This window comes from Cygnus olor, chromosome 1 (assembly GCF_009769625.2).
Source record: "Cygnus olor isolate bCygOlo1 chromosome 1, bCygOlo1.pri.v2, whole genome shotgun sequence".
NCBI classification, from domain to species: domain Eukaryota; kingdom Metazoa; phylum Chordata; class Aves; order Anseriformes; family Anatidae; genus Cygnus; species Cygnus olor.
The window spans coordinates 63055330-63127418 of NC_049169.1; the positions used below are offsets into that span (position 1 = coordinate 63055330).

A 72089-nucleotide genomic window follows, 5' to 3' on the forward strand; every position below is an offset into this window, starting at 1 on the left:
TTTCTTCTGTTTTAAGAAGCGGGTGAAAAAAAAAAAAAAAAAAAACTTAAAAAATCAGAGGAGGGCACTGTCTCCAGATCACTCTTGTCACCTCTGCCAAAGCATAATCAGCCATCACACAACAGGAGTCACTGTTGCTTTGCTCCAGTGTCTGTCACCAGACTGGAGCACCTCACCACAAAACACCACATCTTCAACCACTGTTTCAACTCATTTATGACTGAAGATTAGCCAGATGAGGTTTTCTAAGCACTCCTTACTTCCATCTACTATTAATTACCATCATTAATATATCGACTGACAGGACCCTCAGGGCACTGCCAGGCCGGACTGTCACTGCCCGGCTCCCCCAGGGCTCCTCTACACCACGTCAGCCCAGGGCCGTAAGCCCCTGCCCCAGCAAGACTGCTGCACGGCCTCAGTGTCCCCCAGCCTCCAGCCTTCACAGGCCACCAGCTCCCCACAGCCCTTCCATGCTCAGCCTGAGGGCCAGCCCAGCTGGGCCTGCCCATGGGCCCATGTCCCAGCCCAGACTCTGAGCAGCCCCATTCCCAGAGAGGTGCCCGATGCCTGGGTCTGAGGTGCCCCCAGCTGAACTGCTCCAGGCTGGGGTGGTGGGACAGGCCTTGGCTTGATGGCCCCAACATGGGGAGCCCTCATTTCTATCAACTCCATGGCCCTCAGCAAGCTGCCCGCCCTTCATGCACCCTGGCATCAACTTAGTTGTTCAAATTGTGATAATTAATCAATGAACTTTCACAGCTCCTTTGTACATTATTGGGCAGGTAGGTCTTAATATCTTTACATGGGGCAAATGGCATGCAGACCACACAGCCCTTCCCCAAGATGGCCAGAGTGGTCTCTTGGGATCTGCTAGTTTACAGATCAATTGCTTTGCTATTCCTTCCACTCAAATAGCCACATACAAGACCATACCACATGCTTAAGGCTTTGCAGAAAAAAATAAATAAATAAATAAATAAATAAATAAATAAATAAATAATCCGCAAAACTGCAAACATTATTTGCTGCTGACTCTCAGAAGTTGTATCAGCAACATTCTGTACACATCCTGTATATGTCCTATAGGACTCTCTTTGTCTTGTAGTCTTAAATATCGACTATACCAGATTATGTGGAGAAATAACATAGTCATCGTTCAACATTTCTGAAAATCAAGGGAGCATATGTTTGGGCCAAATGGGGAGGAAGAGGTTTGCATATTATGTTTTTCACTTATAGGAAATTAGAATATGAAAAAAATAACACAGATGAGGGCTCCATTGTGCTAGATACTATGAAAATATAGAAGTGAGAAGAGCAAAATTGAGAAGAACGTTATAATAATGAAAATTTAATATTTTGTTTAGTACTGTTGAAACTATGATAGGGTTCTTGTTCCTAAGTATTCAAACTTATGTAGGATAAAGATATATATCTTACCGTATATTATATATATAATAATAATATATAAAATAAGGGATAATAGAAAGAGTTACTGGTCAGGAGAAACTGCTCAGAGAAATTAACAGTCACTCTCAAATTCACAGGGACATCCTGAAGACTGATCAAAGTGGGAACTCACACCCAAGGCCCTTCACTGCTGTAGCCATGAGGCCTCAGTTCTCTTCCAAGCAGGAAGTTTTGAATATTCAGAAAGCTTGAAGCTGTCTCCCCCCTTGTACAATATTTGCTCTGATGACAAAACAATGCCAAGCACATCACAAGGAAGGAAATGATTATGTTGGAATCATGTGCCAGACTTTCACTTTAGCAGAACACTTTTTTTGAGCAGAGGCCTAGTTGTGACCAAAATGATCTGATCTTCATTCAATTAGGATGAAAAAGAATAAAGAACAGTAGCATTCTTATATCCACCTGACATAATGTTTCAGTCTACTATTACATGCACCTCTACATAGCTTACAGTACCTTCTCTCTAATTTGCAGGCTAGAAAAATTCCTCTTTGACTGTCTCCTGGATTGCTGCATAACTGTAATAATGGCTTTTTTTTTTTTTTTTTTTTAACTTTAGTAGGGAAACGTGCTTCTTACTCAAAATTAGACAGTTAAAACTATTCAGACAAAGTACAGCCATCTTTAATGTTTTACAGTTTATTTTTCTATATATATGGGATTTAAAATTTAAAAAGATGCTATCAGGAAAAATTTGTATGTGTAACTGTTACAAATAAAAATCATATCTGTAACCTGTATCTTCACCTTCTTTTTCTACTGGTAGCCTCTTTAATGCTGAAAGCTGAAATTTTTCTTTTTTTCCCCAAATCTGTTGCTTCTTTGGTATCATCACTGAATGCCAAACCAAGAAACCAAGGCCAAATTCTCAGATGAGGTAAGAAGATACAGAAATACTTGAAGTTTACAGTTAAGATCAGGGTGCCATTTTTTTAAATATACAGAGTGCATCCTTACGAAAAGAAGTTAAGACATGATGAACAAGAAACACCGAGGACAGCTGGTGAAAACTGCACAAGTCAAGACCTAACCATGGTTCTCTCCAGCTGTATCTACAGAGCCTCTAGTTGGCCATGCCCAGCAGTACCCTCATGGCCAGTCTCTACTTACGAGACTATCTACTAGACCATCTTTCCTTTGTGAATTACCAGTTTTTCAGACATTTACACTAGATAAATTGTGGCCTTACACTTAGCAGTGCAGTTTAGTTCTGTAAGACATCTGAACTATATCTGTCTTTAGGCTATCTGTACCGACTGAACTTCAGAAATCCTTATACAGTGTCTGTTGAAGAATACATCTTACAAAACTGGGTATTTCTCCCATGCTTTTTCCAGTCCAAAGTATAATACCTTAACCACTGGTTGGATATTTCATTGACAATATGGGGATGTGAATATATGGAAATAATGTAAAAAAATTGGATTTTTTTTTCCTTTGTCAACGTCAGTCACCAGAAAGCAGTCAAGCCAGTATGAATTTGGTAATGACCAGCAGTCAGCATAGTAAGAGTGGGTATGGTCTGGTGCAATCATGGAAGCCATGAGGCATGAGTCCACCATGTCTTACCAAACCACACGTGGTGAGACAGCCTGGGAGCACTTCCAAATGGGAAATAAGATAACTGGGCTTTGTAGACACAAGGGCACACAATGCAATTGCATATTCACTTGAGAACTGGCAGACTATTAAAAATACAAGTTTTAGAAGCTGAAACTAGAAAGCAAGCATGTATTTCCTTTCAGATGCAGAAAAAAAAAAATAGAATCATAGAATCATAGAATATCCCGAGTTGGAAGGGACCCATAAGGATCGTCAAGTCCAACTCCTGGCACCGCACAGGTCTGCCCAAAAGTTTAGACCATGTGACTAAGTGCACAGTCCAATCTCTTCTTAAATTCAGACAGGCTTGGTGCAGTGACTACTTCACTGGGGAGCCTGTTCCAGTGTGCAGCCACCCTCTCAGTGAAGAACCTCTTCCTGATGTCCAGCCTAAACTTCCCCTGCCTCAGCTTCACACCATTCCCACGGGTCCTGTCACTGGTGATAACAGAGAATAGGTGATCTGCCTCTCCACTCCCTCTCACGAGGCAGTTGTAGACTGTGATGAGGTCCCCCCTCAGCCTCCTCTTCTCCAGGCTGAACAGGCCCTAATATAATTAAATATTAATTAAAATAAAATAAAATAAATAAAATAAATATTAATTAAAATAAAATAGTAGTTTTCCACTGAAATAACATGTTGAAGAAAAATGCCATGATTCCTAACCTGAATTCACATTTTTGACTAAACTTCTCAATACAGATGGGAAGAATTCCCTTCATGAACAACTTGACTCCAACAACAAAAGGTATGTCTGAATAGGACTTAGGATAAGACTGTCACGTCTCATGAGAAAAACCGTTCATCTCCTACTAAAACTCATCTCATAGTACTAAGGCTGAGAAAAAAAAAAAGATACTCTGTTGATGAAACAGAGTTTAAATCAATGCTACTTACTAAAGAATAGGATAAAGATGCAGTGATACTACTGGCTGTGGCTGGTACTTTCTGTGTACATAAAAACATTTTCAAAAGTACTTAGGACAGCTAAGAGAGGTATCTGTCTCCAGATATCTATCTGAAAATCTCATTCTTCATAAATTTTTCATATATACCGATGTTGAGTATACATAGAATAAGCTTTTCCTTATGCATGTACCTATCAATACTATCAATGATAACAGCAATAAGACAGTATGATCTTCACTGAAACAAAGCTTTTGTGTGCAAAGGCAAACAATGTAAGAATGTACCTAACTCTCATTATATAAGTGAATAAGCAGGGTTGCAAACTAATCTATGTGTGAAATGTTGACTTAATCGTATTCAATGGTAACAATGCCAGTAACCTAAGACGAAAGACTTCACTCATGAACTCTGATACATCCATAGGCACATAGAGTCTGTAGAAAAGTTCAGAAGTAGAACAGCTTAGCTCTCTGGCTTTAAATGCAGTCCTCACTCTCTTTAAAACCAATTTCTGGTCAAGACCCTTCCTTCATCAGTCTGTATGTGTATCTCCTGTAAGCTTCTGTTAGAGTTATGAATTTGTCTCAAAGATAAACAGACTGCTTAATTATTAGTTGGTGGTGCATGACAGAATTTTGGGAACAGCACTGTTAATGTCACGTGAACAGTAAATATGCTCATACTTTGAAGTTTGGAAGTAGGTACCAGTTGCCTTCACTATAATGAAAATATGTACTTTTTTATTATTATTATTGCTAGCAAGACTATTTTCATGAGATAATCATACTGATTTAGATCCCTATGAAGGCTAAAGGACTGCTCAAATATGCCTCCTCAATTCTGTGCCCTGAATAGTTATAATAAGAGTCCAATCATTCTAGGAATTGTCAGAACATTTTGCAGCAATAACATAGAGTTTTGACAATGCTAGTCTCAGTAAATGCATGAGCAGTGAAAGATGTATTTAGTAGCATCTGATGTTTTTGAAATGCCTGCTATGTGCATGAAAAAGCTTTGAGGAACATAATTTCTGTAGCTGTTACAGTTTGTGTACTACAGAATCTATTGGTTTCCTAAGATTTTGAAAAATACCTGTGAATGAATTAGTATGCATAAACGCATGAGCCGTCAAAATGCCAAATGGCTCTTTTTTAGAAGCAACTTTTCTTTTTTACAAGCATCTATACTATACAAAGTACAGAATTTCTGAATTAAACCTAGGTAAACATTTCTTTAGTATTTCATAATTTACAGTTATTGATGGTTATAAAGCTTTCAAATGTTAAGCTTTGCATTTTGTTAGAGAGAGTTATTAATATTCAGGTAACAGATAAAAAAAATAAGATCAGGGGAAGAAAGCACATCAGTACACTCATGCTTATGAAACCAAGCCACACTAGCAGTAGACTACAGGCAGTGCTGTTAAGCAATCTGCTAGCGGACTTCCTTTCAACTATGCCTAATTAGAATTAAGTATTGAAAGACACATATGCCATCGAAGCAGAAACATTTTTCTTCACAAACGTAAAAAAAAAAATCAGAATGTCAGGAAGTATACTAACAAATAGCATAAAGTCCTGTTCTGCTATGCAGCCAGTAACTGAAACAACTACTAGCAGTATATGCTGTACTGATTTCTCAACGTGTGTTCGAACACACACAGTACAGGGAACTTTTTATCCATAAACAAACTTAAAAAAGAAGAAGAAGAAAGAAAGAAAAAAAAAAAAAAAACTTTTTGAGGAAATACACCAGACAATTGCAAGCTTACTCTAACTCCTTTGCAAGTTAGAGGAACAGCCGAAGTCAACTGTTTCATAACTCTGTTGCTGAAAAGCATCTTGGAGATCTTTTATTATTTTGTTGTTGCTGTTAATGAAATTATCTGATGTTGCTCAGCAGACAGTATTGAAGATTACACTGCCCGGCTCATCTAAGAAATGATGTCCCGGGAAAAACGACGGGGCCGGGTGCTCAGTAAACTCTTCTTCTTCCTTCTGCGACCGAAGAGCCCCGCAAGACACCCGAGTCCCCGGGTGGAAGCGGGGGGGATTCGTGGGGGCCCCCACCCGCCTAGCGGCACAACCCCACAACCCCCCCCCCTCCCCCCCCGAGCTCCCGGCGCCCCTGAGCGCCGCCGCCGCCGCCCCGCCGCGCTCCCGCCGGGCGCCGCCGCCCCTCACCCGGCGGCGGGGCGGGGAAGGCAAACTTTCCCCGAGGGATGCGAGGGGCCCCCCCGCCACCTGCGCCCCCCCTCGCCGGGCTGCCATTGGCCGAGCCGCCTACCGAAGCCCGCTAGGCACAAAAGGCGTTGCTAAGTGGATGCTCTTTTTTTTTTCCCCTCTTTTGATTTTTTTTCCCTCCCCCCCCCCCCCTTCTTTTTTTGGTGTCTACCCCCCCCCCCCCCCCCCCCAACCTTCACTACTTCTTCTTCGGATGAGAGCGCGGTTTTACTCGCTCCACACCCGCCGCTCCGTCGCTCCCCGCTGCCGCTCCGCTCCGCCCCGCTCCGCTCCCCGCGGGAGGCTGCGCGGGTGCCGGTGCGGTGCGGCTTCGGTGCGGTGCCGGTGCGGAGCCGTCCCGCGCCGGCCATGGCTTAGAGCGGCCGGCCGGGGCAGAAGAGATGAGTTTCCCAGCGGAGGACGGCGTGGGCAGCCTGTGCCACAAGGCGCTGCAGATCATCTCCGAGCTGTGCCTGGGCGGGCAGGTGGAGCGGGAGAAGTGCGCCGGCATCTTCCCCCTGGAGACCGCCCGCCAGGGCATCGGCGGCACAGGTACCGCGCCCGTCCCGCCGCCGCTCCCGTCCTGCCGCCGGCGTGGGCGGCCGGAGAGCGCAACTTTTTCCTTTGCCTTCCCTGCGTGCCGAGGGGGCGGATGGGGGGGGATTAGGGGGGGCAGGCTCGCAGCCCGCTTTAAAATCCTCTCCCTCCCGCAACCGACGGCTGCGTTTGATGCTTGGGCAGCAGAGTCGGGAGAGCTTCAGTGCCACGGGGGCTTTGCGCCCCGTCGTACCCTTTTTCTCATCTCCTCAGCTGCCCTTTGGGGCGCCCCGTTATGCGCTGGCGGTCCCCGGGCTCCAGGCACCGTGCGGTGACCCGCGGCAGCGCGCTGTGGGACAGGGGTGCGCATCCCCTCTGTTAGCCGGGGTAGAGCTCTCTGCCTGCCGGCAGGAGACAGTAAAGTCAGCGCTGCCCTCCTGGTCGCTCTGGCCCAGGACTCGTCCGGGAAAAAAATTTTTTGGGGGGTGGGATGAGGGAGTTCGTGTAAATTTAAATATTCCGAAGCCAGAAGAAAAACATGTCAGGGTCGAAACCAGCCAGACTCCTTATGGGTTTGTCTGCGGTCATTGATTTCTGGACTGTCTGGATCTTGTGGAACCGGCTCTGCTCATTTGCGTTTTTCTGTTCACTACGCTCCGGAGCCACTGTTTTGCCATGGTGCTGGTTTTGAGGACAGGGTTTGAAAATTAGTCCAAGTTCTTAATTTCTGCCAGAAGTGATCGGTAACCTATTCTGTAAGTTCATAAATGCAGCAGGATAGCTTGCATTATGGCCAACAAATAACAAGCGTACAGCGCAAATTAAATAAATTGACACCAAGTCATGAAAAGCAGCAGGTTCTGAGCATGTGCTCCAGCTGCACTGTCGCTACCACGGCAGCTGTTAGTATTTTTTTTTTCCATTAATGCCCACATATTTTACTGCAAATACCAGGATATTTAGTATCACAGCACAAAAAACAACCAAACAAACAAAATAACTGTTGCTGCTACCTTCCTTAGAGAGGAGCGATTCTTCTTTCAGACTTCGGTACCTGCACTGTTCTCCTGGGGCTTTGTGCTTGAGGCAAGTGCTCAGTTTGCAGCCAGTAAAGGCTTCAGGAGGGGCCCGGACGGACCCATCAGGGCTTGGACAGCCGGGGCACCAGGGTGCGGGGGTGTAGCATGCTTCCACCAGCACGGTTTGTGGATTTGCTGTGCTTCGTAAATACCATCTGACGAGTATATGTACACTCTTTGAGCTGTCTTGTCCAAATCGTAAAACGTTGCATGAAAATAACCTGATGAAGCTTTGAAAACTGGGCTCTGAAAAGATTAGTTTTTCTCTCTGATTTTTAGAGAGTACTGCACAGGGAGTCAGTATTAGGTGTAGTGTAAAAAACAAGTGAATATATAAACAGGTGGGTAGTGAAAGATACAGAAATGTCCCACAAGGTAAACCAAGTATTGCTGTCTAGCAACTTTGAATCTCCAACACTTGCCTTCATGTTGCACTGTATATTACAGAAGTTTCTTTTGAAGAATTGTCTACATTTTTGAACAAATATCTTCATTTCCTCAAAGTCAACAATATTCTTGGTGATTTACATACAAAAACCCTAACAAAGTTGCAATTGTGAGATTAGAAAAAAAAAAAAATTGACAATTAACCAAGAAGGGGCTTGAATCACATGGTCCCACATCTCAACTGAGTTCCTAAATCTAACTTTTTCCTCCTAAAAGAAAAACATTAAGGGTGTCGATTTTATTGGCACACACATTAAATTAAACATTGTCTCATCAATTACTAACAGTGCTAGTAATCATATTTTAATACTTTATGACTCCAGAGGAAGAACAGACACACAGTCATTGTTGATAATTGACAATATTTTAATATGTAAACACTTGGATAGACAAGATGTAAATATTACTCTCATGAATTTGCTGAAGTGAAAGATTGTAAATACAGTATCTAGGCTGAGAAAATGTGGTCATTGAAAGGTAAACCATGCCATAGCCAGGTATTTATTCTGCTCTTCAAATGCGTGTGGAGTACCTTTCCATCTCTATGTGTAAAGTTAATGTTGTCCACAGTGTTGAACATCCACGGCTGCTGTTCATTAAAGGTAGAAACCTAAAGTGTTCTCCATCTTCATTCTGAGAATAAAGCCATAAATGTTTGTGTTTTCCTGAAACTTTGGTGTCTGGTACATGGGCTGGTAGTATTTGGTGTGAGAGTCTATATCAGGTAGATATATCCTGCTGTGGCTGAGTAAATTCTCCACAGTTCTGGTGTCATGCAGCTGTAGCTGTAGGGTAAAGAAGAGCAATGGCTAATTTAGCCCTATTGGTTTTGCTGTAATTTGCTGTAGCCTTCCCCAAATGATGATGTGGGAAGCCCTTTCCCAGTGTTTGCCCAAGCTAGATAACATGCATCATCAGTTATTTGCTGTCTGGGTCTTTGTGCAGCATGTCAGGCATTAGCCCCTGCAGCAAGCACTGAAGAGTGTGGTGAAGAATCTACTGTAGTAAGAGTAAGAAGATACTTGAGCTGTGAGAAGGAGTTCTGCAGGAAGTGGAGCTGATAAAGAAAAGACTGAGAGGGTGATTACAGAATGATGGTTTATTATTGTATGTTGTTATATTATAGAATCGGCTAAACTTTCAAATCCAAAAATCAAAGAGTCAAAAATCAAAGAGACAGCATAAAAAGAGGTGCAGAAAGGAAAAATAAATAGATAAATGTCTGTATAGGGTTAGTATATTGTCCTTTTGAACACTGAATTCATTTACTTTTTCTCATCTCAAAAACAAGATACCTAGAAGTGTCACAAATGTAGTATAAGGAAGAATCAATAAAGAGATTTCATGGGAGGAAAGAAGTCTAAAAGATGAGGAGACCTGTATTTGGACAGGAAAGAATAGTACAAGAAACATTTCAGAAAGAAAAAGAGTAGATGTTAAAAAGGAAATAAAACCTTTTCTATTTAATACACGAATACAAGCATGTTCTGGAATTTGAAAATTTTAAAATAGGTAACTGAAGCTGCTGTGATCTGGTTTTGTTGGTGGGTGTGATGATGTCTTTCTGTTCAACTGGACTGTAAAAAGCAGCTGAGCTTCTCAGAGGAATCACCATCAATTCACTGGCTCAAAGCAAAATATGAGACAACATTGACCCTGTGACCCAGGATGCTTCACTGGCAAGTGGAGAGGCTGGGTACTGTTTGTTATTGTTGTTGTTGTTTTGACAGTGTAGGTGTCTACATATGAGAAAGAAGCAAGACAAGGGTAACAGAATCAAACACACAAAAGGGAGCTAGAGACACAGTACAAAAAACAGAGGGTATGGCTTTAGAAGGGCAGAATAAAAAATAAAAAATAAATAAATGAAACAACAAATCAGGAAAGAGAGCTACTGAGGTTTACTGCTAGCTAAGAAAAAAAAATAACCTCCATATGTTTGGTTCCCCTTTTTCTCACAGAAATAAGAGTTTGGACATTCTTTGTGGACAAACGGGATTACATCAAAGAAATGGCTGATTCTTCAATACATTTTTTTTTCTCAGTGACAGCAACAAAACCTTAGGACCCTCAATTACTGCTCACTGCTTGGGTCAAGAAGGGGTAATCATATTTAGTGTAATGGATAATTAATCCATGGAACTCATAGGAAAGAGTCTTATTGAGAGAACTCATTTTGTAAATTTCCAAGAGCTTTAGACAATTAGTGAAACTACAACATCTGCTGTTATATCTTCTGCCCTGGTAATTACAAGGACTATTAATTCTCTTATCTCAGGGGAATGCTCAAGAAAAAAAGATTAGGAAGCTGTTTACATTTATGGTACTTCTATATAGTTAGATGACAGTGAGATTTCTTCTGGAGTATGATGGTTTTGGTAAAATGCTGAATTAGATGTGCAACTGGTTTATTTATTTTTTACACCTCCCTTATGCCCAGTAGATTCGGGCAAAATTACTAAGATGTTTGTCAAAAAATGGGAAGAGTTCAGGTAGAAAATATATGGGAGCTAGATTTGTGCAGGACTGCACCTAATAAAATTCATCTTTAATGCAAATAAATTATCTTCTAGAAATGCCCAAAATTCATAGGTACAGCTTGGTTATACCTGTATTTACATTCAGGCTATATGATCAATAAGGAACTCAATTTTTTTGTTGTTGTTGTTTATTTGTTTTGGTTTTTGTTTTGTTTTGTTTTGTCAGTTAAGCATCCCTCCTCATTTTAAGGAGCCAAGCATATCAAAGTCCCAGCTGGGAGCATTTCTGAAGCCAGTTGCATAATGCGTACTGAGAGGAAGTTAGGCTTCCTGCTCTAGGGACATGTTCAAAATTCACTGCTATCACATATCCTCTGCAAATGGTGGGCACTTACTGCTGTCTTTGCTTTGTTAGGCCTGCTGGTCCTGCAGAGCTTAATAACCTCATTATCCATTCTTATGGGGAACCAATGTTCATAACAGAGCTGGGAACACAGTTTTTTCCCTGCCAGGAGGGCATTTTAGTCATCTAGTGAGTGGCTAGAGAGTTCTTGAGGGTGATGTTTGCTCTTGCTCTTTTGATTGTCAGATAATGATTTTTTAATTTTTATTTTTAAAGTTGACCATGCAACAAGAATCACCTTCTACAGGATTGTTTTCTATTCACCTAAATATTCCACTCACAATTATTTTACTACCATAGAACTTTAACCTGACATGTCTCCAACCCCACCTCTGATTGACAGTTTACTACAGAAGTACAGGAGTAAGAAAACTCAAGAGCATCCTAAGCATGGCCATTCTGTAATATAGCCTCATGCCTCCCTGAAGAGCAATGTCATGGGGGGTCCTTCTGCTGCAGCCAGCATGAGTCTCCTGTTGGCTGTCAGCTCCTTTTCTGCCAGTTCCCATCCTGATTATGGCAGTTGGTGGTTTACATCAGTCCTGGTTCCTTTAAACATACTTGTGTGTACATGCATGTGAGGGTATACACATGAAGAGTATAAGCTGCAGATATACTTGAACCACCTGGTTACATTTAGGGGGATAGAGGAAAAGATTTATCCAGTAGTGTGCTTATAAGTGCTTCTCAACTGTGCCAAAAGCAAGCACAAAGGGGACTACAAATGTGAAGACTACTGTGATCAGTGTGAGATTATCATACAAGAAAGGAACATATTTCTTCATAAGAAAGTAACTGTTGTGTGAAACAATTGAGCATTCTGTTACAAATAAATGTGAGAAAAATAAATAATAAACTTTTGAACAGTTAACAGAGAGATCAAATTGTTTATGGTATAACTCATCACCTGGCCAGAGCAAAATTATTATCAGAGAGAAATATGGTTTGGGGGAAAACAGAAAAAAGTGAAGGGTTACTGAAAACTGCTTTCTGGAATGGATGTTAACAAGCTGTGAAAAACAGAGAAACAGCTAATTCAGCAATGTAGTTGTAGAACAGAGGGGTAAACGTACCACAGAAGCCAGATTTATTTACAGTAATGTGAAGACAGTCACAACAATGCAGAAGTGCTCAACACACAGACAACAGTGATGCACAGTAAAGGCAAGCATTTATAAAGGAATCTTCCTCCGTACATGTTTTGCAAAGAAAAAATGCAGAAATGGTTACAACAGCTGGGGGACAAATCTGTAATAATGCCGATTTTGTGTGTTTTGCTAGGTCTTATCATGTGTGATATGTTCATTATATAATGCTATGTATGAATAAACTTAACCATGACAATTCAAAAATGACACTTAAACTATGTGAACCTAGTTGTAGCTACAACATGCTCATAACTGTTGGCTGTCCAAAGGGCCTATGATGTGTTTGCATGTTCTTTTCTTTTCTGAGGGAGGATAATGAGGTATTCTTGCAGATGTTTAGATATGCTTGCAAGTGTGAGAGCAGAATGGGACCAAGCTCAAAGCTGTTTTGTTTTTTGTTTGTTTGTTTAATAGAAGGCAGAGGGGGGAAAGGGGCTGAGCAGAGATGGAAATTTATCTCCTTTTGAGATTAAGTGAGAACTAACAAGTAGGAAAGTAGCTTAACAGGTAGGCCAGAAAAAGCCTTGGAAGTGGAGGCTTAGAGTTTACATTTGGTATGTTGGAGTGGAGAGGCCAATGTTCAGTCCAATGTCTTTTGCTTCCTACACTGCAGGCAAAACACAATGATCCAGCCAGGCAAAGTAAAAGCCATCCTTTTTAATTATATACAGCATGAAAATCATGTACCAAGACTTATGGATACACTGCTGCTGTGGCAAATTCCTTCTCATTTCTGGAAAGCAGAAGGTGATGTATAGAGATAGGAGAAAGCTAACAAGCTTCTGGGAAATACCCGGGATCTACTGTACATCCTAAGGTCTAAAGGCCTATATAGGGAATTTGAATTAGTAAAAGAGGATGTTCCATTTGTGGTTGGACAGAAGTAGATTATCAGATGCATTAATAAACAATATAACAGATAAAATGATTTTGACAAGAGATTAATAATTTTATGTGCTCTAAAGATGTAGTAAATCACAGTCATACCTGACTTCATTCGATTCCCTTGCTGCTAAGAAACATTCTACCCTAGAGTTCTGTTAGCACTTAAGAAGTGATATATGAGCGAGGAGGTGGTGATGGCTATTTTGAACAAGTTCAGACATCAGACTGAATTAGCAGCATAGGAGGGAACATATTCACAACAGGGCAAGAGTCAAAAGATTTGAGGAAGTTCTTCAAAGTGTGTTTCATTGTGAGAACAGTAGAGGATACTACATACTTTTAAGTGAAAGATTATTTTTGTAGTTTGAAGTGTAAGTCAGGTGTTTTGACAGGTTCAGGTTAAGAGAAAATATGAGAGACTGCACCTGCCACTTTCTGAGGTATGCTATATCCCTATATGTGGTGATTTAGACGATACAGAGGTAACTGTGGAAGATCTGCTAATGCCAAGTAAAAATGAACACCTGCAACTTTTGATGTTCTTCAGAGTTCCCCAAGGAAAACTTAACAGCAGAAATGATGGGCTGGGACAACTAGTTTATACGAGTAAAGGAGATTTATTGGACCCAGACCATTTATAATTGATAAAGCTCCCGCTTCTCTTCAAACTTCTAGAAAATCAGAGACATATTAATTTATCTGAATGTGCCAACTGCTGATATTCCAGTCTACAGAATTCCATTCAGAGTGATCCCTATGGAGATGGTAGAGTTGCTTATGGATGATTAACAAGAGAGAAAAAAATAGTTAAAGAAAATAGGTTTGAGAAAACCTTATGTGATGTTGAACTTTAAATATTTAAGAGATCCAAGATCAGCTATAGACCAAGAAGGGGGTCAAAAGAGGATACAAGCCCTCTTTTTCCAGAAGTTCCTTTCCTGCTGTTGCTTTGTTGGCAAAAGTACATTCTCTTTAGCTTGGTCCGTGTCAGATGTAATGCATCTCCTGCCTGCTAAGAACACTCACAGTACATTTCTAAAGTCAGAGCAAGGCCGTTGGGCTCTGCAACAGTCCTGAAGTATGAGTCCAATATACAGTCTTGTACTGCAGGCTTGTCCATATCTCCTTTACCCCAGCAGGAGCAATGTGACTGACTGCACTTCTGCATATCTTCTGGCATGTGATGTGACGTGAGAGAGACCAAATATTGTGACTTGACACAAATGTAGGTGACTGCTCCCTCCTTGCTCTGCCTGCCACTTATGCACGTGGGCAGCCACATCACCACATAAGCTGGTCTCCTCTTTATATTCAATACCATGTGTTGGTGGAGTATCCTTTTTCCCAAGCTAAGCACTAAGGGCCTTATGTTTTCAGGGCACTGACTGAAATGGAAATGAACTTAATTTGGTCTGCACATGGAAGTCTGCCAGTGTGCATGTTCGAGAATGGATTCATATGCAGAACCTTTCTGAGGCAAATTTCAAACAAAAAATTGTTGCAAATGATAGTACAGAAACCATTGCTCAAAACATTCCTTACACCCAGAAAAAAAAAAAAAAAAGTATGTTTCTGCAGCACTTGCCTAATATCAAACACTGGCTGTCAAGGATCCTCTTATGCTGAATGTGTTTCCAAGGATATTTATAAAAAATGCAGAGAGAAGATTGTGAGGTAAATATAATTCAGGCATTACCCAAGTAGGTGTGTCTTTCTCAAATGAGAAATATAAAATTGTCCAATATTGTGCATCTTCAAATAGTAGTTTTAAATAGAAAACCATGAAGAAACAGGACACTTTATTTCAGTCATGACATTTTATCAAGACTATGAAGATGACATTAAAGAGAGGTCGGTAAAGAAAAATCACCATGAGTGAAATGTTAACTCCAATGAAATCAGTGAAAGATTTCCCACTGATCAGAAGAGGGTGTGAGAGAATGGGAAATTTCCTCACATTGCTAAAATTATCCAGCATGTGAACAAGAATGGCAAAAACATAATTCTGTACACCCAGATGAGTATGCAGAAAGATGTCCTATTCTGTGCAAACTTATAGCATTGAAGACAAGGTGTAATTACCAGTTTGGAAAAAGAGTTGTCAAAAAAACTGCTTGTGCTTGAAAATTATTTTTTCTTTTACTTCATGCCGGAGACAAGTGAGAACAATGTTTACGACAATGACAGTTAACATTGTCTCAGAAGAGTGAGTGTTCTCCTGCCTCTAAAAACCTAGGCAGTCTTTGAAGTTGTCACCATCTTTAAATAACACTTACATAAGTAAAGTACAAACCCAGCCTAAAGACACAGCCATCCTTTGGTACCCATTTTTCTTACCAAGCAGCTTTCCTTAATGGGGGTGTGAAGAAACTCCTTGTCTGCAGAACCATCTTTTAATGTTTTGGGGGCTTTTTTATTTGGTTTTGTTTTGTGTTTTTTTTTTTTTTTCAAACCAAGCTTCCTCTTAAGAGGTAATACATGAGACACATCCAGCGTAACATGTAAAGTGTCTAGGAAGCTCCATTTACTGCTGTTCTACAGATGATTCCAGTCTTCACATAACAGCAAATCTTTCACAATAGTTACTCAACCAAGGGACTGTCAGAAGTGAGGAAATGAAACAACATGATTTTCACATTAATGTATATGGTATACGGATTGCTTTTTAGCAATTATGGCTGTAAATGAAATAAATATATTTTTATCCTAATGAACTATTTTTTGGTCCAATTCCTGACAATTACTGTATTTCATGATTTTAAGTATTTGTTGTACTATCAAGTGCAATATGTGAAACTCTTTAACTTATTATTAAATAACAAATATGGAGACTGTAATTTGTACAATTATCGCTAGAAATAGCTCCTGCATATTTTTGCTGCTCTTAAGACTTCAGGTGTTTCAAGTGATTATTTAAATGTATGAAACTTACAATGCCTGTAAAGATTTTGGTACTGAGTTAGAAAGAATTTAAAATAGTATAATAAAAATATAAAAAATATATATATAAAGAAAGTCGAAGAACTAGAGTAGGTGTTGAAAAGAGACACCAAGTTATTTGAAGGCTTGAAAAGTGTCTTGCAGTTAAAAACTTAAAATAAGATTGGCTAGAAATGCTTTGTTAGAACGTTTTTCAGCTGATAGCATCTGCTCATCAAATTGTAACTGCTGGAAGGCATCAATGATCATATTTCTGGTTTTGAAATGATTTCAGCTATTTCAAAGTAGTTACACATCCTGTTTCAACATTTTCTAAATGAAAAATTATAATTTTCAGTTCTAAAAGCCTTCAGTTCAAAACATAACCTAGTTACGCCAACCACATCTAAACTGAGCTGGAAATACTGCAAATGACCCCAAATTGAATTTCTTTTTGGTTTTCTTTTTTGTTGCTTTCTGAAAAAATCATTAACCCTTTGCTAGAGTTTTACATTTGGTCTAGATTTGAGAATGGAGAATTAACCAAAAAGAGTTATTTCAATGGGGCATACCTCTGTATTCACTTCTTAAATTTACTTATGACCGTTCTCTGGCACTGAGGCCAATTCATATGTCACAGACTCTGTCCATATACTTAAAGTCTGTCTTCTACTAAAATATAAGGACCACATCCAAAGTGCCTATAAAGAGTGATTGTTGGTCTTCTGTAATTCCTGATCCATGCCCAGGAATTGTCTGGGACAGTAAGAAGTGCCCCAGGTTAAAACCATTCAAGGGACTGGTGTAGGTGATTGACTTTCAGGCTTTGTGTTTTGTTTTTTTTTCCCAGCACATTTTGCTTAGGCATGTCTTATGAAGCAAATCATAGCTTTTAATCTCTCATACGAAGACATGAAAGAAGCAATGACTGTAAATTAGAACTACAGAATTACAAGTCAGAAATACAAATTTGCAACAAAGCGATTAATCGTTGAAACAAGATGTAAACTCAGCATCTCCTAATGCCTTCTCTTGCTGTCAAGATCAGACACTGCTGCGGAATGTGCACAAGCCAAATAAAAATTATCAGGCTCAGAAAAGATATCAGTGTAAACAGTAGATCAAACCAAATAGCCTAATAACCCGTATCAGGCAATAATTCTCTAGAAAAAAATCATATGCAAAAGTATTGTTTGCTTCTTGTGTTACATTGCTATTAGGTATAATTATGCATCCATTCATTTTATGGACATCTTAAATCAGAATTTGCCATATGAATTTCTCATTAAGCTGACATGGATATTCCAAGGGCTACATTTTGACATTTAACTACAGGCAGAAAAGGATGACACCTTTCCTAGGACTGTCAGAAAATGTTCATAGAGGCATATTTCTCTTCAAGTCAGGGCAACAGTTAGTGCCAAATGCTTTAAGTGCAGAAGCACATCCCTGCTGATTCCTCCATGAAGCTGGCCAGGATATATATGAAGTAAGGTTAAGTAGAAGCATGTCTTTCAAATACCCAAACTACAAACATCTTCTGTTTATGTTGACTGTTCTCACCTAGTTTCATGCCGAATGGGCCTTAAGCTCAGTATTGTTTAGTGGGTGATATTGGTGGTAGGGGGATGGTTGGACCAGATGATCTTGGAGGTCTTTTCCTTAGAAGATTTCCTTAATGATTCTGTGATTTGTTACTGATAAATGTATTTGGAAATTAAAGAAAAATTTCCTAAATGATCTTGTGGAAACTTAATATCCCAAAAGTATTTGTGAGATACATACTGTTTCATAGATTCAATACACACCTAGAGGACTATTTTTCTTCCTGTGAGCCTTTAGAAAAAAAATATGCTCAAACTCTGGTTGTACTTTTCCATGAGTTCAGTTTAGTAGTCTGCAGCCTGGAGCTATGGATACAAAATATTAGCTGTTACACTGTCAAATCTTGTTGTAAGAAGCAGCAGCAGCTATTACTTGAGGGGCATTTAAAAAGGGCTTATTGAATATTTTTAAAGCATACAAAAGCCTCTTTTCAAAAGGAAAGGGATTTTTAAAGTCAAATTTTATAAGATTACATGATACTGGAAAAATCAAACTGAAACATGTCACACAGAATAAAAATCCTAATTAGGGCCCAATTGGCATTTCTGGTGATCCACCATTTCCTAAAATGCACATCTGTTCCCAGAATTTAGTTGGTATGAAATCTGTTCTCCTTACTTTGACAGTGCTATTGGATATGTTAATCCACTGTGGCAGAAAAAGTCAAATGCAGGGCAGCAGGGGTAGCTAAGTGTACGGTAAGATCTCCATAGAACCCAGGGCATTGTATAGTGTACTCTGAAGCCAGCTTCATTTTCAGAGCATAATTTTAGATACCAACATATATGTGTTGTCATGGTCTATCAGTGCTTAAGATTTAACCCCTGCCACTTATTGTTTGTGACAGACTATATGTTGTTCCTGCTTATCCAGGTAAATGTTAGGTTTTAACATGTTTTTGAAGCAGTTAGCACATGAAGTCACAAGTTTGACAAGTCCTGAAGAAATTTCTGTATCAGCCTCAGTGTTTTGAATTAACCTATCTTCATGTGCACTTATAGAAAATGTTGACTGTTGTTTATTTTTTTTCAGCAAGAAGTGTTCATGAGCAAACACCTTTTGATGACTATGGCTGGGTGTATTTGGGGCCATTTGGGTAGTCCCTTACTTCCTGAGAAGCCTGACTGGCAGTGTGTGGCTAGTGGTATTGTTACTGGCCCCTAGTCTGTGCAACAGTGAATGGAGAATTTAGAAAAGATGTAGTGGAGAATGATAACATTTTAAAGGCATTTTACATATCAATAAGGAAAAACAAACCAACAAACACATAAATAAATAAATAAAACTTTAAAGATTTTCATGGGATAGTGATTAAAATGCTTCTATCTCCTTACCTGTTTCTTTCTTACTTTTTTTTTTTCTCCATGTTTGTCTGTTATGATGATCTCTGTTTCTAATTCCTTGCAGACATCTCAGTCAGTCTGTTAGCAGTAGTCGTCAGCTTCTGCGGGCTCGCTTTGCTGGTAGTCTCACTTTTTGTCTTTTGGAAGTTGTGTTGGCCCTGCTGGAGAAGCAAACCCCTCACTTCCAATGCCAGTAATGTCCCTCAGAGCAACTCGAGTGCTCCAACAGAGGTTTTTGAGACCAGCGAGAAAAAGGAAGTTAAAGAAAATGGGAAACCTACAACAAAGGTACTTGAAGCTGCATTGAAAATTAGCCACACTTCACCTGATATACCAGCAGAGGTCCAGAATGCGCTGAAAGAACATCTGATCAGACATGCACGCATGCAGAGGCAGATCACAGAGCCCACATCATCATCAAGGTAAGGGACACTTACATTTATGGCACGTTTCCTGGAAAAAGGTACAACCAGAACATTCTGCTGAAAACTTCCAATATCATAGGTTATTTGCTGTGTTTTTACCAGTTATGGGTGAAACGGCAGTCATGTGAAGTTAAACAGAATATTCCAAAATATGTGGTGCTACCACCTTCATCTACCTCACTGTTTTAACATGTGAAGATCAAATCTCTGTCTTCTTCTTGTAAATGCATAGGTTACTGCTACTTTAAGCTTTTCCTTTTTAGGTTTTGTGTATAGGAAAATCAATCTGAGTGTGATTTTTCCAAGTACTGCAAGTCTGTCATTTCACAGAGATATTTTTGTAGATATAGGAGTTGCTTTTGCAGTTGAAAGTTTTCTTCTTCATTAAATAAATGGCAGGTTTGTTTTTGATGGCACATTTCTTCAAGACACGGTTTGCCACTTATAAAGGAATTAAAATCCCAGTCTAAGAATGTAGACCCTTACAGACTGACATTAAAGCAGTATAGATTCTATATAGATTTTAAAATAAAAGTCAAGCACATAATATTGCTGCAGTGATTTCTTTTGTATTAAAGTGAAGGACACAAACTGTCATTTTGTCACAGATACTGAGTTATCTTGTAAAGTAGTGAAGAAGAGATGTGCAGTGACCTGTAGTATTGAACAGGGTTTTCTTCAAATACTGTCAGCAATTTAATGCATCGGAAGTGGACAGTGAACTACAAAGATCATTTCTTACATAAAAAATAAATACACAAATATTTTTTTAAAAGAAATGTTTTATAAACACAATATGGGAAACTGAAGGTTAAAAGAGGCACCTGAAGTATTGCATAATGCTATAAGTAAGAGTACAAATGCTATATAAGTGGCTTTCACTCAATGGACTATTTGCTAAATCAACGTAAGCTACAAAAGCAAAACAAAACAACAAGAAAAAGAAATATCCGTCACATTCACAATAATCATTGGAGGCACAAGACTAGAGAAGACACATACTTTACCTTTAGTGGGCACATATTTTGCTGGCTTTCTGGGAGTCCCTAAGACAGTGTTTTGCTTGCTCAGTGCATTCATTGAGCTGGTGAGTAGAGAAAGGCATTTTTTCCAGCTATTCTAACAACGGGGAACAGCCAACAGGCAACCACAGAAGGCTCCCAAAAATTAGAATACTCCATCCAAAGGAGGTCTGACTGTCTCTAGCAGCTGAACTATGCTGAATGGTGAGACTATACAGCTGGCTTGAGGCCACATTGCCCTGGTTGTGCCTGACTCCAACTACTATATCCATCTGCTAAGAGGGGGAGCACGGTATCCAAGTCTCTCTTAGGAACAGTTCCAAAATACTGGAAAAACAGCTCTGACATGGTAACTGCTATAGGAGACACAGAGGGACCAAAATTGACACAGCTTAGCATGATAAAGATATTATGCAACTGGCTGCTATCTAATTGGATATTAATTGGAAGAGTTTTATCCATCATGTACCAACAGGTAAATCTGTAGGTGATTGGACTCTCTGACCTCCTGAACAGACAGAAGAAATAGCTAGCTGGCAAACAGACTTGAAAACTCTCTGTGGTAATATAGGGGAAAAAAGAAGTTCCAGGGACATGATCCAGAGCTACTTCAGGCTATGACAATATTCCCACAGGCCTCCAGAGTGATTTGGACTGGGATCTAAATACATAAAATATCCCTGAGGCCAAGGACAGTTTTACAAAACTAAAACCTGTCATCAATCATACTCTTCCTCTACGATGTAAGGGAGCTTTTTCTTTTTACCCTGTCTAGATTACCAGTTTTAAATCTTTCCTGAGAGGAACAGTTCCTTTCCCTTGTGTAGCCTTGCTTGTCCCACTTTAACCAATTAATAGTAGGGCGTAAAAAGCAAAACAAAAACAAACAACAAACAACAACAAAACACCTTGTTACAAAGTGTTTAGAATGAGATGTATCTTCAAAAGTACCTAGAAATCATCCTTTCTGTATTTGCAAATGCATTTTTTCTATAACCCTGTATGTCTGCTTGGTGAGTCTAAACCTTCCCACAGCCCGTATTAATTATTATTGCCAAGAATGGCATATATAAGATGAAGGCAGGATATTTAGACCAGTTTTCTGGATTACTTCTTCTCTTTAGTGTGACAGAATGTTGGATGACATAATGATTAAAAACTGGCTCTGGTGTCTGATATCTGTGATACATGTTAGTGCAGGGAAATGATAAATTTCTGCTTAAGTAGAATGATACCATTTTCGTAGTTCCTAATAATAAGAAAAGGCCTGCTAGTTTAAAAGAAAAAAAAAAAGAAAAGAAAAAAAAAGAAAAAAAGTCCTTCAGTCCTTGATCCCAATTAGCTAGTAAACTACTACAATAGAAGAATTCCTGCATCAGTGGTGTTCATTAACATGCATTTTTGCTCTGTGTTAGAGAAAGACACTTTTCCCAGAACTTTGTGAAGTTATTCTGTAATATAGTGTATTGCTTCTATGATATTTCGTCCTTCAAATGTTCACCTTAATTTTCAGAGTGCTTTGAGCTCCTTGGTGTTAGGTGGGAGAGAAACTTGCCATTCAGTTCTACAAGAGTAAGTCTGCTCCCAAGAGGTATAAATGCAAAAGTGAGGTGCTTGGAAATGTTAAGTTTAAAGAAAAACAAGCAAGTCTTGAATTTGATGACTGCAAGGAGGAAACAGCAGCCTCAGTTCTGTCTAAATACAATTTAAGTGCTGGTGTCCATTCCTGGATTTGTTCCAAAACATCACTCTAATGTCATGTAGTAAAGCTAGACCAGAGTCACATGTCATAAATCTCAAGTTATATCATAAATCAGCATCCTATCCTACTTTTTAGTCTTACATATGTCAATCTTACTGAGTAAGAAAACAGCTTCACACTATCATTATTCCTGTACAAGCACATTTTATATTAGAGATTTATGTGCAGACTTACTGTCACTCAAAATGTGTTTGTTCTGTCATAGAACACATGTCTATTATAGGAGTGGTATGTAAAAGCCAGTAGTGGTCAAAGTGCCTGGATTTGCACACATTAGTAGCTTCACAGCACCTTCACAACCTGGTTGCCTGACATCCTTGTACTTCATTATAACAGTCATTAAGTCCTTTGTTATTGCAGAACAAAGGAAGACAAATATGTTGCCATGACAACAATGAACCATCTTAATAATTAACAGACCGATTAGCCATCTTGGTGAAATGCTGTGACTCAGAACAGATACTAGGCACTATGTAATTAGGGCATTGGCTTACTAGAGCAAAAGCACTGCTGGTTCCCATGGGGCATAGCCATACAGCTGCACTGTTCTACTTAGCGACACCTCACAACAATGACTGTCTTCACTAGAGGATCTTTTGTACGCAACGTTTGACAATTTGAAAGGAGGTTGGCACCTTAGAAATCATAGATTCATGTTTTTACATGTTACATTTACAAGTATTAACTCAGATCTTCATAAATGCAACAAATTCTAGGGAAAAAAAAAAAAAGAGTTTTCATGTATCCAATTTCATTCACACTGGAAATGGCATGCAGGCATTTTCACTGTTTCCCCTGCATAGGCAGAAAGTCAGAGATACTAGACAGCTAGCACATAAATCACTGCATGCCCAAATTTTTATTGCCACTACATTCTAGGTGGATTTCAGTTCCTCCCTTGTGTTTGGCACACCTATGAGACAGGACTTTCCAGTGGGCAAAGGCTCAAAGGAAGCCCTGAAACTCCCTGAGGACATGGTTATGTTTTCTGTCTAGTTAGGGCCTTCCTAGTCCTCACTCCAGTCCAGCATGGACATCATATGCTATGAATTTGGGGAGCTTAAACATTTAAGAAACAAATGAAAGGTAGAATGTATTATGAGAGGGGTGTATTATTCATCTAAATTTGAGATCAAAACACCTGGGTTTTTTGGAGCTACATCAAACCTGGCCTATGAAGTTCTCCCTCCCCTATTCTTTCGTTACAGTCGGACTGTTCCCTACACCTAGCAGTACTGAAAGAGCCAAAATGGGAAACATTCTTGTCTATTATTTAATGGCTGCAGATTACCCTCTTGTATCTCTGCCCAGCTAAATTGCAGTAGTTTTGTGCTATGTGCCTTCTGCAACCACTTCACTTACAGCAAAAATACAAATAATATCTATAAAATGAGTCCTGGTTGCTTTCAAATGGACAATTTGCATTTCTGATTTAAAGAAAGAAACACACAGCTGTGACACCTCTTGTTTTCAGAACACAACACCACAGGGAAACCAAGCAATAAGGCAAGGCTGCATTTGGCATTAATAAGCAATTGATTGCAAAAAGCAGAGGAAATTCTGACAATTAAATTGTTTTTTAATGGCAACTAAGTACACTCACAGGAGGAGGTAGTGAGTATTTCCAGTACAGATTGTAAGGGTAGTGAAGTACCAAGGAAATATGAAAATGTCCAAAAAATAAACTGGACAGTATGGTCATAATGGAATCTGCTAATGATTAATTCTATGAAACCTTTTGGTCAACATTTTTATACTACTTTAAAACTGCATGGCATACCAGAGGTTTGATTTCAATCTTAGAAAAGGTAAAAATTTCTATTGATGTTCGTGAATCAGGATAAGTCCATAAATATGTACATATATGCTACACAGTATTCAGACTTACAATGATTTAAACATAATGTTTCTTGGTACGAGTACTTGAATCAGTTTTCTAATATAATACGTAGAGGAGTATGAAAACATAAGGAAAATAAAAACTATCACAGAAAAATGTTACCCAAAACTTTGAAATGTATTGCAGCCAGAACAAAATGTTCACACTGTTATTGGAGAAGGCAACCTGTACCTCAGTGTACTGAATACCCAATAGATATACATAAAATGTTGCATGATGGCAAAGCACTATGCTGAAAACTTCCAAACTAAGCTTTGCATGGCCTTTTCAGGCCTTTCACAGCAATCAGTGTTAAGCATGGTAAACATTTAATTGGAAAACAGCCAACGAATGCCTCCAAACAACAAAGGAGGAAGTCTGTTGTCTGTAGGTGATTTTTTTTTTTTTCTTCATGGCTACATTTTGTCCATGCAATAGCACAGTGGGATCAAGTAATGCTGGAACTGTGAACTTGTTCTCTGAAAGAACCTCAATGCAGTTTCAGCTGCATAGCTTGAAAATGAGGTGATAAATATATGTATTGCCGGGACACTGGATGTCTCTCGGGTCAAGAAGTTCATTCTGAATGATCGTTTCCTCTCAAAGACGTTTTAACACTTGTAAAACCTTTGGGGGATTGTTTTAAAATTATTTTAAAGATACAAACCCTTATTAATTTAGTCTTCTCGGTGTATTTTCTATTTAGTAATAGCCAGGTCTTTTTCTGGAGGTAACTATGGCTCATTTTGTGTGTGTGTGTGCAGGCACAATTCTTTCAGGAGGCACTTGCCAAGACAGATGCAAGTGTCCAGTGTTGATTTTAACATGGGGACAGATCCAATTTTACAAAGGGGAGAGACAACAACCAGCATTGGAAGAATAAAACCAGAACTCTACAAACAGAAGTCTGTGGATTCTGACGGGCAACAAGAAGATGTGAAAACATGTGGAAAACTTAATTTCACTCTCCGGTATGATTATGAGAATGAACTTCTGGCTGTCACAATTATCAAAGCCTTAGATCTGCCTGCTAAAGACTTCACAGGAACATCCGACCCCTACGTTAAGATATATCTGCTTCCAGATAGGAAAAAGAAGTTTCAGACACGAGTTCACAGAAAGACATTAAATCCTGTCTTTGATGAAACCTTTCAGTTTCCTGTAGCCTATGATCAACTCAGCAACAGGAAATTGCATTTCAGTGTTTATGATTTTGACAGATTTTCTAGACATGACATGATTGGGGAAGTAATTCTTGATAACCTTTTTGAAGTCTCAGATCTCTCCAGGGAAGCCAATGTATGGAAAGACATCCACTGTGCCACCACAGTAAGTAATGTGTTACCATTACCAAAACCATTAATGTGATATTTTCATTTTTCTTTTGTAGTTCATGATGGCAGAGCATCCTGTTTATCAGCAGATTCTGGAAGGAAAAAAAAAAAAAAGTCAATATTTTCCTTTAAGCACAGAGAATAAGATGCTTAGGAAGCCATAAAATTTAATTACTAAAAAAATCTGAGAACATACCATCATCCTCATGGCTCACTGTACAAATGTAAATTAGGTTTATTAATTAAATAGTACATCACAAAAAGTCACTGCTTAACAAGAGCTATTAACATTTTCCTGGCAGGAAAATACCCTGTCCTTCAAAGTAACCATCTATTAAGGAGCAGAGCCTGTTCTGCACTTGTTAGCAGATTTTTATGGGGTTGGGATCCTGTGAGAGACATGAGAGGCTCAAAATACTTGAAGTTTAAAATGTTATTTGCTGGCTGCCCTTTGCCTATGGTCCCCTAGTAGATGTATCTGTGTTGCTGTTGGTTGCTAGCAAAACTCAAGAGACACAGGGAAGGAAAGTTAGGAAACAGAAGTTGTTATTTTGTTGTTGTTGTAAGCAAGAAAAGGAGGTGTGTGCAATTCACTCATAGAACAGATGACAAGCTACCATCAGGAAAAACACCAGTGTCCAGCCATTATCTTTGTTAACATAGAAATCCAAACTCATCTTCCCTGGCTAGAATTTGAGAAGAAGGGGGAAACAAGTGTTTTTTGATTGCTTGTTTTGTTTGTTTGTTTGTTTTGTTTGTTTTGTTTTTTAAACTATGTTATTTATGTAGAAAAATTTCCCGTCCATTGTTCTGTAGAGATAACCAAAACAGTCTGTCATCCGTGTCCTTAAGCATGAGCTGGACTGCCATCTATAGGGTAGCAGGGATGAACAGAGGACAGAGAAGTACTAGACACTGCTTCATTGACAGAAGCTTCACACCATTCCTTTGATAGAGCCAGAGGCTTCCCATGCTTCTTTTCCCAAATATTTTCATGCTGTGCATACCTGCTGGACAGGGAAATGTAGGTCTGCATGACTAGGAAGACAAAGAGGACTTGGATTTGCTCACCAGTATGAGTATGAGCAATATGTTTCCTGGAGAGAGAAGTACAAGAGAGTTATGGTCTCATAATGAGGGCAGTTTTCAGAATTTTGTGAATTCTTGAAAATATTTATTTTAACTGTGGGGTTTACCAAACTGGCCTGAACAGCCTCTGGCACATGTCCAGAAAACCACAACTATGTACGCTTTATTTGATCAAGCTCAGATATAAGGTAAAATTAAGAGCTATGTCCCCAGCCTTTAAAATTAAATGTGTTTAGGGTCTTGAAATAATGGAATAATATCCTAGTAACATTATATATATATATACAGGCATATGTGTGAGATTTTTAGCTGACAAGTAGAACAATTTCAGTAAGTTAGAATACCTGGATTGTTCACTGGTCTTAGGCAAATTGAAATGCCATACCAGATGATGCTGTGGGGAGGGATGCTGATAAACATCTGGATGAAAAGGCTTTCTAATCTTGGCACTGAATTCTAATCCAAGTTTCTTCATCACAAAGGGTTGGAACATGCAGATATAGTGCTTAGTTCATTCTGGGTTTTTTTTTTTTTTTTTTTTTTTAGTGTGTATGAAATATAGGAGAAAGCATTTAGTTTTTGGATTTCAGCCTTTCAGGCTGAATAAGTTGTCCTCACCTAAACCATTAACAATAAACACACACAAAAATAGGAAAAATATTCTAGTATTCAATGACTGCTTACTTTCACAAGCCTTACCTTATTCTCAGCTAATTATGTAAGAAACTGATTTATTTGATTTTTCCTCTGAAAATGAAACCCTCCTATAGGGTGTTCTGTTATTATATGTGCAATGTGTTGCCTTGTGTTTTACTTCAGTTGTTTCATGTAGATTAAAATTTGCTTACTAATAATTCCAACACTTCAGAAACTGTAAGATGAGGGAGCCAATCCTGCACAGCAATAAACAGTGCATAAGATGTTAATCAGTAAGGAATTATAGAGTTACGTACCAGATCTAAAGTTTACCAGTGTCACTAACTAGCAGTTAAATAGGTAGCACTTGCCAGAGTCAGTAGAACTTGGGTCAAGCTTTGAAAAATATGACTCAAATAGTTTTGCAATTAGTGAAAAATAACTCTTCTCCAGGAACACATGCTTTGGTGTTCATAAAGAACCTATAATAACAAATAAATAAATAAATAAATAAATAAAGTGGCAGTCTTAACAGGAAGGTCCATACTTACACTGTATAGCATAGGAACCAAGATGCCGATATGTAAATATATTTCTCTCACTCTTTTTTCTTCATCGCCTCTGCTCTGTTTTCATGTATGTTGTATGAAGTTTCCAGCCTTACTGTTCAGACATGCTTCCTGTACCCAATGGTTTACTCATACAGTTGCTAAATTGTAAGTGGTAGAAAACAGGAAAAGTAAGAGCTCAAAGAGCTCAAAACTTAAAAGAGCTAAAAACTTAAAATACACCACAGAAGAGGCCTCTCCTCAGCTTTGAGTCTTTTATGTCTTTTCCATAGTCAAGGATTTTCTGTTGAGAAGTTAGAAATTGGTTAAATCCCATTCCTATTACCTAGTTGGAAAGAATCTGATTTTATGACACAAGGCTCTACAGTCTAGGAGTTGAAGAGATTTACAGATTTACCAAGGAAATGAACTGTAAAATTTTGCCAATGAAGGACGTTACCACAGCAGATCAGGAGATTCTCCATAATGCAAAGACTGTCAGTTGTTAAGAGAATTTTAAAGGCTTTGCTTACAAGGTTTTTTTTATTTGATACAGGAAATACAAAACCTAGGGAAGATCAGACTGGATGGTTGCATTGAGTTCTTTTGGCCATAAAACCAATGAATCTGTGGGAGACCACAGTTTGAATCTTTTTTTTTCTTCTTTTTTTTTTTTTTTTTCCCTCAAGATAGTCATTTGAAATGATTTTAGAAGTGCAGGATTGGTCCCTCATGTACTCATTTTTATTCTTATAGTTTTCAATTATTGATATTTATTCATCTTTTGTAGTTTGTATTTTGTTCCTTTAATTTTTCATTCATATCATTGTTTCTCTTTTACATGTTCTGTTGGAAACCTGTAGCTGTTGTATAATATGTAGCATGTGCCTGTTATAAGTGGTAAAGCATTTTCATTTTTAATGTTTATTTACCAAGATAAATTTGGTGTAAAATTGATTGTGAAAAAGAAGTATCCCAAATATCTGATGATATTAACATCCCCAATTTTTGCTTATAACTGGGTGGTTGAACTTTCAATAAATAATCCATCATTCACTTTTGTTTGTTTGATTGATTAATAAAAAGACAAACCAGAGGCAGCTTTGGACCACCTGCAGAGGTTGTTCAGTATATTGGAATACTGCAGTTCTTAAAACACTATAGGGGATTAGTTCAAAGCATCAAAAGCAAACAATATTACATGAACTATTTAGTCAAAATATCTGCCTTCTGTTTTTGCAAAGTGCTTGTGAGCTTTGCATATATTTCTGAGGTTTGTTACTGTCAATATATATAGTGAATACTAAAAAAAAAATGTATTTGAATTGATAACAAGCATTTAAGTGCAAATATTCAGTATTGTAAAATCACTCAGGATAAAAGTCCCCCTCTTGTTATGATCTAACACTTTCTGGATTTAAAAGTGTATTAACTTCTGATTATTCTTTTAATCTTAATAGATTGCTTTGGAAATCTCTGCCTCTAACATCATTGCCCAAAATATTCATGGAAAGTAAAGGTATTCTGTGAACTCCATTAGTGTAACCAATTATACGACACTATGCAATTGGATTAAAAAATTAATAGGACTTAACATTTAAATGAAAGCCACTTCCAGGATAATGGTCATCTCCTGGGGATGTTAGTCATGGAGATGTCACATATTTGTAGCCTCTTGAATTATCTCATGTAGATGGATGGAACTTGATTACTACTTCATTTCCAGCACCAAACATTACAGTGCTTCAGTTTTCCCATTCATGAAGTGGGATGTTAAAGGTTGTAAAAGGTTATGTAAGGATACAGACTTCGTATGATGCACATGATGAATGACTGCAATTTCTAAAGCACTTGGAATATAAGTGAATAACGTTGCTGGAAAAGACAGAAATGCTTAGGTAACTTAAAAACAAAACCAAAAAAACTAGACATTTGCCTCAGTAGATCTATCTCCAACACTCGTCAGTGTAGGACATCACACAGGTAATCCTATTTGACATTGACTTCTGTTATGAAGAGAGATTGAGAGATTCTTTTGATTCAAACAAAATCAAACAAAAATTAAGCCTACCTCTGCAGTCCATCTAGAGCAATTGCAACCATTGTCTTTGATTAGTTTTCCTCATAGTTATGCTATTTCATAAGTGGATAAAAATAATACACTGGACCATACTCTGAGTAATGCAATAGTGGTACAGAGCTGACATACATAGATTTTTTTATGTAGTCAAAATTTAAGGTCACATTATAAGGATTATCAGATTTCTTGGCATTCAAAGAGCAGCACTATTAGGAAATGTTTTATCACTGGGAATGTAAGTGACTGTGTCCTACAATTAACCATCCTCATCAAACTGGGTTTACACCACTGTTGTCTCTGGAAATATCCATAAAAGCTATGAAACAATGTTAAACGTGAAAAAGTAAAGGCTTGTAAGTACATTTATCATCTCTATAATGGGAACAGCCCCCTAATAGCCAAGAATAGATGGCACTTGTCATTTCCAATCAATGATGATGATATAAAGGATCCATGTGATCACCTGCTGCTGAGTAGATGAGACAATATTCTGGGTCAGGCTTTACATGAAAAGTGTTTAGGTTTTTCATTTAGGTTTGGGACTTCCTTAGGTCTGGGTGATAACAAGAAAAGACAATAGAGAAAGGGCAAGTTTCTTTCCAGTTACTGAAAGCAGGGAAGGCTTTGATTATTATTGAATGATTGAATTATTGAACAAATTGAGTTGAATGAATATTGAATTATTATTATTAGTTTGAAACAACAAATTATTTGAATATTCTGTTTTGCTGGAGGCAAACTGCTACTTTCAGTCTACCTTAAAAGTAGGAAATATTAGATGAATGAAAAATACAATTTCCTCAAGGAAAATTAATATTTCTGTGTCTAGGTGGTACATGGTAGCTATGCTAAAGTGTTCAGCTTGATGATCTGCTATACCCTAAGCACTCTCTGAGTTTCTCGCTGCGAATATTCTCTTTGCAATCAATGCATTGCTGCTTCAGAAGTGCATCTCTGTATTTGAAGCCACTTAGTTACTGTTTCATTCACATGCCAATAGATGCCACAGTTAGGTCGCATAAGTATCTCTGTCCCCAGCTGATCTGAAGCAGGAATGGGTTTCCTTGCTGTCTGGCAAAATGAAACTACCCCCATACTACACAAGGCAGATGGCTATGTACAGAGGGGATGACAAAAGAAGCACTCAGGAGGTTTCCTGATCTCCTGTTGAGAGCATTCAGCCTGCTGGACCCAGCCTGCTGTCTCAGGGAGTCCTCTCTCTGCAATCAGGACCACAGTCAGCAGCTGCGCTTACCCAGAGAAATCAGGATATCAGGCTAAAACAAGATTTAGGCCTCCAGAAGCCGTAGACACAGTCATTATGAAGCAACAGGCCCCAGTGTCTCCAGACCATCTTCCACAGAGGCAAGAACAAACACAAATCTGATTGATTTATTTCCCAGGAGAACAGCTCAATCAATAAGTGGTGCTGGGAAGAAGAAGAAGAGTTGAATTTGATATGCAAAGACTAACAGGAGAGGGAGATAAATATTAGCTGTGGGGACAAGATTTTCAAAGTGAAATCCCCTTGAGAGATGGGAGAATTCTCTGTCCTATTGAGCTTCAGGTAACTTTTGACAATGTGATAACATAAATACCATCAAAGTCAAAATGCACAGACAAGAAAACAGATTGTTAGAGCTCTGTACTCCTCTTTTCTGTCATTCTTCTAATTCTTGATCTACACCTCAAAAGCAGAAATGTCTTAATACATTAAGCTTAGCTGACTCTCTGAGGGGACAAGCTTCTCTTTTCTTTTTTTTTCATTCAACCCCCAACATTTAGCTTTATCTTTTATTTCATCCCTGATTCTTGAAGATTGAGATCATGCAAAGATAGCTTTTATTGGAAATAATAAATTTCATTTTGGGAAATTATCTTTCTGCAGTATTCAAAAAATCCAAGGTCTTTTTTTTTTTTTTAATTGCATACTAAACAGAAAGACAGTCCTCAGTGTGACTGAACAGCTAAAAGTCTAGAAATGCAAATGCCTGAATGACTTCTTTCACATCTAGTAAATGATTGTTAGTACAATTGCTCATTCAATATACAGTAAGAAAATTAAAAGAGAAAATGTGCAAATCATTTACTTAGGAAATAAGTGCAAAATAAATTCATGTCACTGTAAGTATTTTCACTATTTTACTTTCTCACGTAATCATTAAAACATCATTTAAATTACAATTATTAGGAAAGTAGTTCTAGATAATAAAATTGAGATTAAGAATTAATTTATTACCATAGATTGTGATAATCAGAATGAAAATGAAACTACCCAGGATGGTTTTTAGGAAATTAGATTTCTAGTGCAGTATTAATTATGCAAATAATTCATATTTTAACAACATAAATTAATGACACTCTAGTACCAATGAAAGTATATAATATTTTGATTTCCAGTAACATTTACATAGATCACTGAGTTGTTGTTTTAAGATTTTGTTTGAATTTCAGAACTTGAAAAAGGGAAAGGCATGAAACAAACATCAGTTAAACAAATGGCTAGAGTACATTTTCCATCAAAATTTGATGCAAAAATGACACTGTATTTCATGTATCAGCTCTCTGTCATCTTTTCTCTCCTGCTAGCACATGAAACCAGCAAAGATCTTGGAGGAACACTGCACAAGTTCTCTCACTGTCAACTTAATCAGTAAATAATTTTTCCCATTCAATTCAGGATTATGGGTGGATATATATGAGAAGGAACTTCCTTGAATGTGAAAGGTTGTCTTACTAACTTCCTCACTGAATTTGCAGATATTCTTAGCTGAAAGTTCTCTCTGATTGAATTCAATGGTAACTGGAAACATTAATCAGAGTGAGAAACAGGAAAACTCTCCAGCAACAACAGTTCTAAAAATTTGATCAAACTAATTGATGTTCCCATTGAAGGGCTTCAAAACTCTTACACCCCTCCACTGTTTATCCATATTGTGAACATGGAGCATTTCCGTAGAAATGCTGCTACTGCCTCTACAGGGTTAAGTGTGAAGGTGCGACCACTGCTCTCCAGTGAGTCTGATAAAATAATAGAATAATTATTTTTTGTTTTATTTTGCCAACCCCTGGACTGATATCCCAAAACCCCATGGAGCAATGAATGCATACAGATCCTTGGCAACTGATTAGTTTTTGGTTTGGTTTCTTGTGTGGGATAAGAATTACACTATTCAAAGAATCTGTGTTGTATAGCTTAAAAAAAAAATCAAATTCATCTCAGTAGCTGATTAACACATTTGAAGTCTGTGTTTTCTCTGTTTTATTTTGTTCTAGTATTGCTGTACCAGAAAATGGATTGGACGGTGAAGTAGATTGGGAACCATAAAAATAACTGAAGCTGGTATAGCATTTACCACTGTTCCAGTTCCTTAGTTCTGTATGACGGCTTGTGTACACAGAAGGGAAATAAATGAAGAAGAGATAGGCATTACAAACAAATGCTTATTTTTGTCTTAGTGCAGCTATGCTAGAGCTATGCTAGTTTTTTGTTTGTTTTTTTTTTGATCATTACAAACATCTGTAAAGTTGGCTGTTAATTGAAATCTAAGATTAATTTAAGAAGAAAAAAAAACTCAAAATAGGCGAAGGAAAGGAAGAAAATTTCATGAGAGTTACCTAAGTAATGCACAACTACTCTAACAAAAGTTATATGTGAATATATAGTACATGCAAGATAATATGAAGGATAGTTTAAAAAGTGTGTGAGAGGCAGCCTCTGGTTTCAGGTTCATGTTTTCTGAATTGTGTTTTGTTTGAAGTGGAATGCAGCGCAGACATAGTTATTGATGTGGTCCATGCTTTGGCTTCTATAGATTTGCTTGTACTGAAGGGTTCCTGTCAGATGGGTTGTGTGAACTTATTTATCAAGTGTATTATAAAGTGAGAGAAATATGAATTTTCTAAAGCGCTGGGATTCTGAAGTAATTTAAATCCTATTTTTAAATCTCAATTAAAATCAATAATACTTAAGCACCCAGGGTGTTTAAAAATGTTACTCATCATAATCGGGGCAGTAGACAGACTTTCATGAAAAGTTTAAATGTAGAGTTTTACTTTGTTCATTATCCAAGTCTGCACCTGTGTTTTCGTCTCCAAATTTATGAACCTCTAACATACAAGTTAAGAAAAACAGAAAACAGAACTGGTGATGACCCAGCCTTTTTATGTGATACCCAGCCTCTGATAGTATTTATTTATATGTGAATAATTTTGTCCTCAATTCTTCAAAAGAACTTCAAAAGGAGGTGAGTTACATGGTGTCTACTGCCTTGTGCAGGGTAACTACACATTTTATTTCTAGCCCTTTGATCGTACAATGAGATGCTCATAAATATCTTTGACATAGACTATGTTTATCTGAAGTAATGTGTATTCTATTCTACTGAAGAATTTATCTATTGCATAGAGCAATATGAGTTGTTCCACAATGTGAAAATCAGGCATTTCAGGGCAACATGAGCCACTTTTTCTCTAGGCATAGGTCATAGGTGTCAGAAGATTCCTGCATAAACATTGGAATGGTAAAGACAATTTTTCCAATTCTAAATCCATAACTTTTTACTTCAAACTGAGGAGTACCAGAGCACAGACTACAGAGCCCTGGTAATTTCAGTGGACAGCCTGCTGTGTGGAGTGAAAACATCCCCCTCGTTCATTGTCTAATCATTATTTTTGCATTAAGGCATCTTGCTTATTCATTTCATGGTCAAAAACACTGGGTTTGATTGCAAGGGATTTTCCAAGCTCATTTTCAATATAATTTCAAGCATGGGGATTAGAAAGGAAAGAAAAAGGACCAAGCATAAGCCTCAAATTGTTGCCATTTTGTTAAGCACTGAGGTTCCCACAGGTTTGCAGAAAACTAAGGTGAGGTAACAATCATGAAGAGTTTTGAAAGTATTTTGAGCAATGTTTTTTTAAAAGCATTTAAGTCATGTTAAATAGCGCTGTCTGTGTTCTTGTTTATAATTTCAGCTCACCCAAACTTCTGAGTGCATATAATTTCTCTCCAGAAAGAGATAATAGAAGACTCAAATTCATACACACCTCTTGGAGGGGGAAGACTTTTTCTCTATTCACTTACACAAATCATCTCTCTGAAAGAAGAATTTGTGCCCTCTTAGTCTTTTTCATGTTCTGCCCACTATGCTCTATGATATAATCCATCTTCATCACCTCTCTCAACACAGAATTCACACTTTGAAGTGCTAGATGTGGGGGAACTGTGTTTACTTTTCTAACAAAAGAGTGAAATATATTTCATACACACATATGAGGATCAATGATCAGACTGAATTCAGAAAACAATGTTAGTAACAGAAGCTGTGTTTAAAACAGATTTCAGATGTGACAAAACTGCAAAGTATAATAGAGGACATCTATCACTTCAATAAATGATTGAAAAGAATTACACTTCATTTGTTCAAGCTCTATTTATATTTTCTGAAATAGGAAAGTAAATTTCTTCACTTTCTATGTGTGTATTCTGTGGCACAAATTCTTCATTGTGTGTGGCAAAGTAAGGGGTTGGGCAAACGGGATGTCAAATGGCTGTTTATCCAACGTAGACTGAATGAGCTAAATAATTTTGAAATTCTGAGAAATCTTTACATGTATGAAATTTCCCCTCGTAGCATGTTAATATACATATCAATCTATTAATTCTCAGAACAGAAACCCAGTAAAATGACTGAACATGCGAACCAACCAGCCAAAAGGCAATATTTTATTAACAGTGCAGCAGAGAATTTAAAGATATTCTAAAACTACATTCTTTGAGCTAGAGTCTGCAAGGCAGGAAAATAAAATAAAATAAAAATAAAATAAAATAAAATAAAATAAAATAAAATAAAATAAAATAAAATAAAATAAAATAAAAATAAAAGAAGGAGAGGCACGTGGTTAAGTCCATCAAGAAAGATATGAAGTACCTACTTCAATTTAGATAAAGCATTAACAAAAAATAAGATAATAAAACTATTCCAATAAGGAGCTGAAATATGTGAAGTCCCACTCTGTCTCATAACTATTAGCAACATATTTGTCATATACACAACAATGATTATTTTAGCATGTATCATTTGAAAATATATCACACTTGTGTTCTGATGCTAGAACAGCTGTACCATAAATCCAGTAGTTCTCAAATTCACACTCAGAGTAGCTGCAGGTTTGACAGATAACATATTGAAGCTGGGATATTAAAAATAGGCTTTCTAGTAATGTCAAAAATAGTCTTTTATGATCATATGACCAAGCTTGAGAATTGCTGCCTTACTAAGCTGACTGCCTTACAAGCTCCTTAAAAACTTTCATCTAAAAATTCTAAATTGTTCTTAATATGTTTTTGTTGTTGTTAATTGTTGTTGTTGTTTGTTTGTGTGTTGGACTTTTGGAGTGGGGGAGAAGTATTTAAAATCTTAAAAGAACAGAAACAATTTGGAACATAACTAATATTTCAACAACTAATCTTGTGTGATATTAGAGAAATCACATGTTCTCCTCATGAGAGAAAAAAACAAGAAATGATGGAACCTCTCTTCTTTAGATCACATTCCTCAAATGTTGTAGCATCTGAACTGTATAGCAACATCATTTTGTTTGAATTTGCAGCACACGGTCTCAACAAAGAAATTATCTTTCTGTGAGTATTATTAAGATCCATATGTACCTTATCCATCTTTTCTAGTATACCATCCTCCTAGAAGTTATCCCTGAGACAGGAAAGTTAGAGGTGTTACTCTTTTGCTTTGCTTTTCTTCTGGTACAGAACCCCCAAAACACAATAAAAGCAAGAAGGTTGGCAACGTTTACAAGTGCTTTCATTTTTTCAAAGCTCTGGGGATGAACTTTTCATGTGCATACATATGTGCACAAATAAAACTCCTACATTTCAGTGGCCAAACTGCAAGGAAATGTGTGTCATTTAAATATCCCACTTGATTTCTTTCTACTGGGGATGATGGAATCTGAGTCTTTTCAAGGGCAGAACTTGACATTCTACATTCATCACCTTTTCCAACATGAGTTCAACACAAATGTATCAGACATCAAAAATTTTTTGACCGTGTTTTTGATTTAAATTCTCAGTTTAGCAATTCCAGATCCTGTCACTAAAATGTTATCCTATTCTTACTCTTTCCATATTTTGTAGAAGTAATTTCTGAATATTCTTGTTTATAATCTCTTTGAATGCACCTGAAGCTGCAAAAAGAAGTCTCTGTGAATGTAAAAGTATTTCTAAAATTTTGCATGATCTGAATTTTGCATTAATTTTTGGCCTTATAGTCAGATAATTATTGCTTTTCTTTTTCAGGAAAGCATAGATTTGGGTGAGATCATGTTTTCCCTTTGTTATTTGCCTACTGCTGGGAGAATGACATTAACAGTCATCAAATGTAGAAATCTCAAAGCAATGGATATAACTGGCTCATCAGGTGAATCTACTTCTTTTTTAAATAACGAGGTAGAGTCTATTCAGAAAGTGGACGAATAGCAACTCCTTTTTTGTATGTGTATGTTTAACATGGTTGTGAAAGGAAGCAGTAAGAGAGTGGGTATAGTTTCTGTACAGATCTACTTGCTATCTGTGGTATGACATTTAGTACATTTATTCAGAAGCCTATACCTTTCCATTGCATTGACAGCACATTGAAAACACAGTTTCCCAAGGTCATAAAATTTTTGTCATTTTGTGTCTTATCAATATGACATACCTACAAAAACACTGCTTTTATGATACATATTTGAATGACTTTGAGTCCAAGTGCACACAACTGATTATTTGCTACTCAGATCCGTATGTCAAAGTGTCACTAATGTGTGAGGGTCGAAGACTGAAAAAGCGGAAAACAACCACGAAGAAGAACACACTCAATCCAGTTTATAACGAGGCCATCATCTTTGATATCCCTCCAGAGAATGTGGACCAGGTCAGCCTCTCCATTGCAGTGATGGATTATGATCGGTAAGCACAGTTTGCTCTCTGAACATTAATCTTCAGTGAGACATTATCCGATCATTGCAAGCAACCGATTTCTACCTCCCTGAACATTCAAATAGGTTCAGTATCACAAAAGAGAAAGCCTTCAGACCTTTTCCTGAAGCAGTTTAAAGCTTCCTCAACTTTTAAAGCTCAGTTCATTTTATTTCTGTCATAAATAACTGTGATGAGGAAGAAACATCTCAATCTCCTTACCTGCCACTAACATTGGCATTTCTGTCCCCATCTGGTGGCTGGACTATGCAAAAAGTTTGTCAAGTGTCTTCTAGTTTAAAAGACAATGGAAGAATTAGGGGCTTAATTGTCTCATTGAATTAAGTCATAATAAGTCATATGTAATTCTTTGGTTGATGCAATAAAGAAGCTTTGTAACCTTTGGGTTCAGCCCTCACTGATAATGTTTCCAAGCCTCAACAAATCTGTAACCTCACTGAGAACTGAAGAGACTGCTGCTTAGAGTAGCACTAAGACTGAAGGTTAAATTAGATAATGATTGACAATATCATGTCTGAGCCAAGTCTGCATTGTTCAAGGGCTATTAGTAATGAGTTCTTGAGATTGCAGGGCAAATAACAGTGAAAGTCCAGTTTAGTAACACAAACCTCATTATTTTTTCTCAGCATCAGGTTTCATTTTTTTCTAACTTCAGTCAGGAAGGCATTCCCATTCAAATATGAAAGGGGTGCTGCAGTGCTATTAGGGGGAGGATAGCACAGCAACTTGTACACCTTCAATGCTCATCAGCTGTTCCTTTCAAAGCATTCAGTAAGAGAAAAGTAGGAAACGTTATTCTAAGGCATCTGTAAGCCAGGTGCAGAAAATGACCTTCTGGATTCCCTCAACAGGCATGTAGAAATATTAAGGTATAGCCTGTTATGGTTACACCCCTTGTCTTTCGCATTTTTGGCTGAAGTTCCAATTACCACATCAGTTAGAATTAGGAAATGTAGTGTGAAATTATGTCTGAAGCATTTGGAACAGGAAATTTATTCCCTGGAGCAAGAAATTTATTATTTCACCTTCCTCAGCAACAAAATTTAAACATGCTTTCCTTCTAGATCATTTGGTGTAACATGGTCCTTTTCTGTCTTTGTGTCATTTGGGCTGTAATCTTTTTATGGCAAAGGTTAAGTCTTCACTGCTATTTTTATAGCTTCTACAAGCACTGGTAGTGGCTGGAGGTTTTTGATGCTGCCATTAGAGAACTTCATATTACTATATTACCACTAAAACTAATATCTGTAATAAATAATGGAAGAACCTTGGGCATGGATTCTGTGCTGCATTAAACTAGTAAATTGAATTATACATCAGATTTTATTAAAACTATTTTTATTAAAAAAAAAAAAAATCTCTCTTTACGTTTCCTAGAGTAGGGCACAATGAGGTCATTGGGGTATGTCGGACAGGAATTGATGCTGAAGGGCTTGGAAGAGATCATTGGAATGAAATGTTGGCTTACCCACGTAAACCAATAACTCACTGGCATCCACTGGTAGAGGTAAGAATTAACACAATTCTCTCCTCAGTATTTTGAATATTTTGTGTTATTTTCTCTCTAACATTTATGTGCTTCTGAGAATCATTAAATTCAGTGCAGCATGGGAGTCACTGTCCATCTATCAAGCAGCTATAATATCATTACCTCAGTCTAAATCTAGTTTCATGGGTTTACTCTTTATTTAAATTTTCCATTTCAAAAAAAATGGCATGATACAGCATTGTAATATTAAAACATTTAAAATACCAGAAATTAAGGAGCTTACATCCACTTATAAGAGATCATTTGCAACCATTTCAAAAGCAATCATTTCCTATTCAAAAATATTTAGGATTAACAGTTATGTTGCTAAAACATTAACCTGAAACTGGCCTTCTAATTGTGCTAAGTTGAGGAACATACCAGCAGCTACCTCCAGAGTTACTCAAGCAGACACTTATTGGAAGCTTATTCACATGCAGGGGTGATAATACCTACAAATCCCTGGGCTTAGACTACCTCTTCAGCCTGCTGTGGCCACATCTTATGGATTTTCTGTATACAAAATGCTCATCAGGTTTGGGTTTGAAAAGGTTCATACTGAGGTCTTAAGAAAGAGTGGACCCTACTTTCGGACACAGAGGACACACTTTCTAGCCCTCCCCTAAATCAATCTCTGTAGAAAAATGAGCTGCTGTCCAAAGCAACATGGTCCATTTGGCTTCTCGATCATGTAGCACATGGCTGCACAGCATCTCCAGTAACAGATAGAAGCAAACAAACAAACAAACAAAAACAACCAACAACAAGGCCTCAGTAGAACATCTGAAAAAGATCAGTGCAAAACTGAAGCCTCTTTTGATAGCTTCCTTGCTTTCTCTGAATTACTTAGGTTTGAAGAAGGAGGTATCACCCCTGGGTGGTGAAACCCACTCCTGTGGAAAGAGTCAGAGATTTTTATGAGGTCACTTTAGGAATTTTCTTTCCATTATCAGTTCTGATTAAGAGTTTGATCCAGAAAGGGTCTGGTTGTGACTCAGGTTCTTCTTTGAGGGATTCTCTCATCTTCTGAAATTAGTGTGAGTCATGGCCATACTACTGACATCTGTAAAATTAACATTTTTCTTGCAGTTACCTGGCCGAGCAACCAGTTTTGATAGCCAGGGATCTTGTTCATCACCAAAACCACCGCTTACACCCTAGGGAACAAGAGTGGATTCATCATGTTCAATGTCCAATGCTCCTATGTAGCTCACATCTACATGTACAGAAGGTTTGGCTTCTGCAGACAAACTGCATCCATATTTTTGTATTAAAACACATTTTTCCTATTCTGTCATATTACAGTTTATAATAATTTCTTATCTTATGAATGAAATTGACTTGAGCTGAATATAATCTTTCTTCATAAAAATTCATTCACCTGTTTTCTCTCTGGCATATATCCAGTGTCATATTCAAGTATTGTTTTTATATGACCTGTATCTTTGCATAGACAAAGAAATCAGAAAAAAACAATCCCTTAAGCAATTCAAAACCACTGCATATCATAATGCTTAATTCTTTTGAGGATAAGCAAATAGTCATATATGGCTATTGTATTAAATCTCTAAGTTGCACTAAATCCTGTATGAATTCTAAACACTTCAAGCTGAATATCGCATGAGAAAAAGAAAATAATATCAACAAAAAACTATTGTCACCTTTTTACTGTATGGAAAACTAGTTCATTCCTTGTTCAGGGAGACAGGGCTGATCAAAAACCCACTGAAGCCAAGTTTACTGAGTAGGACCCTACTGGCTTCACTGGGTTTCAGTTCAGCCTTTAAGGAAGAGGTCCCACAAGTGTATCTATGCAGTTATAACTTTCTAGCAATTAGGATACCCACTGCACCTACAGGAAATCATTAACCTGTCTGTCATAACCACTAGGCATGTGCACCCGGACAAGCAGCTGTGCTTGGCAGCTATTTTGTTTCAGCTACCCACTGGTTGATGAAGAGCTAGCTCAGATGTCTGCATGGTACTGAACTACACATCTGAACGTATCACTGTGGACAGTAAATGTGTCTACAAGAAGCTATGTGGAGGTTGATATAGCTCCACAAAGATGTAGTAGGTGTCTCCTTATGAGGTGCATCTAGCCCCTTCAGTAAAGCCTGTTTGCTGTGGGCATCACGCAGTCCTTTTTCAGTCTTTATTCAGGCCAAACCGTAGATAAGAAAATGCTCTGAAATAGAAGAATTTATTTAATGAATTTTAGTATTCAAAAACTTGAACAAAATTTTCAGTTACACAAAACATTTTTCTCATTCTTGACTTAATATGACAGTGTTAGTTTTGTTTGAAGTTATTTTGACTGAGTACATAGCTCATGTGGGATAGTTTCTGGTCCCTGGCTGGATGCCTCAAATTAGATGTCTAATATGAATTTGAAATATGTTTTGTGTCAATATATATGGGAAAAAAAGAAAAAAAGAAATGTAACAATTTTATAAACTAGTAAACTTATTCATTAGAATACAGAGTGAGAGCAAATACAAATATATATGTATATATATATATATATATATATTGCCTGAAGTAAGATAATTTAAAAAATGGAAGAGAAGTGCATATTATTTTCTGGATTTAACTCTTCCTATTATAGATTATCTCAATCAGATATTTTTTCTTCCCTTCTTTTTTTTTTTCTATGAAGAGCACAGAAAAGACTGAATGATTGGGCCTGAGATTTTGAAAGCTGAACTGCAACTAGAAAAAATTGGGTTGGTGGCTCTTTTTGTATCTTTATAACATATAAAGAAACATGTGAAGATAGTATTTTCCAAAATGTTACAGAGGAGTCATACAAGAGAAAAATGGATTATTTTACAATAATGGAAAAAAATGTGGGAATTAATCTAGCTTTGAATGGAAAGGGGGTCTTAGACAGACTTCTAAAGAACCATTTGGGGCTGGTTAGTTTGGCCTGGTTGACACAGAAAACATTAATAAAGATCCAGCTCCTCCCATAACTAATCCCTAAGACAGTCAGTTGTACTCCAAAGTGTCTTGACTGCTCTGGGAAAGCTGGGAAGGCTGGTCTTTACATTCCAGGTGTTTCTAAGGAAAAAAAAAAAAAAAAAGAAAAAAAAAGAAAAAAAAAGAAAAAAGAAAAAAAAGAAAAAAAAAGAGGAGTCATGTAAAACAATTTTGTGCACATACAGAAAGCAAAACAAACTAATAAACAAATAAAGTTTTCAGGCATTCTTTACATATTAATGATAATAACAAAAAAAGGCTCCAACCCAAGTTTTTGAATGTCTGTTCCAGGTTGCTTTTCATGGTTTCTAGACAGGTTTCCCAGAGACGGTTGGTAATGCTGAATACTGGTCCTCCCTGATTAAGATTGTATTTTCAACACCATAACTACAGAGCAACCTTGCAGAATTCATTCCTCCATTTGCTCCAGGTGACTAATATTTTAAATAGGAGAATAAGATCTCCTTTCTGTTTTGTTGTTATTTTTTTCTCCTATCATCATCTTCATGAGATTTTGTGGCCTGGATCATTCTCACAGTGATTTTGCAAGGTTCTTATACGTACATAAATATATATGTTGATATAGAAAAACTATTTTGTGTATACATGTATCTTAATATAAATTACATCAGCAGTGGCCTTTGTGGCCTAGAAAATACTTTTTGTAATGTGGTACTGTAACAGTTGACTAAATATTCTTTGCACTTTTTTGCACCTAATATCCAAAAAGTTAACAATTTCACAATCAAATGTAGCATAAGTGTTCAGCAATGAGCAACATCTTTTTGACTTTTTCATTGTCCTCTATGAGTACGTTTCATCATAAGTAGTATGATATTTCAACTGTCATTTCCTTAAATTTAAATTGTTGACAGACGCCAAAGGAATAATAGCTCACTATGTGCCCTGTTCTTGATTTTGTTGTTGTTATGTTAGTTTTGCTTCTGTTTGGGGGGGGGGCGAGGGGGGGAGGAGGTTGGTGGTTGGTTTTTCTTTCTTTTTTTGTTTGTTTTTGTTTTTGTTTTGTATTGTTAATAATAATAGTGAATGACTTCTGTGTCTAAACTTGATTTATGGGTTCTCTGCATATATGAAAAATCAGGCTGCAAAATTATCAGAACATCTACTTTCAAAAATTATCGCCTGGTTGATTCTTATTAATCCCTTTTCAGAGATTAATAGAATTAATGCAGAAGATTATAATTTTTCATTTTTGCTTCACTATCTCATAAGACAGGGTATATATTTAGTATAACCTGTCCATTGGCTTTGGAGCCTGGTTCACACATTACTCTATGAGTGGACTCATAGAAGTACCTTTAAGTAAAAGCTTAGCACAGTTTGTCAATTAATATGTTGCTTTACGAATCTCTTTATTAAGACATGTAAAATGTTTTAATTTGCAGAATAGTTGTAAATTTCCTGCTTCCATACTGAATATTTATTTGTTGTTTATCCACATTTCTGTCATATCACAAACATTAGCATAATTTGAGAGAAATCAAATTTGGAAAACGGTGTAAAATATATTGTAGCAATTTTACAAGAGTTTGAAAAACTCACATTCCTGAGGCTAACTCACAAGCCTGAGTTATTTTTATTGAAATGTTTTGCTGGATACAGTAACTGTACTTAATAAGAATTGTATTTTGCACTGCAGAGCTTTTTTGTACTTTCACAACAGTAAACCACAGATCTGTACAGCGAAAGTACATGATGGATTAAGTGGTTTCAGGGGAGCTGTTAAATTTTACATTTATTTTCAATAATGCACTGTAAAGTGAAAAAAGCCCACATACAAATGTATCTAATGAGCCATTCTAGTCTTTTGGGTAAATATTGTTTTCAAACTGCTTCCCTTCCTCACATTAAATAAGTTTTCAGGGACCATTAGATTTGCTCTGAGCAACCATAAAATTGTTATTAGGTCTATGCAAAATATTAAGTAGGACCCTAAAACACAGGTAGATTTAGGATTCCAGTGATACTGCAGACAGTAGCATAGGTTAGCAGATATTCAGTAAAGTGTAGGTCATATATTGTACTCTATGAACTCAAATTTGGATGACTGTATTGTATCCATCTGATGATATGGGCCTTCCTCTCACTCTCTCAGCAAGTGACTATCACTTTTCCCACCGTCTTTTTTCTATATTGGGTTTCTGTTCAAGCAGCAGAGACTTGACCTTTATTTTTGTCTGTGCTGCTAAAAGACGACTTCTGCCTTAAAATGCAGTAATATGAAACCTGTGAGGTATAGGATAGCTAAATCTCTCATTTTCATTCTATGAAGAACTGTCAGGGAAGTAACTTCCATGTTCCACAGTCCCTTACGATACCCGGAAGTTTATGGAATCAATGATACTGTCTGGTTTTTGGCTTCCAGCAAGCACTGAGGGCAATATATGTGTCTCAGGGATATGTATATTGTCTAAGGACAAAGAAAGTGTCCAGAATCAATAAGATAAAACTAGAGGATCAGGACAAAATTTCCCCTGCAACATTTCTTTTTCAATATATGGAAATGTTTTAACTTCATATTTTTACAAAATATTTTTTTTCTTAATGAATCACAACAACTTTATTCAATATTTTTGAAGAAAATTTTGAGCAAGCATGAAATGTTTTCATTGTTTTTGTTTTTGTTTTTGTTTTTGTTTTTGTTTCTTTTTTTCCAAAGAGAAAAAGCAATTACTTCCTATCTTCTTTCTATAGATACAGTTTCGGAGCAATATTAAGAAAACTAAGTTTCCAAAAACCATTTATTCAATCTAACCATTTCTCCTAATTTTCCGTTTTTTTTTATTGGCTTCTATTTAATCCTTTTGAAAGTTTTTAACATACACAGCACATGCATGATTCTTTGGTTCCCATATTATTTTTGCTATATTTTTTAATAAATTAAGTGATTATATCCAATGAACTTTTATACATATTAACTTTTTGTCACACTATCAATTAATTTGATTAATGATCTTAAAAGCTTTATACATCAGTTTCTGAAATCATTTGACTATATTTTTTAATGTGTAAAAATTTTAAAGTAATTATTTTAGTGAGTAACTATTTTAGAACTCCGTAATAGAATTCTTCTCCTGCTGAAAATATTTTTTTCAGAGATCCATAAATGTGCCTGCAAAATTTGAAGATGTTTTTAATAGAGAATGCAAAAGCTTAGATTTGCACATACAAGTATTTGCACTTGCAAAATGTATAATCATTATTTTTTAGCACTTCTATCAAAACAAAACACCCACACCTTATCAGAATAGTTTTCAATTCATGAAAAGTACTGGACAAATCTGTGCTGAGATATAGTTCTTTGACCTAAAAAGTTCATATGACTCTATTTCTAGAAATATGAAAAATCTGTATGTGTTAAAATATGATCTAAGTGAGATAACTTTTAGGCAAAGCTTATATAATATCTGTCAGACCATCCAAAATACAGATAACATACAATATATATGACAGGAATATTAATGCAAGTTTTGATGGAAAATGTCCTCTCTCATTCACAGCACTGCTGAGACTCAGTTTAAGCCTTTGCTCAAAATTCACTTTCACTTGTCTTCTGAGGCTTGTCAGTCTAAACCAAGCTCTCTGGTGTCAGAAAACAGATTGTGCCAGAGAGCAGACTGCAGAGCTGAGAAAGACATAGGAAAATGTGGCAGCAGATGCACAGCTAGTCAGTTCAACTACAAATGCTCTCAAATGAAAAACTTCCCTTCAAAACTGATGGTCATCCCAATATTTATATCACTTATCCTTTCGTTATGTACTATAAAGCAGGAAGAAAGAGGGAGGTACCTGAAGAAAAGTTAGCATTAAGTGTAGGAATTAATTGAGGTGCTTAGCAGAGTAATTTTCTGTGTCCAAGGTAAATAATATTTTAACTTCAAAACTGTCTTTTGTTTACTCACCCAAATGAATTAATGCCTCATACACAATTCCCCTTTTCCTTAGTCCTGGCTGGAAATAAGCAGTTTTGTAACAGCACACAACAAACCAGGAGCTGGAGCCCTAAGAAAAGATGAAGCTGCATGTGGGATTTAAATATCACAGGGGAATCTGGCCAGAAAATGAAACTAACACCTTCAATTTTGTGCTAAGTGCTAGGGGATGCTTGATGATAGTAAGTGCTCAGGACTGTGATTTTATATTTCATCTGATAGCACCTCTACAGTGTTGCTGTTGCTGGGAAACCTCTTTGAGTCTTTATTGACTCAAAGAAGAGAATGCCACTGGTATTTCTAAGTAAAATTTTTACACTCCATTATAGACCATGACTCTTACATTACATGGAACTCAGTCTTATGAAAGATCACAAAGCATGTTAAATTTGCAAAACAGAAAAAAATCAATTCAGGCTGTACCATCGTAAGGACTATTCACTTTGTTGATAATAAGGACAAAATTTGGTGCCTTACTGATCCAAGAGAGCATTTTCATGAGTGCTCTATAGTGCTAAGTTTATGGTGGTGAACTGTTTTAGCACTGTTGAAGAGCCTCACTATCAACGCTGGAAAAATAAAATTAATGAATGTAAATACAGGCTAAATAGATTATCACAATACCAAAGCACTATCTAGTGGGGAAGACATAAAGACTCTCTAATATATAATTCATTACTGTGTTCTGAAAGCTGGATCAGTAGGAAGTCAGATGGCTGTTGTGATGAAAGTGGATCTTCTCTGTAATAATTTATGAATACAATATGTTGACTTGTCTATTGGTCTCAAATTAGGGGAGTTCAACAGATAAGATTCAGGGAAAAAAGAATACGGAGAGAATGCTTGTCAGTGGCATGCCTCTTAGAAGAACGTGAGATTTTCAAAACGTTAATATCTGTCCTGGTGGACCAGGAGATTTGATTGATGCCCCAGCCAGTCTGAAAAATGCATCTCACCTAAAATGGTGACAGTCCAAGCAGGCAAAGGAAAAAAATATAGATATGAAAGATCAGGAGATCTGTTTCAGAACAGGCAAGATTTATGTCTAAGCGGGTTAAGATGCAAAGCATTGCTAAATTTTATGAAGAAATTAGGCTGGATTAGACTCCCATTAATGGATGGGAAAGCTTTAACAGAGCGGATATACATATTTAGACTGTTATTTTCAAATCCATTTCTTTGAAATATTAAAGCTTACATATTTAAGCTTAAATATTTAAATCACATTCTATATTTAATTAAGTGGAGTATTCACAGCCTCCCGAAAAGAAAAGTTGGAAATCCATTCAGACTGTCCAGGTTAGCACAGTGTCCCAGAGCCCAGAATAATTGTGAGAATTGTGAAATCCTGCCTCTCCCCTGAAGTGGTGAAGTCAGGAAGCCTGACAGGAAAGGAGATCTGAAAACAGACCAAGGAAAAAATAGGGGTACATCCATTTCATGACATCTTCAGAGCTTATAGAGAACTTTCCCACTCATTTATTACACAGGGCATATCAATACAGTGACACCAACATGTTTTCATGACAGCAACCTAGCGTTTATACAGCATTTTACTCTCCTTCAGAATACAAGCATGTTTTGGAGAGATTACTTTTTAAAAATAGTTTGGGACTTTTGCATACCTAAGACATTCAAACCCTTGAAGTAAAATAAATCTGTCAATGCATCCACATATAAAAAAAATAATAAAAAATAATAAAAAAGATGTAAAATAACTGTATGGATTTAAGACCAGATAGTTTGAGACCTCTCAGAGTTAAAAGGAAAGGCTGTGCTTCCCATTCTTAAACAGTCTTTTTCTGTAGGTGCAGACTTCCTACTTGTGTAATACCTGCATAATCCCTGCATAATCCCTAGTATCAGAGATATTCTAAAAAATGCTTGTCAACATAACAAACAGACATTTTAGGCACATAACATGACCGTCACCAAAAAGGAACCTGCATTTTGGGACAGTTTGCAGATAAATTTCAGGGAAGGAGAGATTGTGGGCTATTAGCAGGTTTTGTGAAGCAGATATGCTTATATAAATACAGTCTCCAGGAAGAGAGAGAGAAGGGGTTTTGTTTAATATGCTGTGAGTTGAGACTGATGATTGCATTAGAAGTGAAGAGTAACGAACAAGAAGATATTTAAATCTTGTGTGACATCTGAGTCATGAACACAAGAGAGGAGAGGAGGGAGAAAAACCTATTAAGCATGTAAAGAGCTTTCTAGAACAAAAAAATAAAAAAAAAAAAATAAAAAAAAGTAGATAATACCAAAAGTCTGTGAATTGAGAACATTTTCCATAGTAAAAAATGTACATGTAGCAAACACTTCCAGAAAAAAAAAAAAAAAAAAAAAAGAGAGAGAGAGGGGGAGATGTAATTCCCTTACCTTGTGTTTTACACAGCTGTTTGCAAGTTTACAATGGGAGCCATGTTGTGGACTCTGGATCTATTCTTAAAATAGATATAGTCCTCCACCCGCAGATCCTGATCCCAGAGGAGCCACACTGCAAAGGTTGCTGGTAGTTGCACAAGGCACATCCTCCCCTTCTGGTCCATCTCTTGCAGCATAATTGAGGCTAAAAAGAAACATCACCAAGGTGCACTCAGACACATTCCTTTCTAGGTGCTGCAATGGCCTCCTTTTTCTTGGCATCTGGAATAAACTGGAAAGTTTCTGATAGGTGAAAAATCTTTTTTATATAATGCCACCTCTTCACATTTTCAAAGCTTCAGACAATCAGTAATTGAATTAAAAACCAACAGGCAACACCTTTAAAAATGCTGCTGAGGCACAAGGCACTGGTTTTGGTTTTGAGTCAGGGCTAGACTAATGTGGACACCAAATCTTCCACAATGGTGGAAGAGTCACTAGGCTGTTGCAGGTGCTAATTCCTCAATGACTCACAAAACTAAGTCATAATTATGGTGTATTTCTCAGTTAATATACCACAGCTCTTTGTGTATGAATAGGGTACTCGAACCAATGTTCTAGATAAATCCTGTCTCCTCCTGTTTTTTCTACTCATGCAGGTTCAGCTGAATAATGAATTCTTATTCCTTTGTCCTAAATTGTTACACAGTACTGGGTGTACTAGATTGCTTCACCCTGGGAGTGGCTGCCTCTTACTGAAAATCATTGTGACCAATACGTGACCATTACCTCCCTCACCACGTTTTTCTGAGGCTTAATTGCATAATAACAGTTATGAGGGAAAGGACTGCATAGCTGAACAAAACATAGAATTGCCAATTGTAATTGTTCTTGGCAAAAGGGTATGTGTGGATGGGTGTGTCTTTCTTCTCTATGTGAAAGGAGATTTGGCTACCCCAGAAAACGAAAAAAGGAAATTTATTAGACTCTCCAAAGGGCACTTTATACTATGTTGCATTTATTCCTTTCAACTTTCCTTCAGTGTGTTTCATGATCTTAATTATCCCTGAAGGACAAGAACTTAATTTGTTTAGTTAAACCTACAACCCTTTCACTTTGCAGTCCACCAAACCATTCTTTACCAATTACCAAGGTAAATTTGGGCCAGAGAATCAAAATCACTGACTATAAAGTATAGCTTTATCTTAGCCAGCAACTGAATCTGCACAGTTAGACCTTTTCTGTATTATTCTGAAAGGTAGCCTGGCACTATTGCACTTTAGCTACTTGCCAGTAGCACACAGAAAATTGTAGGTCACAGTTAAGTTTCAGAGAAGCTCTGAGGATTAACCTCTAAAATCTTGGATCTGATTCTGCATGCCCTCCAGAAACAGGGCAACCCATGAAATGAATGAGCAGTCCTACCTAAATGAATAAGCAGTCCTACCTAAAGACTAAAGAGGACTTGACAATGAGAAATCCATGCTGAGAAAAGAGATTTCATTCAAATTAAGGAATTTCAAGGCATTTTATATATATATATATATATATATATATATCTTTTTTTTTTTTTGCACTGTTGTTAAACCTTTTCTTAAAACAAGACTTCATGATTTAATCTTTAGCAGAGCAAAAAGTGGTACTTAAGTACCAATCTACTCATGCACTGAAAATAATATTGATGCAAAAAAAATAAAGTAAAATAAAATAAAAATTAAAGCCTTTTAGCAAAAAATACTTGTGGCAGTAAAATATAAAGATGCTGATAAAAAGACATTTTGCTTATTCTGAGATTTTTTCCCCCCCTTTTTTTTTAAATAGAATTAGAATACTTCACCCCTTTTTTGGGTCTCTCTCAAGAAAACCACAAATTGTTAAATGTATCTACTGTAGCTTTAATATTTATTGAAATAATATAGCACAAAAAGGTGATTCATTTCAGCCTCTTAATGCATAATTTCAACAACACACATTTGTATATTTTGCATTAATAAAGAAAGCTTACCAAAATCTATTAATTACCATTATATTTCCAAGGTACAAGTGTACTATGCTTTCAAATCAAGCATTCATTTAGGTCTATCACTTGCTATTTTCTATGGCAATTGGTTTTGTGTTAATCAATTTTTTTTTTAATATCATGGCAATAGACCATTAAATCAGCCCAACAAAATTATTCTGTAGGTCTTTTAAATATGTTATTCATTTTGAAACACAGCATTATGTACGTGACCAGTCCACTGTTGAAATCAAGCAGAAACACTGCTATTGATTTCAGCTGGCTTTGCATTAGGTTGTATGTGATGTTGTATGATAGCAACTTATGAAGTGAACTGAGGAGTCTCAAGACAAGCAGAATGAATTCTCTTATATCCACCATGGATGTTTGCAGCTTGGTGACAATTCAGATTATGCTAAAAGTCTTCAGTGTGTCCCTAGAGTATGAACTACTGTTGCAAATGCTGATTTTACTAATACCGGTAAGAAATATGAGCCTCAGCTGCCTGATTTGGTAAATAAAAATGTCTAGTCTCTGTAGTCAGGCATAGAGGTCAGGTGTATTTTTACTGGATTTTTCCTTTTTAATAGTGGCCTACAGTTTTCCACGTAATGCCATCTTGCTATTGAAGCTCAGAGGGTGTCTGTATAGGTAAAAATCTTTAATATATAATATTTAGATAGTCCTGTTGCAGATATAGGAATTCTTTTCAGTCTATATTTCTATGGAAAAAAGATATTAAACAAAATTTACTTTTGTTAAATAAATAGAAAAATATTTCTCAAGAAAAGGAGAAAGTATAGATATATATTTCATGTTGTTTCTTTTTTATTTTTCTTCCAAGTGTGAGTCTAAATCATTACCTATTCTTCTGTATTTCCATGAATAATCTTAATAGGACACATTCGACTTAAATGCACGTGTAAGGACAGGATATGGCTAGTTCTCAACCCTACAAGCAGCCACTGTTGGCATACTGATTCGGTGACACACTTCTGACTTGTGTGCTTTCTCTCCTTTGTGGTAGAGATCACAAAGAGGGCCTTTGTTCAGCAAACTATTTGCAACGTTTTTAAAATGTGAGCTGCTAGTTGAGACCCATTGAAATCACCATGGCTTGAGCATGCACCCTGACCTGAGCACCTGCCCAGGGGTTTTGTATTGTCTCGGAATGGACAAACATAGAGAGTCATGACTAGACAGGGTGCTTGTCTTAGTTTAGACTCTAAAAGCACATCTCGACACCCTCCATGCCAGCATAGCTATACCAGCCAGGATGGGAGAGGGCAAAGTCAAATTGCATTTCCTTATTATCCGGCTCTGCCCAGTCCTCACCACTTTAGACAGCAGGCCTGCAGCAATGGCTCCTGTGCATGCGAGGAGGATGCCCTTTGAACCACTGCAAGGGGAGTCCCCAAAAACCTCTCCTTTCTTCTCATGAGCCTGTAGTCCACTTTGGATTTAAACCAATCAGCTCCAGTGGGCTACTTGTGAGAAATGAAGCAGAGAGAGTAGAATACAGAAATTAGCCACATCTTTCCTTCAGCAGAGATCATTATGTTTTTCTAGTATATGCTTATTTGTGGAAAAGGCATTCTCCAGAGTGTATGCTTCAAAAGGTAGGAAGTTAAATTGGAGTTCCTGGCCATAGGAAATGTTAAAAAATATTCAATATTGAAACACTAAATATTTTGAAATATAAAAAGAAAACACCCAACACAATGACCATCAGAATAAGTATCTTTGCTGTAACAATATGGGGTTTGGATTAGGCCCCATCTGGCCCAAACTCTAACAGAACTCCCTACCTTTAAAATAATCTTTTGATTAGATCAGAAATGTTGCCAGGTCTATGTAGCTTACAAAGAACTGCAGAGTTCTTCTAAGATTTTTTCTGTTCTTGCTGTGTGGTGTTGGCTGACCAAGACCTAATATTAAATACCTGACTGTTTTAGTAGTACCCTTTATTTCGTGTTCATGACGTGACTTTTTAAATGAAGTCTGTGGTTTGATACTTAGCCATTGTTCAAGTCAATATCCTTGGCTTCTGCGTTATAAAGAAAAAGAAAACTTTTTGGACTTGTGTAACTGGCTTTTTGTATGCGCTAAATGGCCATTTGTGAATCTTGAGAGCATATAATTGTACTATTGATAGAAAATGTTTTTTTTGCACTAGCCTTTAAGAGCTGTAATACATTTCAGTATTTTTACAATGTATTCTCTAGAAAGTGTGAACTTATTTGTCAGTTCTGAAAAAAAAAATATAACAATGAAACCTCAAAAGATGCTATGAAGTGTACAGTTTGTGATAATTTTATATTTAAAAATAAATAAAGAAAAAGAACACAATTGAAATAATTTTATTCTAATTGTTTCATATGTATTTTGAAAAAGAAATAAAGTGATTAAAACTATTCTCATTTTTGTCTTTTTTCAAAAACAAACTGTTCAAGAGAAAACAGAAATCAGTAGGTTAGAGTTGCTTTTTGCATTTTAATTTACAAGAAAATACTGAGCCATACTGGAAAAAATAATGCTATCTGGTTTACATTTGGAGCTATAACTAAATAGATGCACAGACCATCTTCCCATTTCTTCCCTCTCTCTTCCATACCAGAATTCATTGTGCTCCTAAGGTATAATCCATATTCTTGATGCCTTAAGATCAATGCTATACCTGAAAAATTATTTCATTTTCATTTCCATAGAGAGGAAGAGCAGCCTTCATAACCTTTTGACCTCACATTGAGAACACTTCCTATACCCAAGTATCATTACAAAACGTTTTCTTCTAATGAAGTTATTACTTTAAAATTCTGAACCATGAAAGGGACATTTTTGCCACCAATTTTCAGGGCTGAAGACAGAACGTATTTGAACGAAGACCAATTAAATCAAATAGCTCCATTACATTAACTAGTACTTTGTGTAATGCTTTTCACATTATCTTCCATTTCCTGCTATGATATTGTTTACTGTAATCTTCAAAGTCATTAGAGCATGTTTTAAATAATAGGTTAATTATTCAATTTAAGATTATTAAAGTATTTAAGGTTATTGAAGTATTTCACTTAAGAGACATAAGTCTAATTTCCAACTGCCTTGTTCCTAATTGCCTAATCACTTAGATCAAACAGACAAGAACTTTACTACCATGCAAGGCAGACAAACAGATATGGATAGGGCCTATTTTATGCTTATATTCAACTGAAGCTAATGACAACATGTTATGAAGCAATGATGATCCAGGGTTGACAGCCTGAAGCACGTCTGATATTCTGTTGGCTTTTAGCATGAGGATACTTTTTAAAATAGGAAACCTAAGTTTCAAGTGTCAAATTTTAGCTGGATATGATGTTTTTTCATTCTACCAGATGCCTAATTCCATCTGATAAAAACAGAGATAAAACACCACTGTTGTATATCTTCCAACCTGGAGAATATTTTCTGAAGAAAAAATAGTACCCAAGTTCAACATATAAGCAATTGTCCTTTGGTATGCTTTTGTAATTCTTTTGAAGTAAAAGTAGATATACAATATTGAGGTTCCAATCCTGTTTCTGATATCTGCTGGCAGAACATTAATCTATCCTTAGTCAGATGTCTGCTTAGGATATACAATGCAATTCAGTTTTCAACTTCATTTCAGGGACTTGGTTTACATCGGTGATTGAAAGATTCAGTTTTCTTTGAAGAACTGCTTATCTTTATCTAGCAGAAGTAATGTCATTCTGGTTTGATATTACCTTTAATCTTAATATTTCCTCTTTAATGTAATAGAGTACTCATTTTCATTAGAGGGATAGGTTCTGATGGTTCTGAGTAGTATAGTTTATTTTGGAAAATTAGCTGCAATTGAAGTAGAAGCAATACCATGCTCTCCAAGATTTCATTGTAGTCTGTGCAACATAATTTGCTATTAAATTCCTAATCCTTGCACTTAAATCATTCCTGAATGTCTCTGCATTCCTTACAATAAACAAATTTACTAACCCACTGAGGAGCTGGAGAACATGCAGTTTAAAATAGTGGAAGAATCAAAGAGGAAATCAGGAGATGGTTTGTCAGGAAATGTGGAGAAGATGGGAAGGCAGACAAACCCTTGAGAGGTTCAACCTTTCTACTAGTCCTGCTTCCCTCAAGGAGAAAGAAGCAGGTGCTCAAGAGCAATGTTGTGGCTTCTCCATGGCTTCTCAGCACAGGTTGCATGAGGAAGGCTGTTCTTCTAGCAGGCATAGATCTCTTCCCCCTTCATAGAGCCACACAAAGCTCAGGTCATGTTGCACTGTGGGAGGCTTCATCTCTCCCTCAACTTTTCAGAGCAGGACTGCACCTGCTACTGCAAGTAGAAGAGCTCATGGTGCACTGCGATTTTTCCAAGTTTCTATATGTTTTCAGACACCATGAGGTTTGGAGAAAACTCTAACAACTTGTGGTGGCTATTGACTGCCTTTCCAGCTTTCCTCAGAAATACACTAAAACAATTACATCTTATTGACTTCAGGAGAGGAGAATGGCTTTTGTGGGTGGTCACACTGTTCTAACCCCATAACCCACTGAAAAATAGACATGATGTAATTTCACAACTTATTAAATATTCTTACATACAGAGAAGAGCACCCTGTCTCAGCCAATGCATGCTATTACCACAACATTTAAGAATGATGCAGCGAAAATCAGGGATCCGAACTGAATATCTCCTGTCTTCTAGGCTACAAAGTATTTCTCTAGATGAACTTATATTTTGCATGGAATACGTGACAGTTTCACAAAAGAAAAAAAAATACAAAGGAGGCAGAAGTATGCATGTATGTATATATATGTGTATATATATATATATAATGTCCTTTTATTCTGCTAAAACACATTAGTTCAGATAAGGAAACAGAAATATTACTTTCTCACAATATTGCCTACTACATCATTCTGAAAGTTGAATAAAAGCCCTCCTGCTGCTGCTGTTGTAGATAACAGAGTCAGTTGTTTAACTCAAATGACAGTCATGTATTTTTAGAACAAAAGGTCCTGCATGAACTTCACTCTCTGTGCTTCTGTGCTGATTGTATGCAGCTCAGCTGACCACAATGCTTGTGACAGTCATACCAGAGAGTTTGTTTTAAAAACTTTAAGTCTCTGGCACTATAAATACAGAAATATTTATCACCTGTCACATTCTGTAGGCAGTATTTTGGGAGAAGCACAAGTACTCTGATTTGCACATGCACTGATTTTGCCTAACATGCCCACCATGCCTAAATTGCCCAATTACTCTCCCTTTTGGAATTGTAAAATGCAGCAATCACATCCTAAGCTCTGCTACTGAATTGGTGAGCATATTCACTCCCACTCAGGTGCTTTTTTGCCTTCTCCAGCAGAAATCTGTTCTCAGGCTTCATACCACACATCTCTTCAAAAACAGCAGTTCTTTTTGTGTCAATGTCATACATCCCATGGAGCAGTCCATTTCCAGTTAGGTTGGCCAGCCACTGTAACCAATTTTAACTTTTTTCATAGCTTTTCAAAGTAAATTCTTTTCACCGTAATGACATTTGTCAAGGAAAATGGTAAAGAAAACCACTTGGCTGCATTATGAAGTTTGGCTGTGTTGTATATATATATATATATATGTGTGTGTATATATATATATATATACACATACATACACACATAGAGTGAGAGAAAGGTATACATATATATATAATATATATATATTATATTTATATATATTTATATGTATCTTCTAATGGCTAATTTCCATGTGTTGCAAATTACTTTTCTTTTGTAAATCAAACAAGAGTGTGTTGCCTGTTCCAACTCTACCAGAATTTCAAAAGAACCTTTGACGATCAACTTTTTTTTGAATGACTGAAGAACACTTTCCATAAGGTTAGCAGTTATGAAGCACTCATTGAGGTTCAAGAAGAGAGTCAAGACCTGAGACTTTACATATTAAATAACACATATGAGGTTATATAAAATAGACTGATTTATAAAGTCTTTGCAACAATGTGATTGGGTAGACAAGCTTTATATAAAGTTGACTGTTAGTAATTAAATATTGTGTCAATAGTACAAAAAAAAAAAAGCACACTTCCTTAAAATATTGGAATATACTAATGATTTTGTACTTAAATATAGATGAAAATAGCAAAACAGAAGCATGGCTAACTTACACTGAGATTTTATCTAAGTTAGAACTTGCATTTGGGATAGCTGAGCTTTTCATTTCTGAGCCCTTTATTTCTGAGCTCTGTGTCCATTAAGTCAAAAAAAAAAAAAACCTAATAAATTTCTTTGCCCTTTATTCTTGTTCTTTAGGAAATGCTTGTTAAAGGCAGTTTGTTAAAACTAAGACACGGTTATGTTCAGACATTCTTTAATTAACAATCATGAAATACTTTTCTTTAAGAAAATATCCTGGTAAAATCCCTCTGCTACCAAGACAGTTTGACTTGAGCTATCTAACCAACTTAGCTAGTCATCCACCACCTCATATAAAGCTCTTATAAAGCCCATATAAATCTCATATAAACTGATTGTCTTCTGAGTGCAGTGAATTACGCATAATTTTGACTGACATTGTTGTCTGTTGTAATATTTATCAACAACAAATTACAGACAAACAGAAAATTATCTGTGCCCAGAGGTCCTTAATGCCAGAGCCCTGACCAGCATAGATGCCAATCTTCTGAACCCAGAAAGTATCCAGAACGACAGCATCAAACAATTCCTCACTGATTTTCCTTAGTGGATTCTGCTTCTGACTTAAATGTACCAAGATTTTTGCCAAAATTTTAGTCTTCTAACTTTCTAACTAGAGCATCACCTCCACATAGCTCACTAGCAGCAGGGAATTGGCAACCTAGGTAGTTTTGCCTATGCCTACAAGCAGAAGTAAAGGTGTTTCACAGGAGGAAGCTGTAGTAAGGTTTTGATTTGAGGTTGTGGCTGCTAGCTAAAAGATCAATGTAGATGGTTTGGGAAATGTTTGTCTGCTGAGAGAGATCAGTTCTTTATTCCTAAAGCCTGATAAAATCAACCCACTACGGCTGGAGTTTGGGAGCTGGAACCATCACACAGGCATACAAGTGACATGCGTCAGAAAAATTATTCCTTCCTCTTCTTCCCCAGCTCCATAGAATCACTTGTGTATTCAAAATGACCACCCACTGGAATAACATGGGAGATGGTTCTCACTGTCTCACAAACATTATGGCTGGCAGCAGGAATATGTTCACATGCTCTGTCTGTGGCACAAATGCTCTTTAACGAGATCAGCATAGCCATATATTCAACCACCATTTCAGAGAGTCAAGCAGTCATTGGAGTGAAACAGAAAGAAGAAATCCAGGATAAATAAGAAAAAGAAAACAAAATGTATTGTCAAACTACACAGTGTTTGGTTGCTTTCAGCTGATTCCCTTTAGTTCCCTTGGCCTGATTTTAAAGTGATTTCACATAAATATCTACAGCAGAAAAACAAATGTGAGTCAGGCAGATAGAGCTATTTATCTGAATAGCTGTTGAGCCTGTTTTGTAATTCTTTCAAATGTGAGAAGTAAAGCTATCTGACGTTACCCTTCCATGGTACCACATGGGGTCTTAGCCAGCTGATTATGATAACCTGCCTACAGTGTGGTAATACAAGCTAATTTTGGTATCTATTTTATTGCATAAAGAACTCACAAGCTCATATTAACTGTGATTGTCTTCCAAGTGCAGTGAATTACATGTAATTTTGACTGACATTGTTGTCTGGTAATATTTATCTGTGTGCTTCCCTGGTAGTAATATTTGGATTTAAATATTTACATTGAGTTCTAATTGAATTTGGATATTTAAGTTATATTATTCAGACAAATACAGGCTGCATACTCAAGTAAAATGACATCAAGCATAGCTTTTAGAAATCTAATTGAAATGCTGTAAGTAATGTTTTAAAAGTGCATTCTGTATGAATGACTCTGAAAGCACACTGTGAATTTCTTTTAAAGCCTTTATCTTTTTCTTCTAATTCAGGAATTAATACACGTGGATGGGAAGCTTACCTCTATATTCTTTCCTATTTACTAATGAACATATACTTCTGTTTCAGCTAGAGACCTTACCACAGCAAGTTGTGGGCTTACACTGAAAGGAACTACTGTATTATTTCTTCTCAGGAATGTCACTTATTCACCAAAAAGCCTTTCTTTTCTACTATTTAATCAGCTTCATTCCTTCACCCTTCATGGTTAATGTTTAGGTTACTGGACTGAGCCTCACCACTCTTCCCATGAGCAAAATTTAAAAAATCCAGGATGAGTCTGGGGATCTAAATCTAATCTGTGACATTTCACTGTATTCATGGCTTCTCTTTTTAATTCAGTAAGGAAAGCATGTGTGATGGCTTTCTTCATAACAAGTTATTCTTTCCTCAATGCAGGTCATTTCTATTTGAAATGATTATTTGGAAAGAACTAAAACTTAGGCCTTTTCCTATGTTCTCTGCCTTCCTACGCACATGCAGAGGAAGAACATGATATGAATCTTGGAATGACTGCAGCTCTAATGTACAGAATTTGCAAAAGATATTGTGGGATGCTATCTTCCTCCACTGTATAAGCAAGACCATGGCCCATATTTCATGCTAAAGTGAGCACAGCCCAGGGAAATGCTTTTTCCCACCAACATAATTTTCAGCAATAGGGGTGACTATCCGCCTTTGTCATTAGTATCCGTTTATGTTAAACACTTCCAAAGTAACAAGAAGGATGAGGAGATGGGGAAAAAAAAAAAAAAAAAGCAGAAGGAAAAAAGAGGAAGATGGAATATATTCAGATCTAGTGAAAGTCATGCAGTTTTGGTTCTCTAAGTGTATTACAGCTGGTGTTGCTTGTTTTTGTTCATACAACTCAACATGACAGACTGGGAGCTATTTCTAAAGTAGTGTTTTGTCCAAAGAAATTGAATTTAAAACTGGAGCTAAATTTAAAACTGATTGTACAAAGTGAGATGCTAAAGTGTAAGCATATTTTGTTACTTCAAAAGTTTTCAGAGTTGCATGGCAAATTGGCCATGTGACTACTGAGTGGCAGGAGTGACTACCCTTGCCAAGTGCCAGCTTCAGTTCTGGGCTCAGGACAAATCCACCAAAAATATTTTTCTATGTTGAATTCAGGCTGCCTGCTGCTGCCAGTATTAGATTCATCACCAGAATATGTTATTCTTCTTTTGTTTCAATAGCACAGTGCTTGATGATGTCAGTATTAATGAAAATGCCCTAGGGCAAGAACAGAGGAACACAGACACATTTCCTTCAGCTGTTTACCTAGGAAACAGAAAAACTCAATGAGTTTTATCATACATCTTCTGTAGCAATGCTTGGTGACAGCAGTTAGACAAATCACTTTGAGTATTTACTGTCACTTAGTATTATTTTTACTTAATAATCAAGTTGTTTCCACTTCTGATTTTGGATATTACCTTCAAACTGCAAGCATTTTGATTCAAATATAACTACGCTTTACAGAGAAACTAAATAAATATATATATATATATATATATTAACATATAAACATGGATTTTCCCCTGAAAGAGGACTGTTCTTGTTCCCCACAACCAAAGAAGATTTTCTGAATGTGCAAGTGGATTCATTACAGTGCACAGTCCTGTTTCCAAAACAATCTTCTTGCCCTCTGGGATGAGTAAGTAAAGTAAACATTGTTCATTTCCTGCTTCTGAGGAGCACTGCTATACTGGCATACAGCACTGGCTTCTGTATACAAACTGTAAAGGGTTTTCAAATAGTAACATATTTAATTATTGTCTATCATGATTACTACAGTCTTCATTTTAACCTCCCTACTTGTTATAGGGTTTTTGTCTGTTCAGAAAGAAATTAAAACACAGGCCATGTCATTTTGAGCTGGCAGTTGCCACATCTCTCATGTTCCTTAAGATTTCTACAGTATTTATTCTGAGGTTTGGTTTTGGTTTTGGTTTTTGCTTCCTAAAACCCTATTCTCTGGCCCCATAAGAAGTTTCAAGACTTTAAATTTTATTAAATCAAATGTTGTCACTATTATGGTCAATAAATTTGAAAGTGTAACTGAGGTGTATCTGGAAAGACTACAAGTTCATACACATGTAAATGTTGACATTCACCACCCACAAGTACATACCATATACTTTTTGAAATAGTCTTATGAATCTGGGACTCTTTTGGATTGGGAATATTGCATTTACATCCTTGAGAAATCTGTGGTTGTCTCCACTTTTGAATGAATACAACAACTAAAGCCAAGGATTTGCTGGGTGGATTGTTAGAGAGAGAATGTGCAAGAGTTTGTATGATAGCACCTTATTTATGAAAGGCAGAATAGAGTTTCTTGAACTGTAGACAATCTGAGCACAACCAAGGTTATCTCATTTGTTTGCTGTCTTACCCATCTTCATGGATAAATCTATGGCCTCAAGTTGCGTCAGGGGAGGTTTAGGTTAGAAATTAGGAGACATTTCTTCTCAGAAAGAGTAGTCACGCATTGGAACGGGTTGCCCAGGGAAGTGGTGGTGTCGCTGTCCCTGGGGGTGTTCAAGGAAAGGTTGGACCTGGTGCTTAGGGACATGGTTTAGTGGGTGACAGTGGTAGTAAGGTGATGGTTGGACCAGATGATCTTGAAGGTCTTTTCCAACCTTAATGATTCTACGATTCTATGATTCTATGAACTTCATAGTCCTCAACTTGCTGAACCCTTATCTCATAAATATATAAGTATCATCTTCTGCCACAGAAAAGAGAAAATTTTCTCTTTTGCTTTGGTCCATCTTCTCTTGTATCCAAAGTCTACACTATAAGGACAAGGCTGGCTCTTCCACCATCTGAACAGGCATGCATAAATGAATAAAACTCATGTCATGCTGTATTTGGGAGGAAGAACTCGTTTCACTTTCTGAGGATATTTATGCAAAATCAGACCATCTCCATAACTAGTGGCCTGGTTTTCCTCTACTTCTCCACACACTCTGATAACGTTGAGCATTATATGTTGATTTTGAAATGTGCAATACTTGTATCCCATGTTCTTTAGGACCTCTTGTTATTCAAAAGATTGCTTACTTTGTCAAATCTGAACGAGTGCCACAGCTGAACAAACTCTTTCTAACTCCATTATTCTCTCTCATTTAACATAGTGACAAACTGCTTATTACTATTAGAACCATGTTTTATCTGTTTCTTACATACATACTTAGAACAATCTCTTTCCATTAAAGCAATTCTGAAATTTCCTATACAGTAAATCTCAGAAGACTGGAAAGAAAAATTGTAGACCTGATTATTACAAACACTGCTTTCTCATCACCTTTCTTCTGCTTTTCTACTAGCCCTACTCCCACCCCACAAGTGGCTGCCACCACCATATGATTTGCTTCTCTCAAAGGATCTTGATACCTTTGCCTCTTTCACAGTGAATAACAACTTATCCTTTTTACTCCTCCATTGTTATGACTAAACTACTTCCTAATTCTATAGGGCTAATTAAAGCTCACCTACTTATGCTGACACTGTTGTCAGCTAGGCTTAATTTATGTCAACTTCCATACTCATGTACATACTTCATCTATTCAACATATTTGGAATACTTTTTTTGTATTGATTTTCTTCTTACATTTTTTTCTTTTCCACTATTTTTCTTTCACCTTTATATAAAGGTATCCTGAAAAAAAAAAAATAAATATTGAATTCAAATTTAGCTTGAAAGTAAGCTTCTGTAGCCAAGATATAAGAAGTACACCTGGCAATGCTTCCAACACCTCAAACAGCACAGTGACCTACTAAAGTTGCTCCAGAACTATATGTGGAAATAATATTGATTAGAAATTATAAGACAATTCATTTAAGTCTTTCAACTAGAAAGAAAGAAGAAGAAAAAACAACCCTTAAACCATCACAATTTAATACTGGCCATGAGTAACACATAATTTGGCATTGTGGCGCTGTAACTAGAAATAATAATTTGAGATTTGCCCACATACTATTTAAAACAATTCAGATTAGAGAAAGAGAAAAAAAATGGGTTTCCTTATCTCTTGTATTGTAGTTTGTACAGACATATGTATATGTACAAAATGCCCACCCATCTCTGAATATAATAATGTCATCTTTGTGTCATCACGGGACACAGAACTGGGGCAATCAACTTGAGTGTGAGAAGACCCAGGTGATGCTACCCATATCAATTACTTCAGGAGAGCAGCCCTCATCTTTCATTCATGTCATGCTCTTTGAGGAAAAGTCCAGGACACAAGGACTACATACAATTGAACAAGTCCTAATATTCAGAGTAAATTCTAATCTTACTTTTGTATACGTCAGTATTAAAAAGCTGAATAGTTCAGTTCGTACTAGCTACCTAGCCTACGAATGGAACTATAACTATATTCCAGATGCAGGATTAATTCTTGAATGAACAATGAGAACATTTGCAGTAGTGAGAATTTGGAAATATACATTGTTCCAATGCCAATTTCTAAAGCATAGACTGTATCACACAGCCAAAAAAGAATCAAAATATAAACAGCAGGAGAAGAGAATTCTTGAGAAATAAAAAAAAAATGAAATATTTTCTGAAGAGAATTTTTTCCCCTGAGGTGGATTACATTTCCCCTGTGGTTCCTACTTACACATAAACTGTAATTCCACCTGCAAGTCATCAGTTCTATGTCTGTGTTTCTCTATAAAAGACACTACCATGTATGCCAAAGCAAGTACTAGCTGATGATACAGAGAGATTCTCAACTGATGACCAGCCCGAGAACTCTATATCTAAGACTTCTGAAGTTCAATTTGATCTAGTCTGATTTGGTGAACAATATGAAAATGAGCCCTCTGACAAGCAGCTGAACTGATCTGGTGCCTTTCAAGAGATTTGGGAAAAGTAAACATATCCCCTTGTATGTTTTTTCAGATCTCCATAATCTCCGTATATATCCAGAGTTTTTCCATGTAATCAGCAACAGATACAGTCAATATGTTGTTTTTCCCACTTTCTACAATTAGCCTTTTGAAACCTTCCTACAGTAGTAATATTGATAATCATGGTGGACATTTCACCATGTATCTGAAATCAGATGGGCTTTTTTTTTTTTTTTTGTAGCTGGAAAAAAAAATCTCAGTATGTCTTGATTTAGAAGTGCTTGATAGGTCTTTTCTATGGCTAGTTTAATCTAAGATTAACATCCTATTAAAGGTGGATGCATGTTTTACAGCCATGAATGAATGTCAAGACCTCTAAATCAATAGTGCTATTTTAGCATTAGCATTTTCTTTTACCTTTCCTTTCCTTTCCTTTCCTTTCCTTTCCTTTCCTTTCCTTCCTTTCCTTTCCTTTCCTTTCCTTTCCTTTCCTTTTGTTGTTGTTTGTTTGTTTTGTTTATTTCTATCAGATAAAAATAATGTGGGTGTCCTTGATTGCAAGCTGTCCAGTCTGAGTACAGAGGCTGACTTGCCTCATGGTTGCATCTGAAATCTGGGACCTAAAATGAGTTCCTTGCAACTATTTCCTTGCCTTGTCCTTACTCAGCACTGGGTCTTGTATTATCCCTGTATGTTGATGGTTAACTGTTTCAAAATATTTTTTTTGTAACTCACCTGAGAAAAATGACATCTTCAACAAAGAAAATGGTATGAGATACTACCGGATTTGTCTGTGCCATTGCTGGAAAGCATAGACTGAGTTACAGCAATTCCCATCTCTGCTGTTCCTAGAGAAGATGGGTTAACCTGTGGGCTAGGAGACCTGTTATTACACACTGTCCTCAGCCTTTCATTCTTTAAAAAAATAAAAATAGAAATAAATAAAATAAAATAAAATAAAATAAAATAAAATAAAATAAAATAATAAAAAGAGGAGAGGAGAGGAGAGGAGAGGAGAGGAGAGGAGAGGAGAGGAGAGGAGAGGAGAGGAGAGGAGAGGAGAGGAGAGGAGAGGAGAGGAGAGGAGAGGAGAGGAGAGGAGAAAAAGTGAGGCAAGCATGTACAATTATTTCAATAAATTTAATCCCATTTTCAAAGGAATAAATAAATGTAATTTTGCATTCTAGTTTATTTAGATGCATTTATATGTTCTTCTTATATAAATGGTGTCAAACAACCATCCGTGTAATGTACTTTAGTCCCATACTGCAGCTATTTGCAGTGACTAATATCTTGTTGCCCATCACCTAAGCTATTACAATGCCTGATATGCTAATTACTTCCTTGAATGTGCAGTACAAAATGTGCTTGGCTTGAAACCATTCTTTAGACAAGTAAAGCATGTATTCTTTTTCCTGGCAGTTTAATTGCACTACTGTCAGCTGGATCACAGCAAACATCTTTTACTTCCTTATCTTTCATGCCCTAGTCTGTCTTCATGCAGTATGTTTGCAATTGTTAAATAGCCAAAAAAAAAAAAAAAATCTATAGCTCACAAAGTTCCATATGTGGTTTTCTAAATGCATGTATAAATATACGTGACTAACATTATCTTTGGGAAAAGGAAAGAAATGAAAAGCCACTGAAAATAACCAAATTCCCATGAACATTGTTGGCATGTCTATCCTATGGAGCTGTACAAAGGCCACTGACACAAAAGGGAATATTTACACTGAAAAAGGTGGTGTTTGATCTGCCTACATAAAGAGGAGATATATCACATCCAACTATTGAAGGCGTTCCACTGCATCTAAGACCTATTTTACAAGCAGGTAGGGATGGAGGTAAACTGAAAGGCAGGCAAGGGTCATCAGGAAACATCACAAGGGGTACACCAGGAAGATGGATAATAGAAGGACAATTGCAACTGTTGAATAGCTGCTAGGTTAAATCATCTGAAAGGCTGTTTGTTTGTGGGGTTTTTTTTTGTTGTTTTTTTTTGTTTTTTTTATGGATGTTATAGAATATAGACTTCCTACTTAAACATATCTACCTTTTCTAATTTTGATAATCAGGGTGATAGTTTTAACTCCAAACAATACAATTCTGCAATTTTAAAATTAGTTTTGTTTTAAGAGAAATCCTACTTTGTCTTTGTAAAACAGGTTTTCTTCTCTTCCCAGAATCCCTTGCTCCTCCACATAAAAGTAGGAAATCCTCAGAGTTCTACCTCTGCTTAAGCTAGGACTCCCGGCTTCCTTCTACATCTCTGTGTTGAAAACTACCCAGATCAAGACTACATTCTCCATCTACTTTATCTACTCACAGGAGCACTCTTGGTCCATGTGAGAACACACTCCATCTGCAAAATACCCCAAATGGGAACTTTTATTTTGTGTCTGGCCCAACAGCCTCCATCTAACCTCTCTGTGTTCTGCTGATCTGTGACCAGCTCGAGGTGGATGAAAGAGTCTGACACGCCTTCCTGCTGGAAAAATCGCAGTGGTGGGTGCTGAAAAGATAGATGGGACCTATAATCTATCTAAATTCAAACTAAGCACCTAAGTTCCCTATAAGGTCAATATGGACATAAGATGCAAGCTATCCAGTGTATTCTTGGTGTTCAGATTGCTGGTATAATATCTACTAAAATGTGAACATAGACTTGACACCTTCTTTATCTTGTTCATGCATATAGAGGCAAGGAAAATCCTTAGCATTTATCCATAAGAAAAAGAATAATTTTAAGTGGTATAATTTTCTTCATTTCACTCTGCTCCTATGTTGAGACAGCAAGTAGCCTTGGATCTTGTTTCTTAAGAGTGTCAACATCTCTTCAGCCACTCTGAATCCCTTCAGTTGTTGCTTATTACCTCTGTGATGTACAATGTGGTCCTGAGTGGAATTTAAACATTCGATGTCAAACTAAGTTTTGTTTAGTGTTGTTGTTATTAACACTGCTTTTTCTGAAAGTTTATTATATGTACCATATCTTTATGAAGTTTGAAAAAATATCAGCCTTTCAGTCTCTTCAAAGATTTTCTGAGCATACAGATAAAATTTAAGAAATATTACAAAATAGTTTACTATAATTCAATAGCAGAACAACAAACACTCAGACGTTAAAACAGTATTTTGAGATGTGTTACTACTTTGTATGCATGGAAAATGAAAAGAAAGAAAAGAAAGAAAAGAAAGAAAAGAAAGAAAGAAAAGAAAGAAAGAAAAGAAAGAAAAGAAAGAAAGAAAGAAAGAAAGAAAGAAAGAAAGAAAGAAAGAAAGAAAGAAAAAGAAAAAGAAAGAAAGGTTGCTATACTGCTTTGCACATTGATACAATTAACACCTGCAAATTCTTCAACTTCCTTCTCAAAACCAGTCAAGAACATTCTCTAGATTTTGCTTAGTCATGCTGTGATAATGATAGAATTCTAGTCTGCTAGTGATACCAAAACAGAGGCCCTAGCCTTGGACATTTAACATGGAAAAACACAACCTGAATTTAGACCCCCGGTCTTAATTGTAACTAAATGGAAGTTCTTGGAAGAGGAATATTAAAATCATGTATCATTATTATTATTATTTATACATAATCCCTTCATACCTGCAAAAGCAACTGAGAATAACAGTAATGTAAGAAAGCACCAAGAACAGAAGAGAAGACTATGATTTACCACTGTGCATGTAAACCCACCAATCAGCAGACATAACGATAAGAAGTACATGGACTTGTAATCCAGCTAACTACAGGAGATGAGCAATGCTGTAATTTTTCCTCAATAGCCTTTGAAAAACAATACTTTCCTTTCAGCCAGACCCACCATAACCAAACCTGCTATTTAGAAGTCATGACAGCACCTTAAATATCTTGTTGTTTTTTAAAGGAGGTGTGGGGTTGCTAGGAGAGATAATATATTTTGTTAGTCCAAGACATGAAGTTGTTGTTATCTGTGTTGGTAACTTTTTTTATTTGCCTATGATTTTGAGCCTTCAAAGCTAATATTCTTTTTCTTTTTTCTTTTTTTTTTTCCTTCAAGAAGGAATGTCTTTTTATAATGAAATGGATATTCTTATTGTATTCTTATTCTAAATGTATTTTACATACATTTAGGGAAAAAAAAAAACTACCCTTCATATAGTTCAATGAAAGAGAAAATAGAAAGACAATTAGCAGGGCTGAAAGAACACAAAATATAGAAACCCCAGTATTTCCTATTAAAAATAAATCTGTACCCCAGTGTTTCCTATTAAAAACACATCTGTACCTGCAAACTAGTGTGCATCGTGCGAGGATGTAGACATTTTTCAGAGCAATCCAAAATAAAATGCAACAACTTAAAGGTTTCTAAATATATGTATTTACTTACTTTTAGAATTTCAATAGTATTCTGCAGTTCAAGAGTTACTTCTCAGTGCAACATTTTATATATGGTGTTTAAAATTCCTTACAATGAAATACAAGACCAGTGGTTTTCAAACCTTGCCATTCCAAAGATCTCTATGCCCTTCATTTATATGTGTGAGAAGAACAAAGTGCAGCCTAGCAGTACAAAAGCATACCCTTCACCAGCTCATATGTCTTCTCCCACACACCAAGTCATCACCAGGCAGACAGTCCCTGTACTCTGTATCATTGCAAATTCCATCTATAATTTTACTGGAGAGTTCATACATATCTTCTGAAGAGTCTCTTTCTTTGAAGTATGTATAACTTTCTAATATGCTGCATGCTGATAGACTGATAGTGCATTTTTTGCCTCAGGCACTTCTTGCCATTGCCCTCAGCTAGCCAACAGCTCAATGGCACATTATGTCATTGAATACAACTGTGATGTGCAGCTCCACAGCAAAGCTAGGTAGATGAAGCTTGAACCCAGCCCAGAAGCCTCATACTTTAAACATTTCCAGATTTATCCTAAATCTTTCATTTTGCCCCAAATAGCAAAATACCTAAAAATGGCAAAAGCCTTAAAGAGGGAGGATGAAGGATATGTTTCTTACTCACTTTTAATCAATTAGGCTTTGGATTTATACTGAGTCTCTCTCATACTCCTGAATCCCAGAGCCAAAATTTTGGGTTAATAGCAAAAAAAAAAAAAAAAAAAAAAAAAAGACCAAAATTAAGCAGTAAAGAGAAAAAAGATATACCAGTATGGGCGCACTGATGCATTCCATGCTGTAAATTAACAGTGTCAATCAGAATAAGAGACAATTTTTATTTCTGCTTCTGCTATTGTTAAGTTGTGCTAAGAAAATACAAAGCACAAGCCCCATGCATTCAACTTTGGAGGTATTATTCATTAGAGGTAGTTCACATTTGGCACTTTTATTTGTTACAGTGTCATCCAGGGAAGTTTCTTATTGTGTACTTTCAGAAAGATGATTGTCAGATGTAGAAGAACAAAGAACAAGCTTCAGCTGTTCACACCACCATACAATAGGTTTGACTATAATCCAAGGAAAGAGGTAAGGAAAAATGAGCTCACATTAATATTATTTCTTTTAAGGTTGTGCAGAAGGCTGATGTATGTAAAATTGAAGTTTTCTGTTTACATGGAATACAGAAAAAGCCAGGCACTGCATCAGTGTGTCAGTGGTCAACTAAGCCAATACTTGTGGGGTTGTTGCCAGATATGTCAAAGAAAATAGTTCATTGTATCCAAGTGCTGCTCAAGCATAAAAATTCTGGGAGTCCATTGTCTTCAGCTGTGCTTATTTCACAGTGACCTTAGAATAGCTAAAAGTACTAGAATAGATGAGGTATGGTTTTTGTTTTGTTTTGTTTTGTTTTCCTGCAACTACTTCTTCAGCACCTTCTTCCCTGAAATGCCTTCCATGTGGAGTAATGGAGAGTGACTGGCAAGCAGCTAAAGTATCATATTTCAGATAAGTTTCTCTCTCATTGAGGTAGTTCACTGCTAAACAAAGATGGACATTTTGCTATATCTGAATGGCATAAAAGTCATAGGTTGGTAATGAGATTCTGTACATCTTCAGACGGCTACACCTGGAGTACTGCATTCTGTTCTAGGGTCATAAGTGCAAGAGAGACATGGACATAACAGAGAGTCCAGAGAAGGGCTACTAAGATGTTCAAGGGACAGGAGCATCTCTCCTAAGAAGAAAGGCTAAGAAATCTTGAACTGTTTAACCTAGAGAAAGCTCAGGGGGATCCTATCAATGTATATGAATAACTGAGGAGAAGATGTAAAGAAAACAGAACCAGGACTTTTTCAGTGACACCCTGTGGGACAAGAGGCAATCAGCACAAACTGGAATACAAGAGGTTCCCTCTGAACAAGAGGGAGCACTTTAATGTGTGGGTGACCGAGCACAGGCGTAGGTTTCTAAGAGAGGTTGGTGTCTCCCTCCTTGGAGATAAAGCCACCTAGACAGGGTTCTGGGCGAACAGCTATTGGTGGCCCTACTTGAGGAGGTTGGACAAGATGACCTCCTGGTGTCCCTTCCAATCTCAGCCATTCTGTGTTTCTGTGATTCTGTGATTCCCCAGCTACCCTGTAACCACATATCTTAGCATCCAGAGTCTATGCTAAACATTGCCCGACTCCCTTGCCAAGTGAAAGTGGTGTTCGATTCCTGCCTTGTCTTGTTTCTGTCCCTCAAATTAAAAGGTCTTATACCTGAAGCTCTTTTGCGTGTCAGGAGAACATGGTATATCAGACTTGACTGAGTGAGAGGAGCAATTGTAATGATAGATGAGGACAGAAGAGATCAAGAAAATAAAAAGGAAAAATGATATGAATCAACTCAGAATTAGTGGAAAATAAGGTGCCTAGAAGAATGGATAGGCAAAATGTAACTACATTGTATAGGAAGGCTTTTATCATATGGAAGAAGTTCTTGAACCAGATTAACCTATTCTTTCATCAGAACAGGTCCTTTGTGCCTCTCCTCAACATCTGTCTCCTTGCAGGACCTCAGCAAGCTGTGACATGGGAGTTCACTCCAGTCATAGGACTCTACTACACAGACCAGAGTTCACCACTAATCTGAGCAGTTTAACAAACAAAAGAGATAACATTCCAAAACAAATTGTTGTCAGGGATGAGGAGAAGTGCTTATGAGCAATATAGACTCATCATTGACAGATCACCTTCAGAATGACCCTTCCTAAAATTAGGATCAAATGTCAGTGTTGTCAGCATGCAAAATGTTCAAGATACTATTGCTCCTCTCCTCAATTCAAAATAAAAAAATCTTCAGTAAAACAGTGTCTTTAACACCAGAGTCTAAATTTCTTCACACTGTGCTTTTTGATCTGGACTATTGATTTAGCTTTAATATAATTGTAGATTCTAATATTGCTTTCTTGGCATAACATTTGGGAACTACTTGTCCAGCTTCCCTGGCAGAAATAATAGGCAAACATAGCTGAAGTCAGTGATGCTATGAGCAATGACACCAAGGAAAAGTTGCTTGCAATATGAAGCTGGGTTTGATTGTTTTGTTTTCCAAAGAACTGAAAAGGAAAACAAGAGAAAGTGGATATTTCCACCAAGTGGAATGTGGATATATTCTTGCTCCCTTGGACAAAGTATCCACTTTTAAGGACAAAAGCAAAAAAATGATGAAATATAAAAATGAAATTACACAAGCAAGCAAAAAAAATCATAAAATTTGTAAAAAATCTATGTGTGATGGTGTTTAGAATTTTGTAAAGAATTTCCTTAAAATTATATATATATATTTATATATACAAATGTATATGTATAAAGGCATTTGGTATTCTTTCAAGACTGTTGGTACTGAATTCTGTTGTTTTCCATTTAAAGTTCCAGGCTTTCTCCAAGAGATATGCAACTTGCTTTTTTGTTTGTTCCTTTTTTTAAGTCAGACAGTAATATTACAGTAGGTTCCTTAGCCATATGTATAATTATTTAAATATATATGTCATATAAAATAAACTTTAAAACTTAAGGCCCAGAGGTATACACATAACAGCAAATCAGCTTTTAAAACAAAGAACTCCTTTCTTAAGTCAAGCACTTTTAAGAACAGTGGTACAGAAGGACCCTTTAGGGAAGAAAAACCTGACTGGATAGATACTTTTTTCTTTCTTTTTTACTTCCCTATGGAATTGTGAATTTATCTTCTGCAGAGTGAATAGGCTTTTATGAAGTTTTCTTGCATTAAATTGATTTCTTTAGGACTAATCAGCTGTTTTTAAAGAACAGACTTTGAAATACAACTTTTTCTCTCTCACCAGGATATTTTATATCTATGTGGAAAAAAAAAAAAAAACCTGCTAGTAAAGATTGAATCTTCATTTCAGTAAGCCAGGTAAGAGAAGTCCCAAGTCTACCAAGATATTATGGAAGATGGGGCCAATGAAAAGCAGTGTGTGAGAACTCCATCCAGGAATGTTTACTGCCTTGGCATTGGAGGCAAATATATTTGCATCTGTATGGTAACCTACTCAGTGGGAATAAGGCAAGCTTCACACTTCCAACACTGCATCCTGTGCTTTGTTAAGCTGGGCCCTGTCTGTGATGGCTGAAACCTCTCAACAGCTGCACA

The 72089-nt window shown here is 36.8% G+C and overlaps 1 protein-coding gene across 1 annotated transcript; it reads left to right on the plus strand.

Moving 5' to 3' along the window:
• The first annotated feature begins 6440 nt into the window (after window positions 1–6440).
• On the plus strand, window positions 6441–48546 carry SYT10 (synaptotagmin 10). Its single transcript, XM_040561452.1, has 7 exons — window positions 6441–6762; window positions 19121–19478; window positions 24909–25473; window positions 37150–37270; window positions 37629–37800; window positions 39208–39337; window positions 40448–48546. Exons 1-7 carry the CDS (start codon window positions 6612–6614, stop codon window positions 40517–40519), a joined length of 1569 nt encoding a protein of 522 aa, XP_040417386.1. The 5' UTR covers window positions 6441–6611; the 3' UTR covers window positions 40520–48546.
• The last annotated feature ends 23543 nt before the right edge of the window (window positions 48547–72089 follow it).

What these genes read in the sequence shown, in the direction of transcription:
- SYT10 (XM_040561452.1), top strand. Translation starts at nt 6,612, where the DNA reads ATGAGTTTCCCAGCGGAGGACGGCGTGGGCAGCCTGTGCCACAAGGCG. An exon ending in GAGCCCACATCATCATCAAG is followed by an intron (nt 19,479 to 24,908) that starts GTAAGGGACACT and finishes GTGTGTGTGCAG; the next exon opens with GCACAATTCTTTCAGGAGGC. An exon ending in ACTGGCATCCACTGGTAGAG is followed by an intron (nt 39,338 to 40,447) that starts GTAAGAATTAAC and finishes TTTTTCTTGCAG; the next exon opens with TTACCTGGCCGAGCAACCAG.